Genomic DNA, 72,089 nt, shown 5'->3' on the forward strand with positions numbered 1-72,089 from the left:
GTCAGTGCTTGTGCGTCAACCTTTTTTTTAGGAAAGCCTCAAATCTGTGGAAAACATCATAAATCCCATCGGCCATTATTTCTAATAATTTACAGCCCATTTGCTAATTCTTAAGGTTTTTTTGGAGCCCATATTCTTTTTGTTAGCATTACAGCCCATATTGTGGCCATAGTTAAAAAATTATACGAAATTTTGAATATTTCGGTGCGGTCCGAACTGTTTTTAATCCCGAAATTTTGACTCACATTCAAACTAATTTTAAAAATAAATGTATATCAATATAAAATCCAACAAATTCTCCACGCATAAAAATTAATGTTATTTAAAATCTTGAAATAAAACAAAGATATTTGAAACTAATTGCCGGTTTGATGTGTTTTAAAAATGTACAGCCCATTTCTCATTACTGATGGGCCATTTTCTTAGCCAGCCGAATGAAATCTCTCCTCGTCTTGAAAGATTTGCAGCCCAACATGCCTGACAAAGCGACTTACTTGACAAATCACAAAAAAACTGGGCTGTGGCCGTGGACCCAGCTGTCAGCCTCTCCACGTACAGTACTCTTCCGATGGAAGTCGTTCCTTGACCACGTTGACCACGCCGCGCGGAGAGCACCACGGCGGTGGACGACGGTGAGGCCTAGGAAGGGGACGACGCGGAGCCGGGCAAGACGCGGCAGTGGATGCCCACGCGGAGAGGAGTACGAGCGTTCACTGGTTCGGCTGCGGTGTGAGGCTGCCGTCGCCGTAGAATAACAGGGGTTGTTGGTGAGTGGAGGGATGGCCTGGCCAGCGGTGGGAGTAGTAGGGGGTGGTGAGGCCTCCGCGGTAGCACAGCCGGCCATGGGAGGCAGGAGCAAGCGGCACGACCGGCGCTGCTTTGGGCGGCTGGAGCAAGAAGACCAGAGGTTGAAGAAACACGACAGCCATTGGATGGACATCGTACGGTCACTGCAGCTAGAATCGTTTATATTGACTAAGTTGACAAAGCCCTTGGTACGTCAACTTTTTTTTTGAATGCATGCAGATCAGCTTAGTAGGCCCACACGTCAGCTTCCGAAACGGTGCGCCCCAGATGTCAGGGGGAGGAATCATTTTTTGGGCGGGTGAAGCTAGAATATCCGAGATTGAAGAAGAAGCACGACATCCGTTGGATGGACATCCAACGGCCACTACTGCTAGAGCTGTGTGTTGACTATAAGTTGACAAAGCCTTGCATACGCGTCACCTCTGTTTTTTTAGGGGACGCGTCAACTTAGTAAGGCCAGAAGTGTGTGGCAGAGAACTTATAGCCCATTTGAGATTTGTAAGAATGTGTATCCCATTTTTGAATTCTAATGGAATTTACTACAGCCCATTTACAGTTTGTTAAAAGTACAACCCATTTCAACCAACCGTTCAAAACAGAATTCAATAAAATTTCCCACATTTTGATGGGATCCGAAATATTTTTATCCCGAAATTTCTAGTCAGATTAAATAGAATTTCAATATATATTTATATTACGTAAAAATCCAACAAAACATTGCGCTCGCAACAATTAATGAAATTAAAATTTTCAATATCCAAAAATAATATTTTATAAAGTAATCACGTGTTTGGTGCATTTTTTATAGTTAGTGCCCAGTTTTTATAATTACATCCCATTTATTATTTCTTAAAGCCCATTTTCTTGTAAAGCCTAATGCATCCCTCCTAGGAAAGATTTGCAGCCTAGTGGGGCGGAGAATAACAACTTGACCTTGCCTGGGTATTCCTAAAAAAAGTATAGCTGGGCTAGCCATTTTCAGCTTGAAAAAAATTAATATCTGGGCTGGATATCTGGCCTGGGCTAGACGGGCCACAGCCCGCCCAGTTAATACCTGCAGCGATGTTTTCGTTGTTGTTCAGAGGAGAAAAATTAATATCTGGGTTAAACATCGAAAAACTCTGCAGTGCTCACACCTCAAAAACACAAATACTGCTCGAGCTGCTTGGTCCCAGCTGTCGCCCACTTCTTGTGCAATTCTCTCGTTTATTGACTACTACATAGGTTGACAATGGTGTGGGACCGCGATGTCAGGAAACCAGGAGGAAGCAAAATAAATTATAGTTTTTAATATATATATATAATAAGGAGGCACTTGCGTACGTGAGGCTATGGACCTGGTGGGTCCCCATTGTCATCCTCTCCAAGTAAAGTCATCTCCTCGCCCGCGCGCGCTTTCCGCCCGAAACAGTCAGCACCGCCCGCCCCGCTTCCCGGTGCAGGCGATTGCTCCACCTTCAAACGACATAAGTGTCGTCCGTCCGTCTATCTGTCGCCCACATTAATGATACACGGTTGCTGAGATGGCTACTCCGGCGCCACACGTCCGTCCCTCCGCCCGCCCACCATTGCTATATAAACTGCTGCGCTGGCCATAGGCGCAGTCATCCGCATCCGTTCCCTTTCTCCTGTCCACACCACTACTGCCCACCATGGCTTCCTCGCGCTCCAGCGCTCTTCGGGATGGGCGGACGACAGACCACAAGGAGATGGGAGCCATTGCTGCCGACCGGCTGGCCGGCAGGCAGCCGGAGGACGACGACGTCCCATTGGAGAACATGGTAGTCGACGATTCGGCGCCAACCCCCTCCTCCGCGCCATCCTCGCCGGTGCATTGCACCATGACCATCGGTGAGGCCCGTGCCCAATATATGGACAGGGTGAGGCAGATGCATGAGGAGCAGTTCCGGGAGGCGCAGGCCGACACCGCCTACAACCACCATCTCCTCCAGGAGCACCTGCAGGCGGAGGAGCAGATCGCCGCGGAGCGGGCGGATCAGGAGGCGCTGCTCGACTCATAGCTCCGCCCGCAAGGGCCGCCTCGAGCGCTCGCGGTACCGCATGCGGGTGGCAGAGGCTGCGGCCGCCTACAAAGAGGCTAGCAAAGAGGGCGATGAAGCGGCAGAGGCCTACAAGGAAGGCGCTGTTTGGCGAGACCGAGGACGAGGCAGAGGACAATGCCGGCTCCGACGAGTCCCCGCTCCGCTGGCGTCGACGAGGCCCTGCTCCGCCGAGGCCCTGCGGTGCCAACAATGAGGCAGAGGACACCGCCGGCTCCGTCGAGGCCCCGCCCCGCCAACAACGAGCCAGAGGACATCGCCGGCTCAGCCGAGGCCCCACCCTGCCGGCAACGTGGGGGAGGATTTCCACCGCTCCGCTGAGGCACTGCCCGCCGGCAACGAGACAGAGGACATCGCCGGCTCCGCCGAGGCCCCGCCCCGCTGCCAACGAGGCCGCGCCACACAGAAAACGAGGAAGAGTAGAACACGGTAGGTCGCCGCCGCTCGGGTCCAAGTAAGGCCACCGCTGCTACCCTCCGGTTGAAGCCAAGCTAGGCGGGTTGACCATTGATGGCCGGTTAGCTTCTTGGCGGCGACGTGGAGTCGGAGAGCTGCGCTGGAGAAGAATGCTGCTTCTACTTAACTGCTGGTGCAGTTGGCTGACTGACACGTGGGCCCAACAGGCCACATGTCAGTTACGCAACTGCACCTGCAGTTAAGTCACTGAAGCTTCTGTTCGGCTCAGCGGGACACAGTTGGGTAGCTTCGGTTAATTAATTATACCTCCAGCGCACCCCTTTTTAGTTGAAGAATGTATGAAATGTAATGAAATCCGGCATGTTTATATGAAATGCGACCGTGTATGAATGAATTTATTTCGATTAGTTCGAATTCCTGTATCACTGGCATTGGATGAACATGCAAAACAGTACGTACTAGCATTATTCCCAGGGTGATCACCTCGTTTGCAGCAGTTTCACATGTACTCCCTCCGGTCCTTTCTAGTCTGCATACAAGTTTTGTCTGCAGTCAAACTATCTCTACTTTGACCAATCTTATACAAAAAAGTATGCACTTTCACAATGTGCGAAGTAAAAAGGAACAAAAGGAGTACAAAGAGTTTGAGCAGCTTTTTAGCGTTTCTGTACATTGCAATCAAACACACAGGCCTGGCAATTCATAGAGAACATTCAAAACAATCGATGATTATGCATCTCAGCTACTCACATGTCAGAGGCAATATTTACTTCACAACTAAAGAATAAAGAAAAAATTGATCGACGCTGCTGACAGCAAAGGGCGTCCCATTCAAAAAAATCAATGAGCAAAATTTGACAAGGTTGTCTGATTCCAAAATATCAAATGCCTGCGATTGTGGAATGGGCAGGGTTTGCCATCAGTTCAGACATTGACATGGCACCTCGTGCTAAATAAACCAGTTGTTCTTTTTGTGCAGTTCCACCAAAATCAACCAAATTCGCGCGTAGCTTGTATGATTTCGCCCTTATATGTTGCAACGCCTTGAACTTATCGGCACCTCCTTTTCTTGTGGTGGAAATGAATTATTCGATGTATTCATGAACATTTTGTGCAGTTCCCATTGAAATCAAGCTGAGCACCCCTGTTTGCACAAATACAAAAAAGTGATTAGTATAAAGCAAACTGTACTATGAATTGACAGTTTCAACAGGCACATACATGGTCCATGTAGAGCACACTTTTAGAAAAAAATGGAACTCACCAGAAAGAATCCTAGAACAACATTGTACTCGCGCATCACAGCAAAAAAATGGAGATTTGTCAGTCCTTCTGAGCTGAAGTTAGTTTGGTCTTGTGGGGAGTAATGTAATCATCCTTCAACTGCTCCTTGTGAAATATCCTTATCTTACCTCAATGGGATATTATGGTGCACATACAGATTGGAAGTCTTGTCTCCATTTGTGCAGTTCACTAAAATCATGCAACATTATCGTACAAGTAGCACAACATATGAAAGCACACTGCAGAATCATGTGAAAGAAGGCTAGTACTGACCTCTCATGATGCGGAATTCAAACAACTCACAAGAAGAAGATCTAAACGAAATTCGCCTTAACGGATAGGAAGTAAGATCTCCTCTTGTGCAGTTCCACTAAGATCAAGCAATCAAGCAACGTTGTCGGTGTGACATTTTGGTTGAACTGCACAAAACACTCTTAAAACAAAAGTGTTTTGTGCAGTGCAACAAAAGGTCACAATGGCAACGAGGTGAAGTAGATAACCCTGTTTACACAGAGGTGCAAAGGAAACAATTAGTGGTCAATAACGGTGGATGACACGGAAGCCAACAAAAAGAAGCATCTACCTTATCTAAATGGGAAAGAAAGCAAGACAGTAGCATTTCTCAAACGGTGGCATTGATTAATATTAACATAGAGATTATATTAACAATAAAATTCGTTAAACATGTAATTTGCTTTTAACTGTGGCATTGCATCAATTTTCCAGCGGCATTATTAGAGGGTGTTTGTTTACAGGGACATTTTGGTGTAGGGACTAAAAAATCTCCGTGTCAGTCCCATCTAAACCAAACAGGAGGGACTTTTAGGGACTAAAAGTGGGCATTTGGGACTAAAGAAAGAAGATCCCGAGGGAGTCTTTTTGGGACTTTTTCCAATAGTTTCCCTGCCACGCATCGCACCTTGTCTCTATTAGTTCATTACTAGGGGTAACATGGTCTTTTAGCATGTCATTTAATAACCTCTAGTCCATGTTTAGTCCCTGGAACCAAGCAGGTAGGGACTAGGGAGTTTTTAACCAAACAGGGCCTTAGATTAACAATAGCTAATGAGTTGCACGGGACAGTGGACGCACCAGCACCATGTGCATCTACCGATGTACTGTGGTCATGCACAGTCTGTTGCAACAAAGAACAAACAACCAAGGAACATATTTGTGTTGGTCCCAGTTTTGTTATCTTTAGACACCTTTCCCTATGTGAGCGCAGAAAATCTAGTCCTGCTCAAACTCTACAGCCTTGTCCCTTCCTTTCCTTTTTGAACTAGTACTTTCGCCCCTTCCTTTCCTCTTTGAACCACGTCCTAGATTTATGCGATAGAACTTTCTCCACTACTTTCCCCCATTCCTTTCCTCTTTGAACCACGTCCTAGATTCATGCTATACAACTTTCCCCTTTCATTTCCTCTTTGAACCACGTCCTAGATTCATGCTATATACAACTTTTCCCACTACTTTCCCCCACTCCTTTCCTCTTTGAACCACGTCCTAGATTCATGGTATACATGCAGCTAGAGTAATGCATGTGGAGTAAGTAAATTATACCTTAAGGTACTTGGGGCGTGGTTCGGTGGGCGACGGGACGGCGGCGAAGAAGAAGGGGTCGGAGGCCCTCCCTCGCCGCCGCTGGGTGGAAAGTGAACAGCTGCGCCGGTAGTCCCTCGCCGACGGGGACAGCGTTAGGCCTCCTTCCCTTCCCGGCGGACGGATCCTGCCGGCTCTTTGAGCAGCAGTGAGGGGAGAGATAGGCCAACGAAGTCTTGTTTAGATCCGGAGAGGGCAAGAGAGTGTGAAGAGAGCAACTACAAGCGCTGAGGCTCCAGCGGGAGAGGGCGAGAGAGTGTGAAGAGAGCAACTACAAGCGCTGAGGCTCCAGTGTGTATATATATACTGGAGAGAGAGTGTGAAGCGTGCAAACCCTAGAAAACATTTTGACCAGTCAAAGAATCCTCCTGGCACAAATTATGCTCAAGTGTAGTTATCGAACCCGAGACCTCAAGTTTGATGAGCGAACAAGCTAACCAGCTACACAACCCTCCCGTTATGTTCAATGAGAGGGAAATAACCTTTTATACATTCCTGCATTCGTGTGACAAGCATGCCGTGTTTTTTTGTGTGTGTGGGAGTCATTGGGATTTCAATCATAATCGTGTCATGTGGCTTTGGTGGTAAGACTATCCACAGTGGTGCAAAAATAACGCAACCTTAGTCACCTTACCTCTCTCCACGTAGTACGTTGGGTCCCACCAGTCAGAGGGTGAAACAAACAAATTAATAAGAAAAATTAAAAGCGCCAGCGGTGTATCTTACCTCACACATCTCGCTACTGCTCTGGAACACTGTCCAATTGATCCCTCTGTTCGCTCACGTACTATTTTAAGTGAATCCTTATTATAACATGCACACAAATTTTGGGCACTTGTATTCGACTTAAGTCATTGTGCCACCGTATCTCGTATACTTACTACTCCCTCTGTCTAGGTGTAATAAGTCACGTTAGAAGGTGCAACGGGACCAAGGTGCATGCGTGTGCGTGTGTGTGTGTGTGTGTGTGTTTTTAACAGCATGTGTGTGTTAGAGAGAGCGAGAGATCGACCTACTCCTACAGAGAGATGTTGTGTAGTGTACGATTTTAGCCGCGAGATTCGGTGCATCCTCTCATTCCCGGGCGTGTCCGGTAGGGACATGCGGACAGCTGCCACGCCCGCTCCTGACCAGCCTGGCCCACCCAAAGCCCCTCCATCGCCCGCGCGCGCTTCCCGCCCGAAACGGTCAGCGCCGCTCCAAAGAATCGGTGCCGCATTCATGCCCGGGCAGAGCGGACTACCTCTCACTGGCGCAAGAGTGATGGTTGCTTCGTCCGTCCAACTTACTGCCGGGTCTATGTGATTTGACGGCTCATTGGTCTTTATTACTGAGGTGGTAGGACTGCTGGATGTCCCACGCTTTCGGCGAAAGGAGGTACTACTACTAGATTATAATTTTCTCCATTCTTACAGCGGAGGCGTGCAAGAGCAGTGAAAACACGCAGGCTCAGTGATTACATGGCCCACCTCACACTATCACCATGCGACACCTAACTCTTTACATAGTACTCCCTCTATTCCTAAATATTACTAGATGAGTCCCCGCGCGTTGCCGCGGGACAGCGGTATATCTCTCTGCGCAAAATTATTGATTTCATAGAACTAAAAAAACTCTATAACCGCATGACAAATATGGTAGCCAAACTAAATAAACTCCCATCATCATTTAGATCATCCCACGTAAGGAAAAAAGATCAGCCAACTCCTACTGCATAATGGGATTATATTTTCTTTTTGACATGTTAATGGGACTTAAAAGCTCACTTACATGCATGCTACCGGTGCATGCTTGCATGCAGACATGTTGATGTGATTTAAAACCCACTCACATGCATGTGCCATGGTATTTCTACATGCTTGCATGTGGCTTAGAGCGGAGCCTGCCAACGTCTAGATCAGACGGCTATTATGGACTGATTTACTTCATCTAACGGCTACATCAATTTTGATGATGTGGCTCAAGGAGAGGATAGAGAATTCCTACTAGTGGGGGCTAGCTATTACTAGTAGATAAGTCTTTCTAGAGATTCCACTACATACGGAACAAAATGAATGAATCTACACTTAAAATGCATCTATATACATCCGCATGTGGTTCATGGTGAAATCTCTACAAAGACTTATATTTAGGAACGGAGGAAGTACTAGTATAGCACGTACTGCAATTTATCAGCGAGATAAATTTGTACAATGCTATGAAGCTTCCAGCTTCTGTTACATGTATCTTGTGTCCAAGGTTGCCCGTTGGAACATTTCATCAAATACAAAGGAGACTAACATGCATGCTATTGCATCTCAATGATTGACAGATCATAGCAAATATGTACTCCCTCCGTTCCAAAATAAGTGTCTCAACTTTGTGCAAACTTTAGTACAAAGTTGTACTACTACTAAAGTTGACACTTATTTTGGAACAGAGGCAGCTAAAGAAAAAAAGAACCATGCAGTCCCTAGCCCTTGAACCGTGAACCCTGACCAGGCTTCAATTTGCTGGCAACGTTCGAGCTTCCCAATAAATGAAGTTTGCAACCTTTTGACCATCGGATCATTTTGTGCAGTTTCACCAAAATCGAGATTAGCATCCCTGTGGCAAAGAAATTGAAGAAGCGTGATTAGAATAAGATTACTGGGACTAGTTGATGAGACATAAACTCATCACAAATACAGTACGTAGAAGCCAGTAGAGGTATGTGCGGGGCAAAGAAGTAGAGAAATATCCACTGGGAGTGATGTGGGCAGCTGGAGTAGTGGTGCAAACCGGCTGTAAAGGGAGTTGTACCTGAGGGACGTAGCACAACCTTGAGGAGGGCGGCGGGAGGCGGCAACTTCCCTCGTCGCGGCAGTGAGCAAGGGATGAAGGCAACCTCACCGGCTTTGTGAGAGAGAATGGCGGGGACCCCTGATCGGGACGTGCCGACAGTGGGTTTTCGCCGTCGGCGACGGCCACCGCATCTACACTAAGCATCCACCCCTTCCCCAAGCAGACGTGATCCGCCGGGATGTTAGAGATGTGGCCACAGTCGTTTTGTGCGAGAGAGTCTGAAGAGAGCAACCCTAGCAAGCAACCGTGTAGGCTGGCCCGTCCTGACTATGTATATAGTGGAGCGGTTTCCTTTTCTCTCCATATGAACCTATCATATTGCGTACGTGCCACTGAAGAAAAAAAACTTTATTTATAAATGACGCGGCACCTACTACTCGTTCTCCTATAACCTTGCGCTTGGCATCTCCAAAATATTAACCTTGTGATTGGCTCTTCGCCTCTTCGGGAAGTCGAGCAATAATGGTAGTGCAGTATATATCGTTCTGGCTATATGAGACCGAATGAATTGCTGCACGTCCACCACGTGGGCAAGGGTCGAGGGGCGAGGGAGAGTGCTACATATGGAGCAAAATGAGTGAATCTACACTCTAAAACACGTCTATATACATCAGTGTTTGGAGTATGTACAAGTAGTTCATATTGAAATCTACTAAAGGACATATATATTCCAAACAATATGATATAATCTCTATAACCAAGGTAGTAGGGACGAGGAGTAAACGGAGGGAGTAGTAAATTTTTCTCCTCGTCCTGCGAGCCACCGCGCGCATGGGCGAGGGAGCGGGCGTAAGGCGGAGCAAGCTTCACCTCATCCTGCGAGCCACCGCGCCCGTGGGCGGGGGAGACAGCGTACTAAGCAAGCTTCTCCTCGTTCTGCGAGTTGACGGGACACATCAAAAGTACTCCAGTGTATAGAGCCTTGCCTCTAAGGTAGGCCCCACATGGTTTGCCTCTTTTTTTAACATAACACGTCAAGTCGCAATTTGTCTGTTCTCCCGTGGTAGACGATCCTCTCTCCACCAAGTGGACAACCAGTACACGTGCCAAATTACCACGTGGGCTGCCTTTTTCGTACAGAAATGAGCTCCACTGTGTACCGCGCGGGTGTGGTTGGGAAAGAGACGGGAGTACGTGCGCCGTGCATGCACCTCTTCTCTTCGTGCACGTCCCCCACCTACGTGGGTGTGTGTGAGAGATACAAACCGCGTGCGTGAGTGTTTTTTTGTTTTGGGGTGGGGGTGGGGTGGGGGGTTGATTTCGTGAATTATTTGTGGGAATATGTGTCGATGACATCTCAAACAAAATTTTGCATGCAATGTGTGTGAAATGGAGGCCTATCCATATCATACATAGAGGGTCGGGCAATCCATGAGAAGAGAGGGAGGGGTCATAGCTATCAATAGAGTCGAAGAGAGGATCAGGTGGGTGGGTGCGAGATCGATGAAGAGAGCCATCGAAATTGTGTGTGTGTGCAAGTCAAAGATATAGGGCGACTGGCCTACCGGAACGTTAGAGGGCACATGTCAAGTTTGTGTGTGGCAGGGAGACATGACTAGAGCGCTCGATGTATCGGTGTGTGTGGGGGGGAGGGGTGGGGGGAGGGGTAGGCAGAGGCCTAACTATAAAGGTAGAACGACTCATATATGTGTTGAGAAGGAGAGACCCAGCTATGTCTTGAGGGAGATCGGTCGACATCCATACATAACTGAAGGACGGGAAATATGATGGGTCAGAGAGAGAGGGGGAGGGAGAGGGAGGGAGAGGGGTAGAGTGCTGGATGGGTGATGGAGTTGCTTCTCGAAGATGGTGGGAGAGGCCTACTAGACAAACTGAGGGTGGAACTGCAATGTTATCAATAAGAGTGGGGATGTGTTTCTGTGTGTGCCTGTGCGTGATAGATCTGTCGGGACGCATCCATGGATGATGAAGGGGAACCATGTGTTTGGTAAGCAAACCTAACTAGATCAGTAGATCAATTGTTGTTTGTCGGAGGAAGGGAGAGACACAACTAATGAGGTAAATCGATTGACGTGTGGGTAAAAACGAGTTATAAGGACCTAGCTAGCTATATGTATAGCGAGAGATCGGTCGGTGTACGTCCATTTGTTAGAGGCAAATAAGGCCCAGCGAGACGGATAGACAGAGAGAATGGAGCTAGGAGGTGGTGCGAGAGGCCCAACTACTAGCTAGATAGGGGGAGGAGTGTGCGGTTGTGAGATCGATGAAAAGAGGGGCGAGAGTTTACACGTGTGTCTGACCGTATGAGAGACACGAGGCAAGGACACATAAAGGAGGAGATTGAAGGTGTGTGTGTATGTTGTAGGCAGGCATCGCTGGAGAGGTTTATCGATCGGTGTGTGTCGGAAAGGAGTTGTGGAGACTCTGGGAGAACGACCTAAAGAAAAAAAATGAATGTGCCCGGTGGATAGAATGCCGAGGGAGGGGGAGGGCGAGGAGGGCGTGTGCATGCACGAGAGAAAGTTAGTGGTAGCTACAAAGGTTAGAGGATTGTGTGGGTGTAATGGACTAACAAAGATCATAATTTGATATGAAAGCAGATTCATATATTTGAATAGGAGATCATAGTGTTTTAAACATTGCATGCATGAATATAGCGGTGATACACGTGATGTGCACATGTTATACCATAATGTGATAATGCATGGCGTTTGCAACTCACAGCTAAATGCCGAACAATCTAAACCATACTATACATCAAACAATCTCACATTTTATTTGAATTTGTGATATTGTGTGGCGTTTGCAGCTTACAACTAAATATCGCACAATCTAAACAATACTATATATCGAACATTCTCACATTTTATTTGAATTTGTGGTAATGTGTGGTGTTTGCAACTCACATCTAAATACTTGTAGGCGTAGGGGGCGGGGCACCATATATAATGTGATAAACACATTATACATATGAGACATGGTTTAGATTATGAAGATCTAGCTAGAGCTAGAAATGTAATGTGATTTGAAATCAAAATAAAGTGGATTCAAAAAATCTAGTTCGAGTTCATATAGTACACATAGTTCATATGTAACTCGAGACTAATCATGTGGTGTGCTGTGAAGATAATACACAAACGATGGTTTAACTTGACAATAATGATGATTGTAGATCTTATTAAAACAGAGAAACGAATTCAAATGCTTTGACTTCACAACAATCATTACTGTAGATCTTATTCAAATAGAGAAACGAATTCAAATTTAGTTCATATTGAAGCGGTAGTATATACGTCTGGAATGCACTAAAACGTTCATTTGAGTAGTAGGTTGCATGCATTATACACGTAGCGAAATATTTTAATTGAACATAACATGAATTCAAAGTTTTGAATGACATTTGTAGTGCGCATTGATTTGGTACAGTACACGTTAGGCTTGTCCGGAAATTTCAACCCGCGCCTTGTTAGCCCGAAATATTTAAGATATATCTTTGCTCGTTGTGCTCTGACAACTCCCTCCATCTCAACCCGCGCCTTGCTATTCCGAAATTACAACGCGCGCGAAAACTCCCACCTCCTGTGAAATCCCGACACGCGAAATGCCCGTGCTACCCCTGAACCGAAAGAACCGCCTCAAATCGGTGGGGGTACTTTCGTAACTTACCCCACATTTCGGACAAGCGCGTCTCTAAGCCATGGTTCCCCACTGCCATCCCATCCGCCCACCCATTCGTACACCGAGGCCGCGAAACCCACGACGAAACCTCACACCCTGCTCCGTCCGCCACCCAGCCGGAGCCTCTTCCCCGACGACGTCGTCCACAGCAACACCTCGACGTCCCTCATCCACCGTACCGGATGAGGATCCGTCGTCGATCTCATCGTCCCGCTGGTTCAGCCACCCCGTCCTCCACCTCCAAGGATCTGCCCCGATGTTCCCCTCGTCTTTTGCGCCACCTCCATTCCCACACCGCCGTCTTCACCTGCACCACCGAAAGAGCATCATCATCACCATTTCCTCGGATGAAGTTGCGGCCTAATCGGCGCCACCAAAGAGGTTGTACACTAATCGCCGCATTTTCTTCTTGATTTGATCTCACGGTGCTGCCGGCGCTCGGTCCCGAGCCGACACGGCGCGTCTCCATCCACGGCGGCAGCCACTTCCTCCACGGCGTCGCTCCCTCGGCGGCGATGTCCACATCAGTAGGAGCTGCTGCTGCTTTAGCTCTCGCTCGCGTTGCTGCTCTGCTCTTGCTATCGGTCCCCTACCTGGTCTGCTCTTGCTATTGCTCTTGCTCGCGCTGCTGCTCTTGCTCTTGCTCTTGCTTGCGATGCTACTCCGATTTAGCTACACTTTAGTCGACTGAATCGACTTTTGGGTCAGTCGATTTTCAGGGGGTGGGGGGCTCGCCGGGGTGAAGGAAGAACCAGCCGCAACGGGGAGGGGGGCTCGCCGGAGAGGTACCCCACTATCTATCTTAGGGTTCAGGATGGGGGCGGTGGTCGCCGGCGGTGGCGGGGCATTTGCGGGGCGGTGGCGTGGGGATCGCCGGAGAAAAAGCTCGGCACAGGGGGGCCTAGAGGGATGGCCGGGGCGGCGGCGGACCGGCGGTGGGGAGTGTTTTCGGGGCGGGCCGGGCAGCGCACCGCCGGCCGCGGGCGGCGGGGGGCTGCTGTTTGGCCGGTGGTGGCTGGCGGCTCAGGGGGGTGGAGGTTGAAGATGAACCGCAGGCCCTTAATTTCGTATCCAACGGCTGCAAAATTGACTGACCAGAGATGAAAAAGTCAGTCGACCGACGTGTAGCCTCACCTTGCTAGTGCGTTCAGTTTCGACAGCAAAATTCAGTTTCGATAGCAAAATTCAGTTTTGACAGTTAAGTTCAGTTTCGACAGTTAAGTTAAGTTTCGACAGTTAAGTTCAGAGATGAGCGGCTGATGTATTTTACATCTAGCACTTTGTGGTTATGTATTTTACGTCATGTATTGGAGATGCTATTAGAATTCCATTCAGGTTAACGTTGTTCGTTGTCTCTCTTGTCCTGCTTCAGCCTCGGCGTCGTACAACTCACCGGAGCTGCTCCAACGATGAAACTGAAGGAAATATGCCCTAGAGGCAATAATAAAGTATTATTTATTTCCTTATATCATGATAAATGTTTATTATTCATGTTAGAATTGTATTAACTGGAAACATATACATGTGTGAATACATAGACAAACAGAGTGTCACTAGTATGCCTCTACTTGAATAGCTCGTTAATCAAAGATGGTTATGTTTCCTAGCCATAGACATGAGTTGTCATTTGATTAACGGGATCACCTCATTAGGAGAATGACGTGATTGACTTGACCCATTCCGTTAGCTTAGCACCCGATCGTTTAGTATGTTGCTATTGCTTTCTTCATGACTTATACATGTTCCTATGACTATGAGATTATGCAACTCCCGTTTACCGGAGGAACACTTTGTGTGCTACCAAACGTCACAACATAAATGGGTGATTATAAAGGTGCTCTACAGGTGTCTCCAAAGGTACTTGTTGGGTTGGCGTATTTTGAGATTAAGATTTGTCACTCCGATTGTCGGAGAGGTATCTCTGGGCCCACTCAGTAATGCACATCACTATAAGCCTTGCAAGCATTCTGACTAATGAGTTAGTTGCGGGATGATGTATTATGGAACGAGTAAAGAGACTTGCCGGTAACGAGATTGAACTAGGTATCGAGATACCGACGATCGAATCTCGGGCAAGTAACATACCGATAACAAAGGGAACAACGTATGTTGTTATGCGGTCTGACCGATAAAGATCTTCGTAGAATATGTGAGAACCAATATGAGCATCCAGGTTCCGCTATTGGTTATTGACCGGAGAGGTGTCTCGGTCATGTCTACATAGTTCTCGAACCCGTAGGGTCCGCACCTTAAAGTTACGATGACAGTTATATTATGAGTTTATATGTTTTGATGTACCGAAGGTTGTTTGGAGTCCCGGATGTGATCACGGACATGACGAGGAGTCTCGAAATGGTCGAGACATAAAGATTGATATATTGGACGACTATATTCGGACACCGGAAGTGTTCCGGAGAAGTTTCGGATTTAACCGGAGTGTCGGATGGTTACCGGAACCCCCCGGGGAAGTATTGGGCCTTAGTGGGCCTAGAGGGGAGAGAGGGGGCAGCAGCCAGGAGGTGGCGCGCCCCCTCCCAGGAGGAATCCTAGTTGGACTAGGAGAGGGGGGCGCAGCCCCCTTTCCCTCTCCCTCTCCCTCTCTTTCCTTCCCCCCTCTTTTCCTAGTAGGACTAGGAAAGGGGAGTCCTACTGCTACTAGGAGGAGGACTCCCCCCCTCTCCTTGGCGCACCTAGGGCAGCCGGCCTCCCCCTAGCTCCTTTATATACGGGGGCAAGGGGGCACCTCTAAACACACTTGATATACGATATTTTAGCCGTGTGCGGTGCCCCTTCCACCATATTACACCTCGATAATACCGTTGCGGAGCTTAGGCGAAGCCCTGCGTCGGTGGAACATCATCATCGTCACCACGCCGTCGTGCTGACGAAACCCTCCCTCAACACTCGGCTGGATCGGAGTTCGAGGGACGTCATCGAGCTGAACGTGTGCTGAACTCGGAGGTGCCGTGCGTTCGGTACTTGATCGGTCGGATCGTGAAGACGTACGACTACATCAACCGCGTTGTGATAACGCTTCCGCTGTCGGTCTACGAGGGTACATGGACAACAATCTCCCCTCTCGTTGCTATGCATCACCATGATCTTGCGTGTGCGTAGGAAAATTTTGAAATTACTACGTTCCCCAACAGTGGCATCTGAGCCTGGTATTATGCGTTGATGCTATGCACGAGTAGAACACAAGTGAGTTGTGGGCGATATAAGTCATACTGCTTACCAACATGTCATACTTTGGTTCAGCGGTATTGTGAGATGAAGCGGCCCGGACCGACATTACGCGTACGCTTACGCGAGACTGGTTTCACCGTTCGGAGCACTCGTTACTTAAAGGTGACTGGCGGGTGTCTGTCTCTCTCACTTTAGTTGAACCGAGTGTTGCTACGCCCGGTCCTTGCGAAGGTTAAAACAGCACCAACTTGACAAACTATCGTTGTGGTTTTGATGCGTAGGTAAGAACGGTTCTTGCTAAGCCCGTAGCAGCCACGTAAAACTTGCAACAACAAAATAGAGGACGTCTAACTTGTTTTTGCAGGGCATGTTGTGATGTGATATGGTCAAGACATGATGTGATACAATTTGTTGTATGAGATGATCATGTTTTGTAACCGAGTTATCGGCAACTGGAAGGAGCCATATGGTTGTCGCTTTATTGTATGAAATGCATCACCATGTAATAGTTTTACTTTATCACTAAGCGGTAGCCATAGTCGTAAAAGCAATAAGTTGGCGAGACGACAACGATACTACGATGGAGATCAAGGTGTCGCGCCGGTGACGATGGTGATCATGACGGTGCTTCGGAGATGGAGATCACGAGCACGGTGCTTCGGAGATGGAGATCACAAGCACAAGATGATGATGGCCATATCATATCACTTATATTGATTGCATGTGATGTTAATCCTTTATGCATCTTATCTTGCTTTGATTGACGGTAGCATTATAAGATGATCTCTCACTAAAATTTCAAGATAAAGTGTTCTCCCTGAGTATGCACCGTTGCGAAAGTTCTTCGTGCTGAGACACCACGTGTTAATCGGGTGTGATAGGCTCTACGTTCAAATACAACGGGTGCAAAACAGTTGCACACGCGGAATACTCAGGTTAAACTTGACGAGCCTAGCATATACAGATATGGCCTCGGAACACAGAGACCGAAAGGTCGAGCGTGAATCATATAGTAGGTATGATCAACATAGTGATGTTCACAATTGAAACTACTCCATCTCACGTGTTAATCGGACATGGTTTAGTAGATTTGGATCACGTAACCACTTAGATGATTAGAGGGATGTCTATCTAATTGGGAGTTCTTAAGTAATATGATTAATTGAACTTAAATTTATCATGAACTTAGTACCTGATAGTATCTTGCTTGTCTATGTTAATTGTAGATAAATGGCCCGTGATGTTGTTCCGTTGAATTTTAATGCGTTCCTTGAGAAAGCAGAGTTGAAAGATGATGGTAGCAATTACACGGACTGGGTCCGTAACTTGAGGATTATCCTCATTGCTGCACAGAAGAATTACGTCCTAGAAGCACCGCTAGGTGCCAGGCCTCCTGCAAGAGCGACGCCAGAAGTTATGAACGTCTCACAAAGCAAAGCTGATGACTACTCAATAGTTCAGTGTGCCATGCTTTACGGCTTATAACCGGGTCTTCAACGACGTTTTGAACGTCATGGAGCATATGAGATGTTCCAGGAGTTGAAGTTAATATTTCAAGCAAATGCCCGGATTGAGAGATATGAAGTCTCCAATAAGTTCTACAGCTGCAAGATGGAAGAGAACAGTTCTGTCAGTGAGCATATACTCAGAATGTCTGGGTATAATAATCACTTGATTCAACTGGGAGTTCAACTTCCGGATGATTGCGTCATTGACAGAATTCTTCAATCACTGCCACCAAGCTACAAGAGCTTCGTGATGAACTATAACATGCAAGGTATGGATAAGACAATTCCCGAGCTCTTCGCAATGCTAAAGGCAGCGGAGGTAGAAATCAAAAAGGAGCATCAAGTGTTGATGGTCAGTAAAACCACTAGTTTCAAGAAAAAGGGCAAAGGGAAGAAGAAAGGGAACTTCAAGAAGAACAGCAAGCAAGTTGTTGTTCAGGAGAAGAAATCCAAGTCTGGACCTAAGCCTGAAACTGAGTGCTTCTACTGTAAGCAGACTGGTCACTGGAAGCAGAACTGCCCCAAGTATTTGGCGGATAAGAAGGATGGCAAGGTTAACAAAGGTATATGTGATATACATGTTATTGATGTGTACCTTACTAATACTCGCAGTAGCACCTGGGTATTTGATACTGGTTCTGTTGCTAATATTTGCAACTCGAAACAGGGGCTACGGATTAAGCGAAGATTGTCTAAGGACGAGGTGACGATGCGCGTGGGAAATGGTTCCAAAGTCGATGTGATCGCCGTCGGCACGCTACCTCTACATCTACCTTCGGGATTAGTTTTAGACCTAAATAATTGTTATTTGGTGCCAGCGTTGAGCATGAACATTATATCTAGATCTTGTTTAATGCAAGACGGTTATTCATTTAAATCAGAGAATAATGGTTGTTCTATTTATATGAATAATATCTTTTATGGTCATGCACCCTTGAAGAGTCGTCTATTTTTAATGAATCTCGATAGTAGTGATACACATATTCATAATGTCGAAGCCAAAAGATGCAGAGTTGATAATGACAGTGCAACTTATTTGTGGCACTGCCGTTTGGGATATCGGTGTAAAGCGCATGAAGAAACTCCATACTAATGGAATTTTGGAATCACTTGATTTTGAATCACTTGGTACTTGCGAACCGTGCCTCATGGGCAAGATGACCAAAACACCGTTCTCTGGAACTACGGAGAGAGCAACAGATTTGTTGGAAATCATACATACAGATGTATGTGGTCCGATGAATATTGAGGCTCGTGGCGGATATCGTTATTTTCTCACCTTCACAGATGATTTGAGCAGATATGGGTATATCTACTTAATGAAACATAAGTCTGAAACATTTGAAAAGTTCAAAGAATTTCAGAGTGAAGTTGAAAATCATCGTAACAAGAAAATAAAATTCCTACGATCTGATCATGGAGGAGAATATTTGAGTTACAAGTTTGGCCTACATTTGAAACAATGCGGAATAGTTTCGCAACTCACGCCACCCGGAACACCACTGCGTAATGGTGTGTCCGAACGTCATAATCGTACTTTATTAGATATGGTACGATCTATGATGTCTCTTACTGATTTACCGCTATCATTTTGGGGTTATGCTTTAGAGACGGCTGCATTCACGCTAAATAGGACACCATCAAAATCCGTTGAGACGACGCCTTATGAACTATGGTTTGGCAAGAAACCAAAGTTGTCGTATCTTAAAGTTTGGGGTTGCGATGCTTATGTGAAGAAACTTCAACCTGATAAGCTCGAACCTAAATCGGAGAAATGTGTCTTCATAGGATACCCAAAAGAGACTGCTGGGTACACCTTCTATCACAGATCCGAAGGCAAGATATTCGTTGCTAGGAATGGATCCTTTCTAGAGAAGGAGTTTCTCTCGAAAGATGTGAGTGGGAGGAAAGTAGAACTTGATGAGGTAACTGTACCTGCTCCCTTATTGGAAAGTAGATCATCGCAGAAATCAGTTTCTGCGACACCTACACCAATTAGTGAGGAAGTTAATGATAATGATCATGAAACTTCAGATCAAGTTATTACTGAACCTCGTAGGTCAACTAGATCAAGATCCGCACCAGAGTGGTACGGTAATCCTGTTCTGGAGGTCATGTTACTAGACCATGATGAACCTACGAACTATGAAGAAGCGATGGGGAGCCCAGATTCCGCAAAATGGCTTGAAGCCATGAAATCCGAGATGGGATCCATGTATGAGAACAAAGTATGGACTTTGGTTGACTTGCTCGATGGTCGGCAAGCCATTGAAAATAAATGGATCTTCAAGAAGAAGACTGACGCTGATGGTAATGTTAGTGCCTATAAAGCTCGACTTGTTGCGAAAGGTTTTCGACAAGTTCAAGGGATTGACTACAATGAGACCTTCTCACCCGTAGCGATGCTTAAGTCTGTCCGAATCATGTTAGCTATTGCTGCATTTTATGATTATGAAATTTGGCAAATGGATGTCAAAACTGCTTTCCTGAATGGATTTCTGGAAGAAGAGTTGTATATGATGCAACCGGAAGGTTTTGTCGATCCAAAGGGAGCTAACAAAGTGTGCAAGCTCCAGCGATCCATTTATGGACTGGTGCAAGCCTCTCGGAGTTGGAATAAACGCTTTGATAGTGTGATCAAAGCATTTGGTTTTATACATACTTTTGGAGAAGCTTGTATTTACAAGAAAGTGAGTGGGAGCTCGATAGCATTTCTGATATTATATGTGGATGACATATTGCTGATTGGAAATGATATAGAATTTCTGGATAGCATAAAGGGATACTTGAATAAGAGTTTTTCAATGAAAGACCTCGGTGAAGCTGCATATATATTAGGCATTAAGATCTATAGAGATAGATCAAGACGCTTAATTGGACTTTCACAAAGCACATACCTTGACAAAGTTTTGAAGAAGTTCAAAATGGATCAAGCAAAGAAAGGGTTCTTGCCTGTACTACAAGGTGTGAGATTGAGTAAGACTCAATGCCCGACCACTGCAGAAGATAGAGAGAAGATGAAAGATGTTCCCTATGCTTCAGCCATAGGCTCTATCATGTATGCAATGCTGTGTACCAGACCTGATGTGTGCCTTGCTATAAGTTTAGCAGGGAGGTACCAAAGTAATCCAGGAGTGGATCACTGGACAGCGGTCAAGAACATCCTGAAATACCTGAAAAGGACTAAGGATATGTTTCTCATTTATGGAGGTGACAAAGAGCTCATCGTAAATGGTTACGTTGATGCAAGCTTTGACACTGATCCGGACGATTCTAAATCGCAAACCGGATATGTATTTACATTGAACGGTGGAGCTGTCAGTTGGTGCAGTTCTAAGCAAAGTGTCGTGGCGGGATCTACGTGTGAAGCAGAGTACATAGCTACTTCGGAAGCAGCAAATGAAGGAGTCTAGATGAAGGAGTTCATATCCGATCTAGGTGTCATACCTAGTGCATCGGGACCAATGAAAATCTTTTGTGACAATACTGGTGCAATTTCCTTAGCAAAGGAATCCAGATTTCACAAGAGAACCAAGCACATCAAAAGACGCTTCAATTCCATCTGGGATTTAGTCCAGGTGGGAGACATAGAAATTTGCAAGATACATACGGATCTGAATGTTGCAGACCCGTTGACTAAGCCTCTTCCACGAGCAAAACATGATCAGCACCAAGACTCCATGGGTGTGAGAATCATTACTGTGTAATCTAGATTATTGACTCTAGTGCAAGTGGGAGACTGAAGGAAATATGCCCTAGAGGCAATAATAAAGTATTATTTATTTCCTTATATCATGATAAATGTTTATTATTCATGCTAGAATTGTATTAACCGGAAACATAATACATGTGTGAATACATAGACAAACAGAGTGTCACTAGTATGCCTCTACTTGACTATCTCGTTAATCAAAGATGGTTATGTTTCCTAGCCATAGACATGAGTTGTCATTTGATTAACGGGATCACCTCATTAGGAGAATGACGTGATTGACTTGACCCATTCCGTTAGCTTAGCACCCGATCGTTTAGTATGTTGCTATTGCTTTCTTCATGACTTATACATGTTCCTTTGACTATGAGATTATGCAACTCCCGTTTACCGGAGGAACACTTTGTGTGCTACCAAACGTCACAACGTAAATGGGTGATTATAAAGGTGCTCTACAGGTGTCTCCAAAGGTACTTGTTGGGTTGGCGTATTTCGAGATTAGGATTTGTCACTCCGATTGTCGGAGAGGTATCTCTGGGCCCACTCAGTAATGCACATCACTATAAGCCTTGCAAGCATTGTGACTAATGAGTTAGTTGCGGGATGATGTATTACGGAACGAGTAAAGAGACTTGCCGGTAACGAGATTGAAATAGGTATCGAGATACCGACGATCGAATCTCGGGCAAGTAACATATCGATGACAAAGGGAACAACGTATGTTGTTATGCGGTCTGACCGATAAAGATCTTCGTATATGTAGGAACCAATATGAGCATCCAGTTTCCGCTATTGGTTATTGACCGGAGAGGTGTCTCGGTCATGTCTACATAGTTCTCGAACCCATAGGGTCCGCACGCTTAAAGTTAGGATGACAGTTATATTATGAGTTTATATGTTTTGATGTACCGAAGGTTGTTCGGAGTCCCGGATGTGATCACGGACATGACGAGGAGTTTCGAAATGGTCGAGACATAAAGATTGATATATTGGACGACTATATTCGGACACCGGAAGTGTTCCGGAGAAGTTTCGGATTTAATCGGAGTGCCGGAGGGTTACCGGAACCCCCCGGGGAAGTATTGGGCCTTAGTGGGCCTAGAGGGGAGAGAGAGGGCAGCAGCCAGGAGGTGGCGCGCCCCCTCCCAGGAGGAATCCTAGTTGGACTAGGAGAGGGGTGCGCAACCCCCTTTCCCTCTCCCTCTCCCTCTCTTTCCTTCCCCCCTCTTTTCCTAGTAGGACTAGGAAAGGGGAGTCCTACTCCTACTAGGAGGAGGACTCCCCCCCTCTCCTTGGCGCGCCTAGGGAAGCCGGCCTCCCCCTTGCTCCTTTATATACGGGGGCAAGGGGGCACCTCTAAACACACTTGATATACGATATTTTAGCCGTGTGCGGTGCCCCCTTCCACCATATTACACCTCGATAATACCGTTGCGGAGCTTAGGCGAAGCCCTGCGTCGGTGGAACATTATCATCGTCACCACGCCGTCGTGCTGACGAAACTCTCCCTCAACACTCGGCTGGATCGGAGTTCGAGGGACGTCATCGAGCTGAACGTGTGCTGAACTCGGAGGTGCCGTGCGTTCGGTACTTGATCGGTCGGATCGTGAAGACGTACGACTACATGAACCGCGTTGTGATAATGCTTCCGCTGTCGGTCTACGAGGGTACGTGGACAACAATCTCCCCTCTCATTGCTATGCATCACCATGATCTTGCGTGTGCGTAGGAAAATTTTGAAATTACTACGTTCCCCAACAGAAACCCTCCATCACAGCGGAGCAGTACCTCGGGCTCCATCTCCAGACGCCTAAGATCTTCTTCCCCTCCTCCGACAGCAAAGTCAGCGGGAGCATCCTCACCGGCCAACCCAATCACGCTGAGATCGACATGGCTTCGCCAAAGAGGTTGTACACTTGTTGCATCTCTTTTTTACTCTACATGTTATATATATTGTCCACTGAGCACACGGATTTGTTCCTTTAGTGTGTCCTTGAAAGAAAAAAACGTAGGAATTTTAATTTTCACTTGTCCTCCTTTTCAAATTCCTATTCATGAAGCACAAGACTAAGAGATAGTAGCATAATAGCATTATAACCGTACATTTTCTTGTGGTTTGACTTAATCTCACCATGCTTCTTTGCATCCTGTGATCTTCCAATTGTTGTGAATCAAACACCCAGATTGGCAGAAATCCTGTGTTTTTAAATTATCTGTTTTGCACGTGCATTCCTATCCTATTCCTGTCTATTTCCTATCCCTGCATTGTTGGAATCCTCCAATTCAAACGAGCCCTTACAGAATTACTTCTCTTACAGATAGTTGTCAAAGAAAACCTTGCGTGGTTTGTCCCGCTCCTGCTGCGCCATCATCCACCCCAGCTCAGCTGCTCCAACACTAGAAGGGTCCAGCACAGCAGGGATCCGGCCTCCAGACTGTCTTTCGCCGCCTCAGATCTTCTTCCCCGCCACTGGCAGCCATGAAAACTGCATTACCATCATCAACCGAGCAGATGACCTCGAGGACTACACGGGTCCGCAAGAGAGGTCGCACTGTTTCGTGTCTGCTTACGTTATGCATCGCTTAATATTACATGCTACTTTATCGTCCTGTTCATCGATTAGACTCTGAGTTAGCTCCAAACTAATGGTCAAACTTGAGTTTTTAAATGGTTGTGGGGTACATATCGGGGCCGCTATCAATAGTATCTATCTACTATCTGGTTAATCTCCGGTGTCTACTATGAGTTTCATGTTGGGTGGGAAACAAACAGTAAAGAAGCCATTATCTGTATTTTTTAACTGAAGCCATTATCTGCCTGCTATTATTGGTTTTGGGTCTATCCACAGGTTGCTACCATCACTCTGGATTTCTGCATGCACTCCTTACATAATCTCACTATGTTTTATTCCTATGCATGACAGTTATTGTAAACAATGGAACTGAACATGTAGAGCAAAAGAGGCGAGCCTTGCGTGGCAATAAAATTTCATGCAGACGTCGCTCCATGGTAGGCGCAAAGGCAGCCCCCCTCCACGCATTTCGAATTGTAATCGAGAGGAAGATATCTGTTCTGAGGGGGATTCAAAAGGAGAAGACAACTCCTATTTACCCCCTGAGGTCTTCGCTCTAACTTGCCATGCTGATGTTGGTTATATCATGCATATGGTGTCTTGCATTGCTTACTTTATACATCAAATATGTCATCTGCTTAGTTTAGACATCCTTTGTGTGAATGCCATCTGTTTAGTTTATTCATTGTTTATGTGAATTGTGCAACGCCATCTTGTTTAGCTAGGCATCATATATGTGAATTTTGCAATGCCATCCTGCTTAGCCAGTCATCTTATATGTAAATTATATCAGGCCATCCTTTTTTCGTTACATATTACATTTGTCAACAATGTTAGTACATTCAACTGCTCTTCGTGTGCATCAGCCATTTGACACGGTGATGGCAAATTCTGGAGTGAAAACAAGGTCTTCAGAGCAGACTATGCTATCTGACGAAGTGCATATCTCGCTGGTTACGGATAGCTCCTCAGAGGAGGATTCAGAGACAGATGACCAGTCCTATTCCCCCCCCCCCCCGAGGTGTATGCTCTAACTTGGCAGGGTTATGTTGCTCATATCGTGCGTATGGTGTCTCGCATTGCTATGTCATTTGATTAGTTTAGACATGCTTTGTGTGAATGCCACCTGTTCAGTGTCTAATTACCATATATGTGAATTATGCATTGCCATCTTGTTGCAAGACATTATATATGTGAATTATACAATGCTATCTTGTTGCAAAGGCATTATATATGTGAATTATGCAATGTCATGCTGTTTAGCCAATCATCATGTATGTGAATTATATCATGCTATCATTTTTTTGTATTACGTGTTCCATTTGTCGACAACGTTTGTATATTCAACTACTCTTCTTGTGCATCAGCCATTTGAAGCGGTGATGGAAGTATCTGGAGTGAAAACAAGGTATTCAGAGCAGACAATGCTACCTGCTGAAGCAGACATCTTGCTGGTTACAGAGAGCTCCTCAGAGGAGGATTCAGACACGGATGACCAGTCCTGTTTCCCCCCTGAGGTCTATGCTCAAACTTGGCAGGGTTATATTACCCATGTCATGCATGTTGTCTTGCATTGCTTAGTTTTTACATCATATATGGATTGCCATCTGCTTACTTGCTTACTATATAAATCATATATTTGAATTATATCATGCCATCATGTTTACATAGTACATACACATCACCTATCTGAATTATGGCATGGCAACCCATTTAATAAATACATCATATAGTTATATCATCTCATCCTGTTTAGTGTTTACAGTCATCATATTTTGAATTATGGCATTCTATCCGTGAATGTATGTGAATTATGGCATGCCAACCTATTTAATAAACACATTATATAGTTATGTCATGTCATCCTGTTTACATAGTCTCATATTTTGAACTATGTATTTCCATCTTTTTTAGTTGGCCATCATAATGTGAAATTGTGTCATGCTATCCTGTTTAGTAAGCCATCATATATGTGAAATTGTGTCATGCTATCCTGTTTGGTTAGACAACATAAATATGAATTATTTCATGCCCTCTTTTATTCCCCACTATCCATTTCACCTGTCTATCATACAATGTCTATACTTTCAATTACTTTTCTTGTTTATCAGCCATTTGAATTGGAGAGCGTGATGGCAGTATCTAAGGGAGTAACAACACGGTCTTCAGAAAAGATAGTGCTACCAATTGATGCAGATAGAACCACGGTTGTACTTGCCCAACGACCAGATCCACCACACATAACCCAGACTCTCGCAGATTGTACCCCTACCCAGTTGGACAGAGAACCAGCTACACCCCTTCTAACCCCAACCCCGGTAGATAGTAACCCAGTTCCAGTTGAGAGAGCACCATCTCCACCACAGAGCACCCAAACATGAGCAGTTAGTAAGGGAACTGCAGTGCCCAAAGCACGAGGACCACCACTCCGAATCCCAACTCAACGCTTAAAGGAGAAGACGATTTGTTCTTAGGTCAGGTTCTGTAGCTATGGTTCATACTCCTTTGCTCTTGCATTACTGTATTTACTCATACCAACTATTTTCAATTTTGAAGGATGGAATTGAAACTCCAATGGCGCAACAGGTATGTTTTAAACCTGTTTCTTTAACTGGTTTGCTGTTGTAACCTGCTCTATGTTGATTTCAGTTTCAATTGAATAAACAGTTATGTTCTCATGTCATGCACATTACAAGTGTTGTTATTGCTCTATAGTTACCCACACTTATATTCTGTCTATTCTGCTTGTCTTGAACAAATATTATTTGAACTGTGTCTCTATCTTGATTTGGCAACAAAAACTAGAATGATATAGACCATAAAGTGACCATGGTACATAGATATATGTTTGTTTCATGCTGTTATCCTGTCCACTTTACTACTGAACTCATTTACCAAAATGAGTTTCATATACAAAACATGGTAAACATGTGATGTGTCTGCTTGTTTCTCTTTTAGAATGCGGACAAAATATTGGAGAATAGTACCGCGTTATCCAATGGTAAAGGAAGTAATGCAGATAAGGTTCAAGATAGTGAGACATCCCTGTTGGTCTCCAAGAAAGCTGATAAAAACTGTCTTGATGTAGTGTTCGAGTTACTGGCCAAAAGTCCTGTCTTGATGTAGTGTTCGAGTTACTGGCCACTACAGTGAGTGAGACATCTTGACGACAGTGAGGGAACCCAAAAGTCCTGTCTTGATGTAGTGTTCGAGTTACTGGCCACTACTGCTGGCACAAGCTCTTTGAACTCGCTGCCTGAATCAGTTCGTCTTCTTGAGTCTCAACTTCAAGTTGAAAGACATCGATCAGATGTGCTGCGACAGGAAGCTAAAGGACTGAGGAAGTCCTTGCAGAATTCAGATGCATACTTTCTGGTGCAACAGCAAGCGCTGGAGTATTTAAGCGCCAAACAAGAGAAAGTTAATAAGCTTGCTAAGTATCTTGCCAGCATTATGGGTACCCAGGATATTGTTTCTTGAGATCTTCTGAAGTGGTTTCAGTTCTGGATTTGTTTTGCTGCGGTGTTTATTTGCGCTGGTCGCCAACTTTGACAACCAGTGTATATGATATGCTGCTTTGTTCCCTATATTTGCACTGGTGGCGAACTTTGATGCCCAGTGGATGTAATATGTGTAATAGCCGTGATAGCCTAGCGTTAGTTGCTTGCGTATTTATTTCCTTGTTGTCTTGTTTATTTGTTTGCTTGTAGTCATTGCAGTTCTTTTTACGCGGTTAGCTAGTGGCTGCAATAACCTATTTTTTAAAACTAGGCCACAATAACCATGGCCTAATATTTACTGTAGTGACACTGGGCCTCCTACTGGCCGTAGAAACAGTGGGCCTTCTACGGGCCGTAGAAACAATGGGCCTTCTACGGGCCGTAGAAACAATGGGCCTTCTGCGGGCCGTATCATCAATGGGCCTTATACGGGCCGTATGATCGATTGGCCAAACATGGGCCAAACAGACCGCATTATGGCCGTAAACGGGCTAGAGTTGGAATCGTCCGTTCATGGGCCGACCATAACGGGCCATCGTTAATAGGCCATATTTGATGATGCTACCAACGTATTAACGTACCACAAACGGGCCGACTGTAACCACGGGCTGAATTTGGCCCACAAGCAGAAAATGACAGTAACAGGCCGTAAGTAAACGAATGCTGGAAATGAGCCCAAGAATAAATGGGCTCTGAGAAGGCCAAAAGATAACATGGGTTGGAAATGGCCCAACGGAATAACGGGCCGTTAATGGGTATAAAGTGATACACTGTTCATTACGGGCCAGTTTCACCACGGGCCGTTAATGGGTGTAAAGTGATACACTGTTCATTACGGGCCAGTTTCACCACGGGCCGTTAATAGGCCAAGAGTTACATAGGGCCTCATATGGGCCGAAAGACGTCATGGGCCATACATGCGCCAGAAGTGAAAATGGGCTGGAATCATATTGGATGGCCCAGATGACGCTACTGGGTCTAATTCAGATAGGGCGTAACGGGCCTTGGGTTAGCGGGCTGTAAATGGGCTATATGTGAACAGGCCGTTAACAGGCTTTCCATGGGCCGGCCCGCCATCTTTTGACCAAGTCAAACGGGCCGGCCTTTTCACAGGAATGGGCCTGTGTTGGGCCGTGCCATGTGTCGACGTATCATAGGCGCCTTCCGTCCAATGACTGGATGACATCTGTCCCAACAATGAGCCGACACATGTTTCCTCCAGCCAATGATGATTTTACACGTGGAAAATCCCCATTGGTCGGGGCTGTTAACGGGTTATCGGATCCAAAACCCGACCCGATAGCTTAACGGCGTTCCGTTACGGTGGATGCCATGTGTCGGTCACCCTTGACGAAAGCACTTCTGTGATGCGCAATTTATCGTCATGGAAGTGGACACTTCCGTGATGATAATTTTGGCAATGTCATGGAACACTTCTACGGCATCACAGGTATGACTATCTTGATTCTGTCATAAATTTGTCATGGATGTACATGCATGACAGAAAACGCGACCTACTGTGACAAACACGTATCATCACGGAAGTGTATTTTTTGTAGTGCTACTCCTACTAGGAGTAGGAATCCCCCCTTGGGTGTGCCCCTTATGGCCGGCCCTCCTCCTCCTCTCCCCTCCTTTATGTACGGGGAAGGGGGGCACCCCATAGACACACAAGTTGATCTTTAGCCATGTGCGGTGCCCCCCTCCACAGTTTTCCACCTCGGTCATACTGTCGTAGTGCTTTGGCGAAGCCCTGCGTCGATAACTTCATCATCACCGTCACCACGCCGTCGTGCTGGCGAAACTCTCCCTCGGCCTCAGCTGGATCTAGAGTTCGAGGGACATCACTGAGCTGAACGTGTGCAGATCGCGGAGGTGCCATGTGTTCGGTACTTGATCGGTTGGATCGTGAAGACGTTCGACTACATCAACCGCATTACTAAACGCCTCCGCCTTCGTTCTACGAGGGTACATGGACACACTCTCCCCGCTCGTTGCTATGCTTCTCCTAGATAGATCTTGTGTGATCGTAGGATTTTTTTGAAATACTATGTTCCCCAACACATTGGACAAGGAGGAGTACTTCGGTAAGACGGCGATGATGTACGTGGTCCTTGAAGACGCGGAGCGTGCGGAGGAGCATGCTCTCAATTTCAAGGGCTCGATCAAGGGTCATCGAGTGATCAAGTGCAACAGGGCTCGCGGGCATTTGACACAAATGGCCGACTACTTTGCCCCCGGTGCACTCTTCATTGACGAGTTTCGCCGGCGTCTTCGGATGCGCAAGACTGTCTTCGATCATTTGTACCAAGGCGTCCGGTCCTTCGATGATTACTTCATCCCGAAGAAGGACGCCGTGAGAACGATTGGCTTCTCTGGTTACGAGAAGTGCCGATGCACTCCGGATGATTGCATATGGCACGGTCGCTGATTCGCGGGACGAGTACCTACGGATGTCTGAAAGCACATGCGGAGATGCCATGGTCAGGTTTGCAACTGCCATGGTCGACATGTTCAGACCTCAGTACCTGAGAGAACCAACTATTGCAAACACTGAGAAGCTCCTGGCAGTCTCAGAAGCAAGACGGTGGCCAGACTTGCTTGGATCTCTTGACTGCATGCATTGAAAATGGAAGAACTGTTCGAAGGCTTTACAAGGGCAATATCAGGGTCATATTAAGAAGCCCACCATCATTCTTGAAGCAGTTGCATCACATGATCTTTGGATTTGACACGCTTTCTTTGGCATGTCTGGGTCTCACAATGACATCAATGTGCTGCAACGATGTCGCTGTTTGCGAGGCTGGCTGAAGCTCTTCCTTGCCACTATACCGTCGATGGACATGAGTACAACATGGACTACTATCTGGTTGAAGGTATCTATCCTCCATGGCCTACCTTTGTCAGCACCATCTCAAACCTAGTTGGCCAGAAAAGGCCCACTTTGCTCAAAGACAAGAAGCAGTTAAAAAGGATGTCGAGAGGGCATTTGGAGTTCAGCAGGCCCGTTTTGCAGTTGTTCATGGACCTGCTAAACAATGGTATCCGGAAACCTTGTGGGAGGTGATGACATGTTGTGTGATCATGCAGAACATGATCGCCGCGGATGAGGGTGACGATGTTGCCGCAACACTGGAATTTGAGAAAATGAGTGATCCTATCCAACTTCCGGACCAGAATCCGGCCACATTTAAGTTTATTCAAATGCATCAACAAATTCGGCATCAACCAACTCACGAGCAGCTGAAGGAAGATCTGATTGAGTATTAGTGGGTGGTGCAAGAGGACAACAATGTTGGGATGTAATATTTGAAAAATTTAAATTTGAACTAGTGTTGCATGCGACTATTTAAACGTCTGTACCCTTTACGTGTGGCTATTTAATCGTGCGGACTTAGAAAGAATTGAGAAAGGTCAGATGTATGCGGCTACTGTAGATGGTTGTCTTCAGCAACAGTGTCCATGAACTAATCCTCTTTGTCCGCGGACTGATGTAGGAGAATTTTTATGGGTTGCGATTGAAGATGTCCTTAGGCCTAATCATTTCGATCGAACCGACAGCCATGGCACAAGCACACCATTTATTCATTGTTACTTCATGTCAGAAGATAGTACTCCATGATTTGCCCAATGCATAAAAGAGTTTAGGTGCTAAATCATTAAATAAAATGAGCTTAGCAACAACAAGCTAAACATAGATGCATATGTTACTAGTCTATGTTACTAACTTCATAGTGGGTAGTGTCATATGTGTGGTAACATAGATGTGTTCATTTGTAACTTTATATACTCATTTTGCATTGGGAAGTGCTATGTGATGGTAACATAATATGTTACTCTATTTGCCTCTCTCCTTATTAACTACTTGCCACCTCATCATTTTTGCTTATGTGGCATCTATGTTACTACCTATATTACTCGCACTATGACCAGCCTAAGGACGCCACATAAATAAAATAATAATATGATGAAGCAATTAAAGAGGAGAGGGAGCATTATGATAACCCTAGGAAGAAAATGTGATAAGCACGCAAAACTATGTAAAATAACTACCAATACATGAAGGAGTATAATTATTAAACAATTTTATGCGAGAAAGTTAGCTACAAAAGCTAAGCACTTACGCATTGAGGAGACTAGTTATTAAGATTTTTAATGCACTTAGCACCTCATCTAAGCACCCATGCATTGAAAGAGATCTGCACACGGGTTCAATATTTTTCTTTTGCGGGAAAAATTCTGATATATTTATCTTTAATAATGAGAGTACAATAAAATTCAAAAATAATAAAAATTACATCTTGAACCATAGACCACCTAGTGACGACTAAAAGCACTGAAGCAACCCGAAGACGTGTCGTCGTCGTCGCCCCTCCCTCGCCGGAGTCGGCAAAATTTATTGTAGTAGACAGTCGAGAAGTCGTCGTGCTAAGGCCCTATAGGACCAGCATACCAGAACAACAATCGCCACCGATGAACAGTAGCGTAGATCAGAAGGATCCAATCTAAAAACACACGAACGTAAAGAAACTACGACCAGATCCGAGCAAATTCATCAAAGACAGATCCGCTGAGCACCTCCACATGCCCATCGATGACGCTAAATGCACCACCGAACAGGGTCTAGATGGGGAAAACCTTATTTCATCTTTCGGGAGCCGCCGTCGCCTCGTCTTTCTGAGCAAGACACAAACCCTAATAAAACTTGAAGAAATATCTAAAAGAAGAGCCCTCCCATCAGCAAGGGTCGAGATCCAACATACCCCCAACCAAGGCCACCAGAGACGAGGAGGACTGACGCCGACGGCTGGCACAGGAATCAATAGGCTTTTTGTGCGAGGAGGCGGCTGCGGCCTTGTTTTTCTTAGACGCGCCACAACCCATAAATATGGGTTCAATATTTTTTACTCATGATATATCTTTTCTAAACATAGTATAGACGCAGACGTTCATATATACGCCTATACACTCATCTCTATGAACACACACGTACACCCTACCCCTATGAGCATTTTCGAGAGTCTGAGTCGTCATATCATCTTGAGATTGACTAAGTCACCCAAGGTACTTCATAGTGGACGAGAACGTTTTCTCTCACTAAACGTGCATCGCCAAATATCCTGAAGATGTGAGCACCAGGACTTAACCTTGGTGAACTGGGAATACCACTGTCCTTTTAACCATCCAACCATAAGTTGATAAGCATAAACTGTACTTTATTATTGCACATCAATATAGTGATTCGTTTGAGATGCGGAAAGCTTTCTTTACCACGAAAAACATGGTGTCGGGCAAAATGTGGACGGACTCTTATGTTCAGAACGAGGCCCTAGCTGAGTTCTACTGTATGTTTTTTTTGGCAATTTCTACTACAGTCTATATGTATTGTAGTTTTGCATGAAGCTAAACATGGTTTTGGATGGTGTACCTGGAGAAAACTCCAGCGAGGCATGCAGAGCGAAAGCGCACAGCTACTTAAAAAGGCAAAGAAGCCAAATATAACTTTTTTTTTCTTTTTGAAATCAGGTTTGGTCTTACAACCACAATACGCTGAGTGTTTGGCTTCTGAAAAACATTACTATCCAAATTTGTCAGTTTTGCGTGCTTCTTTAGGTGGACATCCAAATAAAATCTAGAGAGCTATTATTGAAGGAAGATATAGGTTGAAGCAGGGCTTAATCAAACACATTGGCAATGGTGCAACAACAAGTATATGGAACGACAACCGGCTCCCTTGCAATGAAATGTTGAAACCTAATAGTTGTTTGATCCCAAACCCTCCAAATACTGTTGCGGAATTGATCGATGCCACTTCAGCATCATGGAACAAACAGCTAGTCTTTATACGGATGGATGTACTCATTGTTCTGGGCATACCTTTGTGCACAAGAAACATGGAAAATTTCCGAAGCTGGAATTTTGCGAGTTGGCATTTTTTTGGGGGTGAAATCGGCCTATAGGATGCTCATTGCCGCAAGGCAGAGGAGGGAGGCATGGGTTGTTAGACGTATTAGGGTTTGGAACAATGCTCGATACCCTTGGTGGGTACGGCTGTCATATATTTATAAGGGGGAACCGTACAAATACAAGTTGTGTTACAACACGTATATCTAATATATACTTAGTCTAACACCCTCCCTCAATCTTAACTATGTCCTGAAACACTCAGAAGGTTAAGATTGCGACGACATCCTTCAAAAGAAGGCAAGGGTAAGGGTTTAGTGAAAATATCAGCAAGCTGATCCTTCGAAGAAATAAACTTAATCTGAAGGAGCTTCTGAGCAACACGTTCCCTCACAAAATGATAGTCAACTTCGATGTGCTTCGTTCGGGCATGAAATACTGGATTGGACGAAAGGTATGTTGCACCGATGTTATCACACCAAAGAACAGGCGGCTGAGTTGGGGAGACCTTCAACTCTCGAAGCAATGACTGCACCCACATGATCTCAGCTGTGGCATTAGCAACAACTTTGTACTCAGCTTCGGTACTACTCCGGGACACCGTAGCTTGCTTGCGAGCTTCCCAGGCGATCAAGTTAGGCCCAAAGAACACAGCATGTCCCCCCGTGGATCGCCGATCATCAGGACAACCAGCCCAGTCGACATCAGAGAATGCTGAGATCAGTCCAGAACATGCAGGCTGAAGATGGAGACCATATGACCCAGTGTGACGAACATAGCGCAAGATGCGCTTAACAGCTGACCAGTGAGAATCACGTGGTGCATGAAGATATTGGCACACACGGTTAACTGCAAATGATATGTCTGGTCGAGTAATGAGCAAGTACTGCAGTCCACCCACAATGCTGCGGTACTCTGTGGCATCCTCAGGAGCAAGCAAGTCACCAGCAAGAGCTGTCAGTTTGTCTGTAGCAGACATGGGAGTCGTAGCAGACTTGCACTGCAACATACCGGCACGACGCAGGAGATCCTGAGAGTACTTCTTCTGAGTAAGAGTCAAGCCACCATTAGAATGAAGAACCTCTAGGCCCAGAAAATAATGCAGTCTCCCAAGATCCTTAACAGCAAACTCAGCACCAAGAGAGGACACAAGCCGGTCTGTAGCAGAAGCAGACGAACTGACAAGGATGATGTCATCAACATATACCAGAATGTACATAGTCACCTCAGGTCGCTGTAGAATAAACAGAGACGTGTCTGCTGTAGAAGGAACAAACCCATGCGCACGAAGAGCAGCGCCAAGACGGGCATGCCATGCACGCGGGGCCTGCTTCAAACCGTAGAGAGCTTTGACAAGACGACATAAATGATGCGGCTGAGCAGGGTCAACAAAACCTGGCGGCTGACGCATATAAACCTCTACTTCCAGAACTCCATGGAGAAAGGCATTCTGAACATCAAGCTGTCGAAGCGACCATCCGCGAGTAACAGCCAAAGAGAGAAGAACACGAATAGTAGTTGGTTTAATAACGGGACTGAATGTGTCTTCATAATCAATGCCATACCGTTGTTTGAACCCCTTGGCAACCAGGCGTGCCTTGTACCTCTCAATTGAGCCATCAGCATGTTTCGTCACCTTGAATACCCATTTAGAGTCAATGATATTAACACCAGATGGAGGTGGAACAAGACGCCAAGTGTTGTTTCTTTGAAGGGCATGAATCTCCTGCTCCATCGCAGCACGCCAATGCGGGATGCCAAGTGCCGCTCGAAAATGTCGTGGTTCAGTCGTAGGGTCAGCCTCAGCATGTGCCACACAGGCCGCAAGCCACGCGACAGTGCCGTCAGTGCGCTTCTTCGGTTGGAAGATGCCACTTTTGCTGCGAGTATGGGGACGCAGGACGACAGGCGGAGGTGGCGCTGGAGCTGCCATACCAGAGGAGCCACTATCCATCAGCGGCGAGGAGGACGCACCTGCGGGCGAGTCAACAGGCGCATCCGGTGGCACGGTCAGGGTCGGCGAAGACAGACCGGGCGTGATCGGCGTCGACGGACCAGGCGACGAAGACTCGGTGACCTGCAAGGCCTCCGGCTCAGGGGAGAGCGCCGCGGGTCCTGCCGGCCCGGCCGACAGCTCCGCAGGTTCGGCCGGCCCAGGCGACAGCGAGGCCGCTGGCCCCGGCGACTTGGTCACCCCGTCGGATCCTCGTGCATGGGGCATGCACGCGTGATCGACGTCGGGGTCAAGAGGGGTAGTGGCGGGGGCAGCCTCGTCGAGCGCCTCATCCGGCGTGGCAGCAACTGGCGCAGTTGTGGCCATATCATCATCCAGAAGCTCAAGTCGAGCGCCTCGTCCAGTCCCTGCACCATGGTTAGGCAACAACAGAGGAGAATCTGCAACATCCATAAATTGATCAGGCAAAACTGGAAAAGAGTGCAACTTAGAGACGGGAGTATTGGTGGGTGATGTGAGTGTGGAAAACGGGAAGACAGTCTCATCGAACACAACATCACGAGAAATGTAAACACGATTTGACGGGATGTGAAGACACTTGTAACCTTTGTGGAGAGGACTGTACCTAAGAAACACACATTGTTTAGATCGATACTCAAGTTTATGCTTATTGTACGGATGAAGATGCGGCCAACACGCACAACCGAACACTTTGAGGAGGGAGTAATCTGGAGTTTCATTAAGCAACACTTCGAGTGGAGACTTCATGTGAAGGCGTCGTGTGGGAATCCTGTTTATCAAAAAATAGGCAGTAACAAAAGCATCGCTCCAGAACCGAAACGGGACAGAGGCATGTGCAAGAAGTGTCAGGCCAGTTTCAACTATGTGACGGTGTTTGCGCTCAGCTGCACCGTTCTGCTGATGTGCATGAGGACAAGACACATGGTGTGAGATGCCAAGCTTCTGAAAGAAGGTGTTAAGGTTACGATACTCACCCCCCCAGTCTAACTGGACATGGATAATTTTGTGCTTAAGCAATCGTTCAACATGTGCTTGAAATTGCATAAAGACATGAAACACATCAGATTTGCGCTTAATAAGATAAATCCAAGTAAAGCGACTGAAAGCATCGATGAAACTGACATAATAGTTGTGACCACTAACAGAAGTTTGGGCATAGCCCCACACGTCTGAAAACACAATAAGAGGAGCCGTGACAACACGACTTGATACAGAAAAAGGCAACTGATGACTCTTGCCTTGTTGACAAGCATCACACACTAGAAACTCCTTATTACTCGACTCAACAGGAAGATGATGGCGATGAAGCACATGGCGCACAATGGGAGTAGCGGGGTGGCCAAGGCGAGAGTGCCACTGCGACGACGACACCCGAACACCACTGAAAACTTGAGAGACTCGTGGCACATCAAGTGCGTATAAGCCGTCGCGAGCTCGACCACTAAGAAGAACGTCCCTCGTGTCCCGGTCCTTAACAAAAAAATGGAAAGGGTGAAACTCAACAAACACATTGTTGTCACGAGTTAATTTAGGAACCGAGAGTAAACTACGTGTGACTGAGGGAACACGAAGGACATCAAGCAGATGCAAGGTTTTAGTGGTACGTGAAAGAAGAGATGCCTGACCAACATGTGAGATGGGCATACCTGATCCATTGGCCGTGCGGACCTGATCGTGACCGGTGTAGGGCTGGCGAGTGGCCAGCTTGTCAAGCTGACTCGTCAAATGGTCCGTAGCGCCCGTATCCATGTACCAGGCAGGATCCACCGAGTATGAAGGAGTGAACCCGGGATCCGGTGTAGCAAGAGCAGCTTGCTTCTCATTGCCCTTCCCATTGTTCCCAATGCCAAGAAAATCTCGTTTAAAGCGACGATGGCAGCGAGACGCCAAGTGCCCCTCGATGCCGCAGAGTTGACACTCAACCCCACCACCACATGCCTCGCAGTGGAGCCGCTTGCGGCCAGCTGTCGGAGGTGGAGCGGGCGGACGGGGCTGGTTGCCTGAGGTCGGCGGCGCCTTCTGCTTGGCACCGCGGGCGCCCCCGCGGAGAGCAGCGTTCACAGAAGGGCCCTCCGTGTAGACGCCAACGGAGCGGCGAGCAGCGAGCCTCTGTTCGGTGTTGAGAAGGCGTGCATAGAGATCGCGAGGCGGCATCGGTGTGTCACGTCCATTAATGTTTTCAACGAGAGAATCATAGTCCTCATCAAGCCCATTGAGAATGAACGAAGTAAACTCCTCATCACGAAGAGGCTTCCCAATAGACGACAGTGTATCAGCCAAACTTTTGACCTTGTTGAAGAAGGCCGTGACGGAGAGGTCATTTTTCTTGACCTCACCCAGCTGGTTACGAATGGCAGAGGAACGGGCCAGCGATTGCGAGGAAAAGCTGGAGTCGAGCGTGGCCCATGCATCCCTCGACGTCGCGGCAAAGACGACCATGCCAGCCATGGATGGAGTGAGTGACGACTGAATAGCACCCAAGATGGCTTGATCTTGAGCAGTCCACCGACGATGAGCAGGGTTGGGGACCATGACAGAGCCACCATGGGACGAGGGTACCGGAACCATAGCCGGAGGGCACGGCAGGGAGCCATCAACATATCCTTCAAGGTAGTGGCTACGCATCAGCGGCAACACTTGAGCGCGCCACAGGAGATAGTTATCAGCAGAAAGCTTCACCGTCACTAGATGGGCGAAGTGAAAAGGCCCTGGTTCGGCCATCGGCGCGGAGAGCGGCAGATCAGGCGGCGGACCAGGCGGCAGGACAGCACTATATGGGATTAGTGCATCAGCCGATGGTTGTTGATGATGGCCATAAGCCGCCGGGGAGTGCGCACCATACGGGAGCGCAGGAGGAGCGGCGTACATCTGGGCAGCGGCGTAGGACGTCGGGGCGGGAGCAGCATACGGCGCATACGACGCAGCCGACGGCGCGAGATAGGGCGCCGGGTACGGGCCGCCATACGGCGCCTGGATGGGAGCGCCATAGGGCCCCGAGGCCAGCGGCGCATCGTGGTACGGGGCCGGGGCTGGAGGACCACCGTAGGCCGGCTGCCCATTGGCGCCGTAGGAGGCCGGTGGTGGAGGCGCGCCCCGCGACTGGATCGGGGTGGCCGCGATCGGAAGCGCAGCAGGCGACCGAGGCGGCGGCAGCATGGCGGGCGATCGCTGTGGCGCAGGAGGTTGTGATCCCGTCGCAGTAGATCGGGCCCAGGCAAGTGGAGGCGACGCCAGGAACGGCGACTCCATCGCCAGAGTGGAGAGAGGCGGCGCGGCGGCGGGGGCCGGCGCGACGACAGCAGAGGCGGCGGAAGCGTGACGCGGATCGAACGCGTCGTCTGATACCATGTTAGACGTATTAGGGTTTGAAACAATGCTCGATACCCTTGATGGGTACGGCTGTCATATATTTATAATGGGGAACCGTACAAATACAAGTTGTGTTACAACACGTATATCTAATATATACTTAGTCTAAGATGGGTCAAGGGCTCTGTTGATTCATAGAGGGGCTTATTGAAGACTCCAGTTCCAGCCAAGGTTCGGATGTTTTCATGGAGGCTATCTAGACATTCAGTCCCGACTAACATTGGTAGGGCTCACATGCATATGACTGACAAAAACACATGTGGTTTATGCGGGAAGCCTGATTCATGGAAGCACTTGATAGTTGAATGTACAGTTTCGAGATGCACGTGGGCTTTGGTCGATGACGTGTTGGCTCAAACCTTAGTGCCGACTTGGGAACCAAACGCAAAAAAGTGGTTATTCACATTTATGGAGTCATTATTGCATGCTCCTTTTGTGAAGTTCTTGGTCACCCTTTGGGAATGGGCTGCAAGATGCAAGACTATTCACTAAGGCATTTTTCAAAGCCCTCAAACTATCCACTCTTTCATCAACAGACTTATTGTCGAGCTCAAAATGATTAAGGACAACAAGCCCATGGCTGATCCTGTCCGGTCTATGGCACCCGGGGTTATCAACCAATGACCGAAGGCCTTGCCGCCGCCGGATCCACTCCCCCGCCGCCACCGAACCGAGGAATCAAGTCGTCGCCCCATTCCTGCCAAAATCAGCCGTCGACGCCGCTTTTTCCAAGCTACCGCTTCTTCTCCGAGCAGCCACCTCGCCGGAGCCGTCGCTTGCTTCCCGGTGATGCCGCCTCCTCGCCCTGCCACTGAAGTGCGAGGGCGCCACCGGATTCAATGGGGTGTGCCGACGGCCGTCAGACAACTACGGCGTCGAGTTTGAACACACCGGTATTGGCTCGACACATACTCGTCAGCCTACCTCATGACGTCGCTGTGTGGAGGCTCAGCCTCCCCCGCCCGAAACTCAATTCCCTGCAAATTGAGTTTGGTGAATGCGGAGCTCGTCAGCCCGCCGGTGACAATTGAATCTAGCCCAATTTGGGCAGCTCCTCACATTGTTGTCGATGAGTGGGAAAACATTCGAGAGAGCGATAAGGATGCCATGGCAGCGTTCACTAGGGCACATCGGGAGTATGTGTAAGTTGAGTTGGAGTGCTACTGAAAGGACACCGAGAAGCGCAAAAACGATGACGAGGCAGGGCCTTCATCATCACAAGGCAAGAAGAAGAATACACGAGGCTCCGGTGTGGTCGGCGTCAAGAGTGATGGGTCCGATGATATCAACTGAGACAATCTGTAGTGTTCATAGTAGTGTTAATCGTAGTTTAAGTGGCACGTAGTATTTGAACTATGTTTGTAGTTTGCATGTTTAAACTTTGGTCAAACTTTGTTTGAAATATGAAATATGATCGAAGTAGTTCAAATGTTAGTTTAATTTTTTTATTCTGTTGCCCTATTGAGCATTGCTGTTGGAGACGGTGGCTGCTCGTGTCAAAAAACACGTGCCCAAATTCTTTTACTCCGTCATGACGAGCCGGGCGACGAGCCGAAGCGGCCGCGCACCCAGCGCTGGAGCTGAGCTTGTTTTGCTCCATAGCGCCAGGTGGACCGCTTCTTGGTTGGTTTGAAATATGGAAGTCAATGTAACTGATGTCCTGGTACTTGTTTAGGGTATGCAAGACAAATTAAGGTCAAAACTCATTGTAGTAAAAAAAAAGCAAGCCAAACCCAAATCATTTTGCTGACCACTGCACTATATTATATATATATAAATACAAATCATACTATCGATCACACAACTGACACACAACCTACCCCTTGAGATGCCAAAAGATATTCAGCATAGGTTAGTACATCGACGTCTTCACGTACCATCCGTTCCTAATTTGACGACACTAGGTTTTGACACCTTTATTTTCCTCTCTCCCGACCGAATCGATATCGCGCTCAATTTCTCTCCTACCATCGATGCAAGTAGAGAAAACAAAGGAATCTAGTATCACTGGAACCTTTTTTTTAATGTCCCAACCGGCCCTACAAATGACGAGCGAGTTGTAGAAATACCAAAGCGGCACCTGCCGCCATTGACAACGACTCCATGGGAATGGCATGATGTGCGTCCTTTTTTATCAATGGCTGACCTAATTTAATTTGGTCCTTGCTCCATCATCAGTTTGTCTTCTTGCGCTTTGGCATGGCAAGATATGACTAGATGAGAGTATTTACAGCCGGACGACCCAAATTTGCCTCATACGCTCGGGCGGGCCACCCGGTCACTAACCGGTCGCAAAATTTTGACCCAAACAACCGCCTCAAAAACGGCCCTTAAACATCCGGGCTGACCGACACCTCTCGTATCCAGTCCAAATATGGGATGAATATAGAGCGCCCGGATGCGTTCGTGCACGCCCGCCACGTCGGACTGGCGAATGGGTCCCAGCCGGAAACGCCTGTAAACCCGGCGGTTCGAAGCTCGTCTCCTTCGTCGGACCGGTGGCGCCATGTGGCGCAGCTCCGGCGAGACGGTAGTGCCTAGCCCGGCTATTTAAGTCGACCGGTGGCATAAAAACCCTATCATCCATCCACATTTTCCTCCGCCTGTCTGCAGCTGCCGCCACTTTGCACTTCACCCGTTCGCCTAGTAGTCATGCCCCCACGCCGCCGGGTGAGGAGCGAGTCATTTTTGACACGGGAGCGCCGGCTCGAGCTCCTTGAACAGATCCACACTACTAGGGAAAACCTTATAGACAGAACTTTAGCACTAGCGCTTGTTAAAAAAGGGCGCTAGTGCTAAATAGCAGTAGCGCATGCAGGATAAACGCGCTACAGATACACATGCAGCAGTAGCGCGTCTCTCTTTAAACGCGCTACTACTAAAATTCTCACTACTAACCCGATAGGCTACACATAGTCGTAGCGTTTTTATAGAAACCGCGCTACCGCTAAGTTTATTGTAGCAGCGCGTTTACTTAGAAAGACGCTACTGCTAACGAAAAGAAAATAAATCAAAAAACAAATAAAAAATTAAATGAAAATGAAAGAAATAGGAAAAGGAGAAAGGAAAAAATAAAATGTAAAGAAAAATAAATGAGAAAGTAAAAAAAGAGAAAGGCATAGCAGTAGCGCATTTTCTGAAACGCGCTATAGCTAACTTAGCTATAGCGCGTTTTCGGTAACGCGCTACCGCTATGTTTGACTTAACCAGCGGTTTCCCTCCCCCCGACCACCACTTCTCCCCCAAATCACTCGCCTCACTTCGCCGCCGTGTCCCCACTTCGCCGCCGCCCCACTTCGACGCCGTCTCCTGCCGATGTTGACGCCCCCGGAGCCACCAGAGGCGCGCGCCGTCGATGCCACCGGAGCCGCCCCCAACGCCACCGGAGCCGCACGGCCTCATCAACGCCGCCGGAGCCGCCCACGGCGCCACCGGAGCCACCCTTGACGCCCCTGCCTCCCTCGCCACAACTGCCTCCCTCGCCGTCACCGGAGACGCCCCTGCCCCCCTCGCCACCACCGGAGCCATCCTCTGTAAGCACCCCTCCTCTCTCTCTCTCATGCATAGCACAAACATTGGACATAGTACTAACTAGCTAGGTTAACTAGTTTAATTAGGTTAATCTAGGTTAGTGCAAAAATTTAGTTAGGGCTTTGACAGAGAACTAGTTAGGTTAACTAGTTTAATTAGGTTAATTATCTAGGTTAAGAAAAAAATTATTTAGGGTTTTGACAGAGAACTAGCTAGGTTAACTAGTTTAATTAGGTTAATTATCTACGTAAACTAGGTTAACTATCTAGCTAGGTTAATTAGGTTCGTTAGGTTACAAGCTAGGTTACAGGAAAGTTTTATTTTAGAGCATTAGGTCAGAAGGGTTAAAGAAATGGAGTTCCTTTGCAATTTAATTGGGTTCTGTCCTAGGCAGAGAAGGGTTAGAGAAAATAATGTGCGTGTGTGTGTGTGAGAGAGAGAGGAATAGCTAGAACAGAATTTGGGTTCTGTCCTATGCAGAGAAGTGTTTAGTGAGGTCATTTTGCAAAGGTTTTTGATTTTTGAGAAGACCACTATTTTTCTAGGAAAATAATTTAGGCAAGTTTTATTTTAAAGATGACCCCTTCCTAGACTTTTATTGTTGACTATATCTTTTCATTGAAGTGGCCATGTTATATCTTTTCATTGAAGCGGTTCGTTTGTGCCCAAGTGGCCTTTTGTTGTTTTCAGGGAATGAAGCCGAGTGGCCTATGTTTTGCCGGAATGTTGATTCATTGTCGTGCCGGCAAATTTCACGTGCTCGATTTGTCCACTTTTTAGCAAAGGTCATGCTGAAATTTTCCGTGAATTGCGGGATGACCTGTGCTACAAACTAGGACATATCGAGTGCCCGGGATTTGCCGCACCGGGAAGGAGTCAACGTTCCTGCAAAACATAGGCCTTTTTATGTCATTATTCATTTTATTAGGTCTAGAATTAATTGAATAGATTTAATCGTAGGAAACATGGCTAGCAACGATGAAGGACAGGGTTCTGGTGATTGTGACAACGTCTTACTGGCGGCAGACGAATTTTTGAGCCTTGCCCACAATCAACGGATGTTGTTGCTAGGCCCACCTGTCGCATCGGAGACTGAGACCGACATCCAGACCGGCGCTGAGACTGAGACAGGCGCTGAGACCGGCGCCGAGACTAGCGGAGCCGGTATAGAACCGAGAGCAAAGAGGCAACGGCGCCCAAACCAGCTCGTGACTACTTGACTGGTGGTCACCGAGGTGGACGACGGCATTTTTGAGCCAACAGCGTCCAAGGAAGCACGCGCGTGCTACGGCAATCAAATAGGCTGCATCATACGGACAACCGCCACCATTAACGATGAGAAACTAAAGAAGATAGATAATATGAGGCCCTCCCTCCTAAAGAAGCTGCACCAGATATTCTTGTTCCCGGGCCGGGATGAAAAGGAATATAAAAATCCAGATAAGAACCTGGCAATGAAGAACATAAACAAACACGCCATGACCAAGTTTAGCGACGCGTTGGCCGCCTCAAAAGCAAGGGTGAAACATCGGATCGTCAATAAAAAAGAACCCTACTCCGAGATTGTAAAGGATAATCCAACAATCACGGAAGAGCAGTTTGAAATGTTCAAGGCGGCTTGCGAGGCCGAAGCTACCAAAAAAAGTCGAAGTACATGAAGGGGCTTCAACAGAGGAACATGGGGTGCCACCACCTCGGAAGCCGTGGTTACGGCGGGAAGAGGTCCATATTGGCCAAGGAGGACGCGGAACGCGAAAGTCTGGGCATCGCAGAACCCTTGGCGGACTTCACCGTCCCGCAGGAGCATGACGTCCTCAGGGCACGGCACCATTGGGACTCAGTTAAGAAGGTTTTCAAGACAAACCCGGTCACGACGTAGTTCATGAGACTGCTGGTAATTTTAGTTTCTGATCAATTCGACTGCACGTTTAGTCATATTTGTAAACGATCCTTATTCCTTTTGCAGAGAGAGCAGCACAGGATTGCGGCCGAAAGCAACTCGCCATCTGAGGCGTTGGCGAGGCCCAAGTGGAACACTCGATTCAACCGGGCGTTGAACATATTGAAAGGACTCCCGGTGGACACTCGGCCGTCGTATGGACGCGTGCACGGTGTCGGAGACGGCGCCACGTGGAAGAAGTACTACCGTGAGACCATGGAGGAGAGAAAGGAAATGCAGAGGTTAACTGAAGAAAACATCGAAAAGAAGGTTGAGATTGCGGTTGAGAATAAATCAGCTGAGACAGTCGCATGATACGTCTCCAACGTATCTATAATTTATGAAGTATTCATGCCATGTTTACAATAGTTTTATATGATTTTGGTATGATTTGATTAGAATTAACCCAGACTGGCGCTGTTTTCAGCAGAAGTACCGTGGTGTTGTTTTTGTGCAGAAATAAAAGTTCTCGGAATGGGCTGAAAATCAACAGAGATTTTTCCTGGAAAATATAAAAAATACTGGAACAAAGAGTTACCGGAGGGGAATCCCGTGGGCCCCACGAGGGTGGAGGGCGCGCCCCCTGCCTCGTGGACTCCCTGTGGGGTCCCCTGACTTGTTCTTGACGCCAACCTCTCCTATAAATCCCCATACTTCCAGAACTTGACCTAGATCGGAAGTTCCGCCGCCGCAAGCCTCTGTAGCCATGAGAAATCAATCTAGGCCCTCTCTGGCACCCTGCCGGAGGGGGCCATCATCACCGAAGGCCATGGAGGAGGATCCCGGAGGGGCCATCATCGCCATGAAGGCCAAGGACCAGAGGGAGAACCTCTCCCCATCTAGGGGGAGGGCATGGAGGAGGAAGCACAAGGGGGAGAACCTCTGCTCCTCTCTCTCGGTGGCGCCGGAGTGCCATCGGGAGGGGAATCATCGCCGCGGTGATCGTCTTCATTAACATCACCATCAGCATCACCATCCTCATCTCTTTTACGCGGTCCACTCTCCCGCACCCCGCTGTAATCCCTACTTGAACATGGTGCTTTATGCTACATATTATGATCCAATGATGTGTTGTCATCCTATGATGTTTTGAGTATATATCCTTTGTCTTTGGGTTGATTGATGATATAGATTGGATGAGTTGTATGTTTTATTTTGGTGTTGTCCTATTGTGCCCTCCGTGTCGCCCAAGCGTGAGGGATTCCCGCTGCAGGGTGTTGCAATATGTTCATGATTCGCTTATAGTGGGGTGCTTGAGTGACAGAAGTATAAGCCCGAGTAAGGGGGTTGTTGCGTCTGGGATAAAGGGGACTTGATGCTTTAATGCTATGGTTGGGTTTTACCTTAATGATCTCTAGTAGTTGCGGATGCTTGCTAGAGTTCCAATCATAAGTGCATATGATCCAAGAAGAGAAAATATGTTAGCTTATGCCTCTCCCTCATATGAAATTGCAATGACGACTACCGGTCTTGTTAACAATTGCCTAGCACAATTCCACACACCAATCCATCATTATTCCACACTCGCTATTTACAATATTTAGTAATATATTCTAACTTTATGATAACATCACCTATTTTTATGTTTTGGCTCTCTGATTTCATGCAAAGTTATCCTCTTCATACCCACAACGTAGTTTTATTTCCCGTTTCTAGTTGGAAGCAAACGTTCGGTGTACGTAGAGTCGTATCAGTGGCAGATAGGACTTGAGAGAATATTGATCTTACCATTAGCTCCTTGTGGGTTCGACACTCCATACTTATCACTTCCACCTTTGGGAATTGCTACAATGATTCCCTGCACTTGGGGATTATCAAGCTCTTTTCTGGCGCCGTTGCCGGGGAGCAATAGCGTGGGGTTGATATTCTCGTGTGTGCTTGTTTGCTTTCTTCACTAAGTAGATTTTGTTTTTCCTTTTTGTTTCTGTTTAGTTGTGGGTGAAACATACAAAAAAAATTAAAAGAATGAAAATACAAAAAAAAACTTGCCTATCATGCCGAAAAAGTTTTTCAAAAAGAGAAGTGATTGGAAAGTTATGCATTGAAGAAGTGAGGGTCGACATTGAGGACTTGTGTTCATGCTCATGGAAACAATGTACAATTTTTCATGGAAGTTTCTCTGTAAATAATTATCCCCTTGTATATATCAATTGTATTATAAAAATAATGTGCCAAGCTTCGGTTTTAGATGATTAGATTGCTTGTTTACTATGAGCAGTACAAAAACAGAAACTTTAGCTGTAGTGCGTGAATTTACATTTTTTACTGGAAAATCAAATGGTTCTGAAACTTTTTGCACATTACTTCTGTACAAATTGTTTAAATTTTCATAGTTTTTTAGAATTTTTTGGAGTTACATAAGTTTTTCTAAACTTCCAGATTACTACAGACTGTTCTGTTTTTGACAGATTCTGTTTTCTATGTGTTGTTCGCTTATTTTGATGAATCTATGGGTAGTATCGGGGGGTATGAACCATGGTGAAGTTGGAATACAATAGATATAGTTCTAATATGAAATTGGAATAAGTTTGAAACAGTACCTAAAGATAGTGATTTGCTTTATTATACTAATGGATCTCACAAAGTTTTTGTTAAAGTTTTGTGTGGATGAAGTGTTAGAACATCGAGGAGCTATCAATATGAGAAGAATAAAGAGAGGCAAGAGTTCAAGCTTGTGGATTCCCAAGGCACCCCAAGTAAATATTCCAAGGATACTCAAGCATCTAAGCTTGGGGATGCCCCGGTTGGCATCCCATCTTTCTTCTTCAACAATTATTGGTATACCTCGGTTTTTGTTTTGTTCACATGATTTGTGTCCTTTGTGTTTTTTCTTTTTCTTTAAGAACCATGCTAGTATGAGATGTCCCTTCATCAATTTATAGAATGATTCATGTGCTTCACTTATATCTTTTGAGCATGACCTTATAGAATGCTCTTTGTGCTTCACTTAAATCTTTTGAGTATAGTTTTATAGAATGCTCTTTGTGCTTCACTTAAACATTTTGAGTACAGTTTTATAGAATGCTTCGTGTGCTTCACTTATATATTTTGAGCTTGGATATCGGTTAGTCTATATTAATTGTAGAATGCTCCATGAACTTCACTTATATCTTTTGGAGTATGAATAATACTATCATCTAAAGCGGGTTTGGAAGATTGTCAACTTTAGGAATTAGTGATCCCACTATTCCGAATGAGAAGAATTTTGCTTATGTGGAGAGTATAAAAATTTCTATGCTTGTAGATCATGAAAAGAATGCTTTATGTGATGGTTATATTTTTTAATTCATTCATTATGCTACCGAAAATTATTATGAGGGAGGAATATATGCTTGTAGGAGTTGCAATAATATCAAGTTTCCTCTCTATGTGCTTAAAGTTTTGAAGTTATACTTGTTTTGCCTTCCTATGATAGTTTATTCTTGTTCATATAAATTATGTGCTCACAAAATCCCTAGGCATAGGAAGTGGGTTAGATTAAAATGTGCTAGTCATATTCTTCATGATGCTCTCTTTATGTTTCAATTCTTTTCTTTTATGTGAGCATCATTGAAATCATCATGCCTAGCTAAAAGGCATTAAGGAAAAGCGCTTGTTGGGAGACAACCCAACATTTAACCTTACTGTTTTTGTGTGTTTACATGACTAAGGTACTATAGTAATCATGTTTTATATCTTTTGTTTCAATAAAGTGCCAAGTAAGACCTTTGGGAAGACTCGGGTGAAAGTTAATGTGATATTGCTGTAAAAAACAGAAACTTTGCGCTGACGAGATTAGCTGTCATTTTTTTACAGAAGAGTGATTTTGAGTTGATTGTTTTTGCATAAGATTAATACAAAAAATCCTCACGTCCACCAATTTATTTCATAATTTTTGGAGTAGCAGAAGTATGGTTGCTGTTCAGATCATTACAGACTGTTCTATTTCTGACAGATTATGTTTTCATTGCATAGTTTGCTTGTTTTCTAGTTTCTATGACTTATATTTCTCAATATAAATTGTAGAGATGGTATGGTACAATAGGCATTGTGTGAGAACAATTATGAACCTTGTCTTTGACAGTACGAATGTGAATGGTTTACTCTTTATCATACTAACCTATCTCACGAAGTTCCGTTAAGTTTTGTGTGATTGAAGTTTTTCAAGCTTTGGGTGAGATATCGATATAAGGAGAATAAGGAGTGGAAAGACCCTAAGCTTGGGGATTCCCAAGGCACCCCAAGGTAATATTCAAGGAATACTCAAGCGCCTAAGCTTGGGGATGCCCTGGAAGGCATCCCCTCTTTCGTCTTCAACACTATCGGTATACCTTACTCGGAGCTATATTTTTATTCGTCACATGATATGTGTTTTTCTTGGAGTGTATTTTCAATTTTACTTGCTGTTTGAATAAAATCATTGGATCTGAAATTTTGAATGAAAAAGAATCCTCCCATGGCTAGTTAATTATTTGACTACGCAGTGTTCTTCACTTATATCTTTTTGGAGTAGTTTGTCATTTACTCACGTGCTTCACGTATATCCTTTGAGTAAATGGTATAATGGATTGAATATCATAAATTTGAATTTATATACATTTCATATGCTTATAACATGGGGAGTAATGACTTCACACATAATAAGTATAGGTAGTAAACTTATTGAAAGTTAGCAAACGCAGAATTGGTCACTTGAACAATTCATGAAAGAATATTGAAGGAAGAGAGATTTCACATATAAATATACTATCTTGGACATCTTTTGTAATTGTGAGCACTCATTAAATATGACATGCTAAAAGGTTGATGTTGGACAAGGAAGACAACTTAATGGGTTATGTTTTCCTATATCTGAAACGTTATATTGTCTTGGATCATCCAACATGCTGATCTTGCTTTTCCCTCTCATGCTAGCCAAAAAATTTGCACCAAGTAGAGATACTACTTGTGCTTCCAAACATCCCTTAAACCAGTTTTGCCTTGAGAGTCCAGCATACCTACCTATGGATTGAGTAAGATCCTTCAAGTAAGTTGTCATCGGTGCATGCAATAAAAATTGCTCTCTAAATATGTATGATCTATTAGTGCGAAGAAAATAAGCTTTATACGAACTTGTGATAGGGAAGAAATAAAAGCGACGGACTGCATAATAAAGGTCTTTATCACAAGCGGCAATATAAAGTGACGTTCTTTTGCATAAGATTTTGCGCATCCAACCATAAAAGCGCATGACAACCTCTGCTTCCCTCTACGAAGGGCCTATCTTTTACTTTTATCTTCTACCCTTATACAAGAGTCATGGTGATCATCACCTTTTCTTTTTTTTCACTTTTTCCTTTGGCAAGCACCTTGTGTTGGAGTGATCCGGATATATATATCCACTTGGATGTAGGTTTTCATAAATTATTATTGTTGACATTACCCTTGAGGTAAAAGGTTGGGAGGCGAAACTATAAGCCCTATCTTTCTCTGTGTCCGATTAAAACTTTGAACCCATAAATATCACATGAGTGTTAGCAATTGTGAAAGATTAAATGATAGTTGAGTATGTGCAGTTTGCTGAATCAAAGCTCTTAGATAGACCCTTCCCGAAAATAAGATGAATTGCAATTGTTTGATGACTAAGAGCATGGTTTGTTAATTTTCAAGAAAGTTTATGATCTATACTTTGACATGTGAATAGCTTGTTACTTGATCATGAGAAGTTTCATGAGTTGAGCTACTGTTATGATATATAATGATGGTAGAAAAAGTGATTGGAACTATCATTGATCAAACTTATTCACTTACTAGCATTCACACTTCATAAATTATTTCTTTTATCATTTACCTACTCGAGGACGAGCAGGAATTAAGCTTGGGGATGCTGATACGTCTCCAACGTATCTATAATTTATGAAGTATTCATGCCATGTTTACAATAGTTTTGTATGATTTTGGTATGATTTGATTAGAACTAACCCGGACGGACGCTTTTTCAGCAGAACTACCGTGGTGTGGTTTTTGTGCAGAAATAAAAGTTCTCGAAATGGGCTGAAAATCAACGGAGATTTTTTCTGGAAAATATAAAAAATACTGGAACGAAGAGTTACCGGAGGGGAGTCCTGTGGGCCCCACGAGGGTGGAGGGCGCGCCCCCTGCCTTGTGGATTCCCTGTGGGGCCCCCTGACTTGTTCTTGACGCCAACCTCTCCTATAAATCCCCAAACTTTCAGAACTTGACCTAGATCAGAAGTTCCGCCGCCGCAAGCCTCTGTAGCCCCGAGAAATCAATCTAGGCCCTCTCTGGCACCCTGCCGGAGGGGGCCACCATCACCGGAGGCCATGGAGGAGGATCCCGAAGGGGCCATCATCGCCATGAAGGCCAAGGACCAGAGGGAGAACCTCTCCCCATCCAGGAGGGGGGGTGATGACCCACAAGTATAGGGGATCTATCGTAGTCCTTTCGATAAGTAAGAGTGTCGAACCCAACGAGGAGCAGAAGGAAATGATAAGCGGTTTTCAGCAAGGTATTCTCTGCAAGCCCTGAAATTATCAGTAACAGATAATTTTGTGATAAGGTAATTTGTAACGGGTAACAAGTAAAGAAAGTAAATAAGGTGCAGCAAGATGGCCCAATCCTTTTTGTAGCAAAGGACAAGCCTGGACAAACTCTTATATAGAGAAAAGCGCTCCCGAGGACACATGGGAATTATCGTCAAGCTAGTTTTCATCATGCTCGTATGATTCGCGTTCGGTACTTTGATGATTTGATATGTGGGTGGACCGGTGCTTGGGTGTTGTCCTTACTTGGACAAACATACCACTTATGATTAACCCCTATTGCAAGCATCCGCAACTACAAAAGAAGTATTAAGGTAAACCTAACCATAGCATGAAACATATGGATCCAAATCAGCCCCTTACGAAGCAACTCATAAACTAGGGTTTAAGCTTCTGTCACTCTAGCAACCCATCATCTACTTATTACTTACCAATGCCTTCCTCTAGGCCCAAATAATGGTGAAGTGTCATGTAGTCGACGTTCACATAACACCACTAGAGGAGAGACAACATACATCTCATCAAAATATCGAACGAATACCAAATTCACATGACTACTAATAGCAAGACTTCTCCCATGTCCTCAGGAACAAACGTAACTACTCACAAATCATATTCATGTTCATAATTAGAGGGGTATTAATATGCATAATGGATCTGAACATATGATCTTCCACCAAATAAACCAACTAGCATCAACTACAAGGAGTAATCAACACTACTAGCAACCCACCGGTACCAATCTGAGGCTTTGGGACAAAGATTGGATACAAGAGATGAACTAGGGTTTGAGAGGAGATGGTGCTGGTGAAGTTGTTGATGAAGATTGACCCCCTCCCGATGAGAGGATCATTGGTGATGACGATGGCGATGATTTCCCCCTCCTAGAGGGAAGTTTTCCCGGCAGAACAGCTCCGCCGGAGCCCTAGATTGGTTCTGCCAAGGTTCCGCCTCGTGGCGGCGGAGTTTCTTCCCAATAGCTTGCTTATGATTTTTTCTCGGACGAAAGACTTCATATAGCAGAAGATTGGCACATGAGGGCCACTAGGGGGCCCACGAGGCAGGGGGCGTGCCCAAGGGGGTAGGGCGCGCCTCCCACCCTCATGGCCAGGGTGTGACCCCCCTCTGGTATTTTCTTCGTCCAGTATTTTTTATTAATTAAAAAAATGACTTCCATGAAGTTTCAGGACTTTTGGAGCTGTGCAGAATAGGTCTCTAATATTTGCTCCTTTTCCAGCCCAGAATTTCAGCTGCCAGCATTCTCCCTCTTCATGTAAACCTTATAAAATAAGAGAGAATAGGCATAAGTATTGTGACATAACGTGTAATAACAGCCCATAATGCGGTAAATGTCGATATAAAAGCATGATGCAAAATGGACGTATCAGGGGGGCATGGAGGAGGAAGCACAAGGGGGAGAACCTCTCCTCCTCTCTCTCGGTGGCGCCGGAGTGCCATCGGGAGGGGAATCATCGTCGCGGTGATCGTCTTCATTAACATCACCATCATCATCACCATCCTCATCGCTTTTACGCGGTCCACTCTCCCGCACCCCGCTGTAATCCCTACTTGAACATGGTGCTTTATGCTACATATTATGATCCAATGATGTGTTGCCATCCTATGATGTTTTGAGTAGATATCCTTTGTCTTTGGGTTGATTGATGATATAGATTGGTATGAGTTGTATGTTTTATTTTGGTGCTGTCCTATTGTGCCCTCCATGTCGCGCAAGCGTGAGCGATTCCTGCTGTAGGGTGTTGCAATACGTTCATGATTCGCTTATAGTGGGTTGCTTGAGTGACAGAAGCATAAGCCCGAGTAAGGGGGTTGTTGCGTATGGGATAAAGGGGACTTGATGCTTTAATGATATGGTTGGGTTTTACCTTAATGATCTTTAGTAGTCGCGGATGCTTGCTAGAGTTCCAATCACAAGTGCATATGATCCAAGAAGAGAAAGTATGTTAGATGATGCCTCTCCCTCATATGAAATTGCAATGACGACTACCGGTCTTGTTAACAATTGCCTACGACAATTCCGCACACCGATCCATCATTATTCCACACTCGCTATTTACAATATTTAGTAATATATTCTAACTTTATGATAACATCACCTACTTTCATGTTTTAGTTCTCCTATTTCATGCAAAGTTATCCTCTTCATACCCACAACGTAGTTTTATTTCTTGTTTCTAGTTGGAAGAAAACGTTCGGTGTACATAGAGTCGTATCAGTGGCAGATAGGACTTGAGAGAATATTGATCTTACCTTTAGCTCCTTGTGGGTTCGACACTCCATACTTATCACTTCCACCTTTGGGAATTGCTACGACGATTCCCCGCACTTGGGGATTATCATCGCAATAGCGGTAGCTGCCGCAAAACAGGTGATTGCAGATATGTCTGGTGTCTTGGTTCCGGCCGTTTTCAATTGGAGCAGGCAAAATCCAGAAAAAATTGTAGCGAACTTTCCCCTTGCCGACTTCTTCAGGAGCAGCTCGACTAGCGTTGCACCAGACCTGCACCTGCACTTGCTCCCGCACCGGCTCCCGCACCTGCTCCTGCACCGGCTCCCGCACCTGCTCATAGCAAGCCGTCCTCCGTCTTGGACGTGCTCGGCGGTGCTTCGTCTCTTGCTGAGCTCGACGCCCTCACGGTATCTGTCACACCGTCCCTCTTCAATAAATGTATAATCTCTCGTTTCTGTTGCCTTTCGGATGTCTCACGTCGCAGACATGTCTTTGCAGGCCGATGTAACCCCGTGCACCATATTTTACAGCATCGGTGACCAGAAGGTGGACGTGGGGAAGGCGACGATAATGAAGCCGAAGGAACCATTGTTCCACAGCCGGCCGATCCCCCTGACGTCTTCAAGGTTTCCGTGTTCAGTGTCAAACCGGGCCATGAGAATTTGGCTCCTCCGGTACTAGGGAGAGATGACGATGAGACCCCGCGGCGGCTTGGTGGTTGCAATGGGTGGGTCCTGTTGTGGCCAAAGAGTCTGCTTCGCTTGGAGGCGGCCGAGAGCACACCCACGAGCACGCAGCCTCAGCAAGGTATGAGCATCAACACCCCACCTACCCAATTAGTGTCGGCTGCCATGCTGGGTGATAGCAGACGGGGTGAGGAAGAGGCTCCATTAGTCGCTGATGATGTCGCCATAGATGAGGATGAGGATGACGATGACATTGAACAATATCTCAATACTGGCACCTATGATGAGTACTTAGGGTTTGAGCGTCATGAGTCGGTGCCTGAATTGCCGCCTCCGGATGCTTAACGTATTATAGATGAACTTCCAGTAGGAAAGAAGCATAGGAAGAGACGGAGGAAGGGCAACAAAGCTGCTTCTATGATCCAGCCGCCTCAGCAGCCTCGGGTTCAAGACCGTATACCTATCCCCGGTGCAGCAAAATTGCTTATCGCCGGTGAACCAATCCTACCTAAGGCAGCGTTAGAGGCCACACACGACAATCTAAGGAGACTTCATGACGATGTGCTGTGGAGAGAGGAAAGCCTCATCGCCTCGGAAAATCCAGGATACCCACTCTACGTGGTTAACGTGCCGCAGCAAAGGTCGTACGTCCACACATGCCCCGCGGACAAGTTCTTCCTTCGATTCAATTACATCTTCGACATGTTTCACTTGAAGAAGCTGGATTTTACGTGTTTCCACCTTTTTGCCTTGAACATGAACTACATCATCGGGATTGAGCAAATACCTTATATCTGTGTCGCTGACCCGTACTTCATGCACGAGGGCTTCTTGGCAGTCTGCGCAGAGCACCGTGAATACGCGAGGGACTACATCGTCTATTTCATGGTCGCTAATAAGGAAAAGGAGGCGATTCTCGTGCCTTATCATCCCCTGTAAGTCATCCGCGCGGATATCCTTCCTTCGATTTCAATCATTCATTTGCACGGTGGAGGCTAATTAATTTGAGGTGTACTTATTTTTGCGCAGAGGCGGGCGCGGCGTCCTCATCATCCTTTACCCCCAATACTCCCACGCTCTTTACTTGGACTCGTCGAAGAACATGAACAAAAAGGATTGCACCCACATCAAGTCTGTTCTCGACAGTGCTATCTTTTACTACGACGTACGGGGTGGAGAGATCAAGGACAAGAAGAAAAAGGACGGCAGGCCCGCCTTCGGCCATAAGACCGACTTCTGCTGCATCCAGCAACCGAGTGATTCTCTTAGTGATGGATTCTATGTCCTACACCACATGCTGGAGTACAGACGGGATCATCAGGACCATCGCATGTCACCTAAATCCGGCGATGCCCATATTCTACAATGGGCAAAGAACGTAGGAGATATCCCATATCATCGACTTTGAGCTGAGTTCTATCACATCCAGCATGAACTTGCCCAAGTCATCATGAAGGAGGTCCTCGACAAAACAGGTATGTTCTACGAGGAAGGGCAAATATCGCGGTAAGACGTCCGAACACGCTTAGTCGCTCGGCGTCTCGACCTGAAGCCTTTCCCTAAGCTCGGGGACTATCTCCCTGACTTGGAGATGGATGGAACGGCATGTTGGAGTGATTGTCGATATATGACAATGTGTCTATTTAGTCCATACTTTCTGAATGACGAAACTTTGAGTTATGCACGACGAAACTTTATTTGTGATGTAATTAAACCGTCCTCCTCAACTAGTGAAGATCACTCTGGTTAGGGCATTTTGGGTACGATGAACTTTGTTATTTATGCTTATGATATGTTGTTTCTATTTTTGCCAAGTCTGTCTCTTTCTGTGTCTCAACTATGTATGTTGCATATCATCGACTCATGTGACGATGCAAGTGCATAGATCATCGACGACGAAGAAGTGAAACGCCAGGAGTATACGACGAGTGGCCGGAGTGTCAAGCCCAGGTGTACCAGTTTCCAGTTTCTGAGCGACAGCCAGTAGTTAGTTTAGGTTCACGCTAATGCGAGAGAGGGATACGAACTCATGTACTGCATAGTTCCGCTCTCACTCATAGTGATAGCTCTTCTCGCGTATATCATTGTATATATGGATGACGATGTAGTTGCAAGTAATCGAGACTTGTATCGCTATTTTTGAGATGATGATGAGAGGCCACTTTGTGTTGGATGATGATTATGATGATGACATGATTTGATGAGACTATCTGTATGTATATGCTATGATTACATTTGTATGTGTTTGATATGCTAAAGATTATTGTATAAAGCCTGTTCAAATACAAAACAAATATGCAGAAAAAATAGAAACTAATAAAACTAGCAGTAGCGAGGGGAATAAAGTTAGCAGTAGCGCTCTCTTACCAGTAGCGCGTCCTGGTTAAAAGTGCTGCAGCTATTAGCAGCAGTGCGTGGCACCAAAGCCCGCTGCTGCTAGCCATGTATAGCAGTAGCGTGGGACGACACACGCTACTGCTACATGTTAGATGTAGCGCCTTATCAGTAGCGCGGCACCCCGCGCTACTGCTAGGCTTTTCCCTAGTAGTGCCAGCCTAGGCGTGAAGCCCGATTCGCCGCGGGGCTGCATCCGGATGCAGTGGATCCGGAGGAGGAGGACGAGGAGGAGGAGGAGGAGACGGAGGAGGAGGATCTGCGGGACACAGGCAACGTGGATGTGCAGGCGGAGAGCATGCCACCGTCCTCAATTATCTCCGGTCATAGTCGGCTACGGAGGCCAGACGCCATTGCCTGCAGGAGATGGAGGCGCAGCAGGCCGCGGAGGAGGCGTAGATGCTCGCCTACATGGATGAGGTGGAGCAGGAGGAGGATGAGCCGGAGCTCTCCTACCCGCCCATCCAGCCGGCGCCTGACACCATCGTCGTGGACATCTCCGATGACGAAGAGTAGTTAGGGTAGTACGTATGATTTCTTTTGTATGCTTTGTACGGATCTAGGGTTTAAAATATGAGAGAGACGGATGTAGAGTGCCTAATTTGAGACGTGACCGGTCACTGTCCCCCGACACGCCCGGTCACTGTCCCCCGACACGCCCGGTCGCGTCCGTGAGCATTTGAGGGACCGAATTTACAAAGTCCGGTTGTAGATGCTCTGAGGATGGATGACCATCCTAATCTTGGTCCATATGGGCCATATCGTGGACGTAGAGTTTTTTTAGCTCGGGTGAACAGTAAAATTAAAATAAAATCTAAAAGAATTTTAAAAATTCCAAATTTATTTGGATGAAACATTGACAAAAGTTTTAAGTGCTTGCAAAAAATCGTCTTGAAATCATATTCCTAGAAGGCGTGGCAAAAAGAAAAATCGGTACTCTGAAAATGCTACTCTCAAAAGCATTTTGGAGTACTGAATTTGTTTTTTTTTTTTTGCTACGCCTTACAGGAATGTGATTCCATGATGCATTTTTGCAAGCACTTATAATTTTTCTCAATTTTTCTCATCAAAAAATAAGAATTTTTTTCAATTTTTTCAATTTTTTTTATTTTACTGTTCACCAAGCTCATTTGAACTCGGGAGCAGAAAGATACTTTCCCCATATCGTATACTACCTTACTTGCGTGTGCATATCTTTTGAGAAGGACGTATATTGTACCATGGAAAAAAAGAAAATGTATATTGTGCTCATATCTTTTTTTTTTCTAGTTTTATCATGATTTCCCGCCCGAAGGATATAATACTCAGCTTAAATTGTACCAAGTCTAAAACACTTATTTTGAGACAAAGAGAGTATATAATATCAAACTTCAAACGGAATACTGTTTTCCGAAGGATATGCAACATTAATTAGTGAATTATTGCAGTCCTTTTCTTGCCTACACCATGTCCTGTCTGTATAGTTTATTGGCACTGGTAATCTCGTGGACGTGCTTGCCGGCCTTGTGCTGCTTTGGTCATCGCATCATGCATCTCGTACGCAATCCCATATAAATACATCTGTTGATGTTGATGAGCACCACTATTGGACGATCATGATGAAGGCCACATGAAGGGTGCATCGATCCACCCTCTGACCCTCACTTGCACCGATCTGGGGTAGGCAAAGGTCGAGCACGCGTAGTACAAGAACTGAGGACAAAGGTGCAGAGCCCCCCAACCTAGAAGCATGGCCCCAAAAAGTTCCTGTCTGTCTCTCAAGACTGATGCAAAATGCAAAACACATGGTCTAATGGCCTACGATTAACGCTCACGCTATAGAGGCGTGTACAAATGCTTAGTTTCACCATCACGTGTAAACACCCATACAAGTACCTTTTTTTTCTAACACGCGCTTATATATGTCAGTACACCTGGTGGGGCATGCAGTTCACTGTGCTCAAAGAAGTGGCTTTCAATATTACTCCTTCCGTCCGAAAATATTTGTCGAAGAAATGAATGTATCTAGATGTATTTTAATTCTAGATACATCCATTTTGGCGACAAGTATTTCCGGACGGAGGGAGTATTATTTTTCATAAATGGTGTTAAATCCTTGAGTTTTCATAACTGGCATTACAGCTGTCCTTCGAAATTGAAACTGTTGTGGAATTGTCACGGCAGATGTCCTAGTGAAAGGACTTAATCGTGGAGCATCGCAACTAGGAAGCTTAAAGGGGTTAAAACGGGACAAAGGACACGAGGGTTTATACTGGTTCGGCCCCTTGAGGTGAAGGTAAAGGCCTAATCCAGTTTGAGGTGATATTGCTTATGTTTCGATTACTAGGGAGCGAATCCGCTTGACCTAGCATTCGATCTGATGTTACCTGTCCTGAACCGCCGCCTGGTCGTCCCTTTATATACAGAGGTCGACGCCCAGCGGCTCACAGAATCCCAGCCGGCTCATAAACAGTGTCCGGCTCGGTCTCTAACTATCTCTGCCTTACAATACAAGTTATGTACTTATGGCGGTTTATCTCTACTGGTCTTGAGTCTCCTTTGGGCCTTGGGCCTTTGACCGAACCGCCATCTTCCAAATCTGTCTTGGGCTTCATGAATCGCCATAGGTATAGCCTGGCCCCTCCTGGGCGCGTCATACCTAATAGTTATATCCCCAACATTAGGCCCCAGATTGATTTGAACTGGTTCATGTCAATCTTCAACACTTATAAAAAATATTATGCTCTTCATTGTGCGAGAATTTGTAACCCGCCAAGACGTCATCTTCTGGATTTGCGATAACCCGCCATGACGTCATCTGTCATTACTTCACACTTTATCCAACATATCAACGGATCCTTATCTTAATGACCATCCCGAGAATCGATGTGTCCTGGTAGCTGGATAACCATATTTTCGGCCTCCTCATTTTTCGGGCCCACTTAAGAGCCTTTCCTTATAAGTAGGCACGACCGGTCTTCCCTCATTCTCCCCCTTTCCAGTGTCTTCTTCCTCTCGCAACTCTTCTGCCGCTCGAGCTCCGCCGCTGCCGCAGAGCACCTCATCTTCCTCAACCTCGGCCGCTGCATCAACCTGAGTCGATCCAGAGAACGGCGGCGATCCTCCACAGTAGATCTGCAGCTATAAGTTTCTTCCTTCCCATACCTCAGATCTGCATTTAGGGTTTGCGGGTTTCTCTGTGTTCTTCGTAGTTCACCGTAGTTCATCTTCCATGCTTGTACCGCGAGTTTCTTTGATCTGAAAACGGTATACAACCAATGCGGCAGTTGTTTTATTCCCACTTTTGATATCAGTAAATCCCCTTTCCTGGAAGAAAAGATCTTGTGAAAGCTCATGAACTCATCTGTACTGGTTTTTACGTCTAGATTTATTTTTCTTTTCTTGAACAGTCGTTGATCCAAAATAATAGCTGCAACCTGTGAAACTTGTTTATGTAACACTTAGGCAAAAACTGCATTTGTTAGATCCATCTAGCCATGGCGGCTCAAATTGCCGACTTAAATTGAAATGCTCAACAGACATCATCCAACTTATCATGGCGGCTTAAATAACTTCCACTGATCATGGCGCTTTACGTAACCTGACATAATTTAGTCATATACCATTAGGCCCATTTGTAAGCCGCCATCTTGAATATGTAGTGTAATATTTTTCCTCTTCGGCTTAAGTTTGAACCGGCAATTTCACTCTTTGTTAGGCTTCCGTCTTCATAATGCCGCCCAAAACACCCACTTCATGCAATTGGGTCAAGTCCATCGTCACAGATAGTACACTTGACGACTTTGTGAAGACTGGCTTTCTGCCAAAGAAGGAAATCATCTCCTACCGTGCACCTGATCCAACCGAGGAAAAGCCTCAGCCCAAAGAGGGGGAAGTCACCGTCTTCACTAACCACATGAACCGGGGCTTTTCCCCACCCGGCTCAAAGTTTTTTAGAGACGTCCTACACTTTTTTGACCTCCGTCCTCAAGACATTGAAACCCAACTCCGTGTCTAATATTTGCAACTTTCAAGTGTTCTGTGAGGTGTATCTTGGAGAAGAGCCCAACTTGCTACTCTTCAGAGAGTTATTTTATTTGAACTGCCAGAATGAATGTGCCAACGGGCCTAGCTTAGAACTTGGTGGGGTCTCAATCCAACGACGGAGAGACGCCAGTTTCCCTTATGCAAATCCACCAAGTCACCCCAAAGACTGGAACCAGACATGGTTCTATTGCCAAGACACTTCTCCGGCTGATGAGAACCCTCTGCCCGGCTTTCGTGCCCTGCGCCTCGAGTCTAATCATCCTCTAGCAGACAAGTTGTCCGCTGCTGATCGCCAGAAACTTGCCCCCACCATGGCTAAAATCAAGGCTCTTTTGGGGAATGGTTTAAGTGGTATCGACTTGGTCCGGGTTTGGCTTGCCTGGCGGATCATTCCATTGAGCCGCCGTTCTGGTTTGATGTGCACCTACACAGGCGAGAAGAATGATCCTCTGCGGCACAGCCCTGACAATTTACCTGACGGCATCATTGATGATATGACAAAGTCGCTCTTGAACGAAAGCCTAGCAGACTGTGGCAAGGTGGGCTTAAGCCTTTCTGCAAAGCTAACCCGGCCCTAGCGGTAAGCTGCCAAACTGAGCATTTTTACCTTCATCCTTGATGTTTTGTCTTTACTCAGACTTTTGCTAGTTTTCACAGGCTAATGACAAATTTTGGAAGACAAAGTACGATCATGAAGCTGCAAAGAGAGCCAGGAAGTCCAAGAGAGCCGCCAGGAAAACCGCCGCCAAGAAGAAAGGAAACAAGACCAACGCCTCAGACTTGCTTTGATTAGAAGATACCTCTGAGTCGGAGGTAGCCCTTGACTCTCTGGGCTCCTTTTTTGACCACCTTATTGACACTGATTATTATCAGGAGGACACGAGAACGAGTCACGGAGTGGATGAAGAGGTAACTATTATTTCCTCCGACTCCGAGCCTTTGCCAAGACAGAAAATCCAAAGAGTAACCCGGAAAGTAAGATTTTCACATCCTTTAGCTTATCAAGATCCTCAATTTCTTTTGAAGCGACAGATTCATGAGAGCCGGAGGCAGACCCGGACCAGCAAGGACGCAGAACTCTCCTCCGGCTTACCAAATACACCAAGGAAGCGCCGGAACGAGGTCACCTCCGACCTAACTCCTTTTTATCCTTTGGCGGGTCTCACTCGTCAACCACTCAACTCTTCTGACTCGAATTATCAGGAAACTTCACCTCCCTCCGGCGACTCACTCCAGTCCAACATGCCGGCTTTTAAGACCGCTCCAGGGTAATGATAATTTACTTATCCTGTATTCATTTCAATTCTTTATATTTGTACTGATATTTTGATCTTTATGCAGCGGAAAAGCAAAGCCCAGCAAGAAGGTGAAGAAGAGCAAGCCAGCCGAAGAACCCTCCATCAACAAGCCAGAACTCTAGACGGCCGCACCGGAAGCCTCTGTTCCTGAGCCGCCGCTTGAACCGGCTCATGACATGCCAACACCAACCGCTGACCCGCCTGTTGATCAAGCCGCCGACGGCTCAGTAACCCTTGAACCTTCCAGCCCAACCAAGACAGACGACCCACAAGATGCTGATGTTGAAATTACCCGGACCGGCTACACTGAGCCGGGGAGACCTACTGTGCTAGCCAAGTGTTCTGCCAAGGAAGAGCACCTGGAACGCCGTAAGGTCAGATTTGACATTGCTGATTATACTCACATGAGCATTGGGGAAGTTTTTTCTGGATATCTTAGCCAAGTGCACAACAGCCGTGACCTCGAAGTTGATATGGTGAACAAATGCACCAGAAATTTGAGGTATAAACTCTTTCCCTTCACTGAATTATCCTTACTATGCCAGCCCCCAAGTCTATTGCTTATGATGAATATGTTGTAGATCCGTAGTCCCCAAGGGCCGGTTTAATCAACATGAATGAGCCGGTCCTTCACATGCTTGTGCAGAATATAGACCTTGTGTAGATTTTAACAGCAATATGCATTAGCCCCCAAGTGCCAAGTACTCTTGCTTGCAAAGTGCTTGGGACTTACTCTCATGAACCGCCACTTAGATAAAACCTTTGTTAGACATTAGCCCCCAAGTGCCAAGTGTTGTTGCTTGCAAAAGGCTTGGGACTTAATATTGTACGCTAATATTCATGATTTTTGACCCGGTATTTGTACAGGCCACCACTACTCAACTTCAATCAGAACTGTCTGAATTGAAGAACCGCCTGGAGGCTCAGGAGACTGAAACTCAAAAGGCCAATTCCAAATTTGAATTCAGTGTGGCTGAACAAGAGAAATTGAAATCCGAGTTTGAGGTTGAGAAGAAGGCCTGGGCTGAAGAAAAAATTCCCTTAACCCAACGAACTGAAACAGCAGAAACGGCTCTTGAGGAGGTGAGGTGCTGAATTGTCCGGCTTAAAATGCCATGTATCTCAGATGGTCTCAGCAATCTTTGGTAAGTCAGCCTGCAAGTGTCAAATATTGAATCTTTCTAGTGATCATATGAATTGTCATTAACTCACCTGGTATTGCTATGCAGGCCCCAGGAGCTCCAACCTCAAGCAGGACATGCTGGTGAAGCTGAAGGCAGTTTACACGCTCGTGGAACAACTTTACACTGGATCTCAACGTGCCTTGGCCACAGTTGCCCTGTCAAATGAAGTCCCCACACTCCTCGTGGATGTGCTAAAGCGGCTTTCTGTGTTGCCCCAGCGGTTCAATGAATTAAGGCGATCATTTGCCAGAGCCTGAGCCGTGGCTGCTTTAAGCCGGGCCAAGGCGTGGCTACCGGAGTTAGACCCGGCCGACATCGCCATTGGATATCCAAGCTTTAAGGAGGATGGCACATCATTTGAACAGGAGGACTTCGCCGCTTGTGTGAAGGAAATACGCCCTGTGGCCACCCTGATTGCTGATGAGGCGGATCTCACCAAGTACCAGCCGGGTTATGACACGGAAAATCAGAGGATTCCAACGCCGCATTATAAAGTGACCAGCCTGATCCCTCCAATCCGTAAGCATACCTTCGCCCCTGAAGTTGACCCGGACGGACTAATTGATGATGAAGCTGAATTTGAAGCTTTGAATGGCATTGACTGGTCATCATCAACCTTCCAGGACAGGGAACAAGACGGAGGAGCGGAAAGGGTTGATCCGGAAGCTTCAGGCCAACAAAAGAACTGACCCGCCGGGCGGCTCATATTTGTACCTTGCTGGACAACAATTTAATCATTTGGACTCGGCGAGTCATGTAATAGGGTAGAAATGACTTTGCTTTTTCGTGCCATCGTGCACGTTTTGGTGCTCAACACTGTTAAGCCGCCGCCTTATACTCTCCCCTTTTTAAACTTATCATCTGTTTTCTTTATGCATAAGAAAGTCTTTGCACTGTCCTGCACACAGAAATAGATCACAAGAACCCTTGGCGGTAAAATATCTTACATACGACCATTAATATTGAAAGAAGAGACACAGATAAGCCTGTTATGAATTACAGCTTTGAAACACAACTATAATATCATACCTGTGATTTTGAATTTGCACTGCCGGTTCATGTAACCTGAACAGTAAGGGTGATAACCCAATCCTTTAGAAGCCAACAATTCCAAATGTATGATGATTGTCATAGGCTGGCGACTTATCATCCAAAACCAAGTCGGGTTAAATTTAAACCACACTTATACTTAGATCTGGACAAAAGCCTCAAGACAAAAACAAAGATTGTGTGCAAAAAACTTAAGCAAAATAGAAAGAAAAAATTGAGGCTTTTGATTCGAATATGATCAGTAAACCGAACCAAAGGGGTTAAGCTAGGATTCGAATACGATCATGTAGGCCCCAATGGCTTTGGCGTTGCGCCGATCAAGAGGGTACCGACAGCTCTGTTCTCTTTGGTTCGAATACGACCTATGTTTGAACAGGAAGCCCCCAAATGACCTTGACAGTTTTTTAACGACTCTAATTCGAATATGATCAAAGTCGGACCCAAAAGGGGTTATGCTATGATTCGAATACGATCAAGAAGCCCCCTAGTGAGTTTGGCATTGTGCCGATCAAGAGGGTACCGACAGTTATGTTCTCTTTGGTTCGAATACGACCTATGTTTGAATAGGAAGCCCCCTAGTGATCATGAGGTTTAACGGCTAGATTCGAATACGATCATGAGCTGGACCAAAGGGTATACGCTGTATTCGAGTACGATTAGCCCCCAATTGGTCGTTTGAAATTATGATGATGAAGACATATGATAATTGAGGATGAAAAGGACAGAAGTCCTATTTTATTACTTATCATAATATATACATCGTCAAAATATGTACATCATGAGAGCCGGTAGCTCAAGTATAGTAAGGCCGAAGATGAGCGATATTCCACGGCTGGCGGGTCTCTTCCTCCGACTTACGTGAGTCTTTGTGCTCTCGAACATCGATGAGGTAGTATGACCCGTTGTGCAAGTTCTTGCTGACCACAAAGGGCCCTTCCCAAGGTGGGGATAACTTGTGTGCATCAGTCTGATCCTGGATGAGCCGGTGCACCAAATCACCTTCTTGAAAGGTTCTGGACTTAACCCGGCGGCTGTGATAGCGGCGCAGGTCCTGTTGGTAAATCGCCAAGCGGGCTGCTGCCAAGTCACACTTTTCATCTAACAGGTCAAGTGCATCCTGATGGGCTTGTTCGTTATCAGTTTCAACGTAAGCCGCCACGCGGGGCGAGTCATGATGGATGTCACTAGGTAGAACCGCCTCTGCTCCATAAACCATGAAGAAAGGCGTATAACCTGTAGACCTGTTAGGGGTAGTATTGATGCTCCATATCACAGAGGGTAACTCCTCCACCCAACAACCCGGCATCCGTTGTAAAGGAACCATAAGCCGGGGCTTGATGCCTTTCAAGATTTCCTGATTGGCTCTTTCAGCTTGAGCATTGGATTGGGGGTGAGCTACTGATGAAACATCAAGCCGGATATGCTCTCGTTGACAGAACTCCTCCATGGCACCCTTGGACAAATTAGTACCATTTTCAGTTATAATGTTGTGTGGAAAGCCAAAACGAAAGATCACCTTTTTCATGAATTGAACCGCCGTGGCTGCGTCACGCTTAATAACCGGCTCTGCCTCAACCCACTTTGTGAATTTGTCAACCGCCACCAGAAGGTGTGTCTTTTTATCTTTGGACCTTTTGAAAGGCCCAACCATGTCGAGCCCCCAGATTGCAAACGGTCAAGTAATTGGAATCATCCTCAATTCTTGAGCCGGCACGTGAGCCCGTCGTGAGAATTTCTGGCAACCATCACATTTACTCACTAGATCCTCCGCATCAGCGTGAGCCGTCAGCCAATAAAATCCATGACGGAAAGCTTTGGCCACAAGAGACTTTGAACCGGCATGATGGACACAATCTCCTTCATGGATCTCTCGAAGAATTTCTTGACCTTCCTCAGGACAGACACAGCGTTGAAACGCCCCAGTGACACTGCGATGATGCAACTCACCATTGGCAATTGTCATTGACTTAGACCGCCGGGTTATCTGTCTAGCCAAGGTTTCATCCTCAGGCAACTCGCCCCGGGTCATATAAGCCAAATATGGCACTGTCCAATCTGGGATGACGTGAAGAGCCGCCACCAATTCTGCTTCTGGGTCTGGAACAACCAAGTCTTCGTCTGTAGGCAACTTGACAGAAGGGTTATGCAGAATATCTAAGAAAGTGTTAGGTGGCACTGGCTTACACTTAGACCCCAGCCAGCTTAAAGCATCAGCCGCTTCATTCTTGCTGCGATCAATGTGCTCCACATGATAACCCTTGAAGTGTCCAGCAATGGCATCAACTTCACGGCGATAAGCCGCCATGAGAGGATCCTTGGAATCCCACTTGCCTGATACTTGTTGAGCCACCAAATCTGAGTCGCCAAAGCACCTTACCCGGCTTAAGCTCATCTTCTTAGCCATCCGAAGACCATGGAGCAAGGCCTCATACTCAGCTGCATTGTTAGTACAGGGAAACATCAACCGTAGCACATAACAAAATTTGTCACCTCGAGGGGAAGCTAAAACAACTCCAGCCCCCGAGCCCTCCAATTGCCTGGACCCATCAAAATGAATAGTCCAATATGTGTTGTCCGACTTCTCTTCAGGCATCTGCAGCTCTGTCCAATCGTTGATGAAGTCCAACAATGCTTGAGACTTGATACCAGTGCGTGGCACATACTTTAAACCATGAGGCCCAAGTTCAATGGCCCACTTGGCAACTCGTCCTGTGGCTTCTCAATTTTGAATGATATCTCCTAAAGGAGCAGAACTAACGACAGTGATGGGATGAACCTGAAAATATTGTTTAAGCTTCTGGCTTGCCATGAACACCCCATAAACGAGCTTCTGCCAGTGTGGATATCTTTGCTTGGACTCACTGACGTAGTAAACCGGCCGTTGAACCAGATATTCCTTGCCAGCCTCCTTGCCCTTTACGACAATGGCCACACTGACAGCACATGTGTTAGCAGCCACATATAATAATAATGGCTCCTTATCAATAGGAGCAGCAAGGACCGGCGGCTCAGCGAGCTGTCTCTTCAAATCTTCAAAGGCAGCGTTAGCAACATCACTCCAGATAAAGTCGTTTGTCTTCTTCTTCATCTGACACAGCGGTATGGCCTTCTCACCTAACCGGCTTATGAACCGGCTTAAAGCAGTAATACGACCCACCAAACGCTGAACATCATTGATACACGCCGGTTTAGCCAAAGAAGTGATTGCCTTGATCTTTTCTGGGTTAGCCTCGATGCCTCTATTAGAAACCAGAAAACCCAAAAGCTTGCCTACTGGCACTCCAAAAACACACTTGGCCGGGTTAAGCATCATCTTGTAGACCCGGAGGTTATCAAATGTTTCCTTCAGATCATCTATCAAGGTCTCCTTATCTCTGGACTTCACCACAATGTCGTCCACATAAGCATGAACATTGCGCCCAATCTGACTGTGAAGACAGTTCTGCACACATCGCTGATAAGTCGCCTGGGCACTCTTAAGCCCAAAAGGCATAGACACATAGCAGAAGGCTCCAAACGGAGTAATAAAAGCCGTCTTCTCCTGCTCCTTAACTACCATCTTGATCTGATGATAACCAGAATAAGCATCCAAAAAGCTCAAACGCTCACAACCCGCCGTAGCATCAATGATTTGATCAATACGAGGGAGCGCGAAAGGATCAGCCGGACAAGCCTTGTTTAAGTCCGTGTAATCCACACACATACGCCAGGTGCCGTTCTTTTTAAGCACGAGCACCGGGTTAGCCAACCACTCTGGATGGAAAAATTCAACAATGAACCCAACCGCCAAGAGCCGGGCCACTTCCTCACCAATGGCCTTACGCCTCTCCTCATTGAACCGCCGAAGAAACTGCTTGACCGGCTTAAACTTTGGATCAATAATGAGAGTGTGCTCAGCGAGTTCTCTCAGTACACCCGGCATGTCAGAAGGTTTCCATGCAAAGATGTCCCAGTTCTCACGGATGAACTCGATGAGCGCGCTTTCCTATTTGGGATCCAGATTAGCACTGATACTGAACTGCTTAGATGAGTCGTCTGGAACAAAATCGACAAGCTTGGTATCATCAGCCGACTTAAACTTCAGCACCGGCTCATGTTCTGTGGTTGGCTTATTCAAAGACGCCATGTCCGCCGGGTCAACATTGTCCTTGTAGAACTTCAACTCCTCTGTTGCACAAATAGATTCCGCTTAAGCAGCATCACCTTCCTCACATTCCAAGGCTATCTTCTGACTCCCATGCACTGTGATGGTGCCCTTATGACCCGGCATTTTGAGCTGCAGATAAACATAACACGGTCGTGCCATGAACTTGGCATAAGCCGGCCGTCCAAACAGGGCGTGATATGGGCTCTTGATTTTGACCACCTCAAAAGTTAACTTCTCAGCCCTAGAATCATGCTCATCTCCAAAGGCTACTTCTAGTTCAATCTTACCCACTGGGTACGCCGACTTACCAGGCACCACTCCATGGAAAGCAGTGTTGGACGTCTTAAGATTTTTATCAGTTAACCCCATGCGACGGAAGGTCTCATGATAGAGGATGTTGATGCTACTGCCTCCGTCCATGAGCACCTTAGTGAATTTATATCCACCAACCTGAGGTGCCACCACTAAGGCCAGGTGGCCCGGATTGTCAACCCGGGGAGGGTGATCTTCCCTACTCCATAGAATAGGCTGCTCAGACCATCTCAAATAACGAGGAACTGCCGGCTCAACAGCGTTCACAGCCCTCTTATGAAGCTTCTGGTCCCGTTTGCACAAACTGGTGGTGAACACATGATACGGCCCACTATTCAGCTGCTTTGGATTGCTCTGATATCCAGACTGCTGCTGCTGCTGAGCTCCCTGGCCAGATTGCTGATTATAGCCACCTTGATTTCCTTGAGAGCCTTGAAAGCTGGAATTTGAACCGCCGCCCGGGGCATGAAAACCGCCGCCACCTGAGCCGCCGCCCGGCCCATGATTGCCGTCGAACATGTTAGAGTTCTTGAAAGCCTTCATGATCGTACAGTCCTTCCATAGGTGAGTGGTCGGCTTCTGCTGAGTACCGTGCCTTGGACAGGGCTCATTTAGCAACTGCTCAAGAGTGGGACCTGACCCGCCGGACCGAGGAGGTGGTCTCCCCTTACGTCGTTGATTGTTGCCCTGCGTGTTGGTGTTAGCCACAAACTCCGGGCCACCGTCAGCCTTCCATTTATTATTGCCTCCTTGATCCGCCGGGTTATGCTGATGACCCTTGGCATTGTCGTTCTTCTTTCCCTTCCCTGTCTTCTCATCGTCAGACTCGGGATCCTTGGCACTATCAGAGTCGGCGTACTTGACTAGAGCCGCCATTAGCTGGCCCATGTCATTGCAATCGCGCTTGAGCTGCCCCAGCTTCTGTTTCAGAGGCGTAAAACGGCAATTATTCTCCAACATTAAGACTGCAGAACCGGCATCCATCTTATCAGATGAATGTATTATGGCTTTGACCCGGCGCACCCAATGGGTCGTGGACTCACCTTCCTCTTGCTTGCAATTAGTCAAATCCACAATTGACATGGGCTGCTTGCATGTGTCTCTGAAATTCTGAATAAACCGGGCCTTTAGCTCTGCCCATGAACCAATGGAATTAGGTGGTAGCCCCTTTAACCAAGTGCGGGCCGTCCCATCTAACATCATGGTGAAGTATTTGGCCATTGCAGCGTCACTGACCTCCAGTAGTTCCATGGCCATATCATAACTTTCAATCCATGCCCCGGGCTGTAAATCGGCCGTGTAATTAGGCACCTTTCGAGGCCCCTTGAAATCCTTGGGCAAACGCTCATTACGCAGAGCCGGTACCAAGCAAGGGACACCTCCAGTCCTCGTGGTCACGCCTGCCTCAATAGAAGTCGTCGGATAAACCGGAAAAGACTGGTAAGCTGCATGCTGAACCGCCTGCTCAGCCGCCCGCTCAGCCTCTAGGCGTATCCTGTCCTGATCAACCAAGTTAGGAGCTCCATCGCGCATCGGGTCATGCCTGCACGGCTGGTCACGACGCCGGGCGTTGCTTGAAACGGCTGCTGAATCTATATGCCTGCTATAACTCGGGCTCCGGCTTGGGCGAGGGGTCGAATGAATCCTGTCTCGACTATAGGAATATGCCTCCTGCTGCGCCAGAGCCGTCTGAAGAAGTTCTCTGACCCTTTGTGTTTGAATCGCCGTCGGAGAGTCGCCCTCCACCGGGATAGCCGCCAATCGTGCTGCCGCAGCGATCATGTTCTCCAAAGGGCTAGAATAATGACCCGGTGGTGTTGGTACATAATGAGGTGGAGCAGTATTCATACGAGGAGGTTCCATCACCCGTGGTTGAACCGGCGTCCCAGCCCCGGGCGTTGCAACCCGGTTTACCTCCGGTGGGTTACTGGGGCCTGCACCGGGTGTGCGGAAGAGGTTTCTAGGATCATAAGTCGGAGGCAGACGGGATTGAGCCTTCGGGTGCCTTCTCCTCATGACCTCATTTGATGCGTTCAGATCCATCGTAAGCTAGAAAGCCTCTAATTGAATCTGCTGAGCTCGAGCATCCAAAGCCGCCCGCTCTGTGGTCATCCTGACGTCCTCCGCTGCTAGGTTTTCCTTGGCTTGTGCTACCTCCTCACGTAACCGTGCCACTTCTGCATCATGTTGAGCCTGATCCGCCGGATTAACCACGGCGGTTAACAGGGCTGTCATCCTATCCATGAGATCCATGAGCACCTGAGCCGGCGGGCGCGCAGGGCCTCCTGCCTCGGCTGCTGCTGACCCGTAGGTTATCGCTGCCGCAGCCGTAGAGTTTTGAACGGGTTGCGTGCCAGCCATGAAGATCCCCACTCTGCTCGGCGACTCAAAGGGGTCCGGAATACTGCTGCCATCGGAACAGCCCCCAAGCCCACCGTCTTGCAATTGATACAATGAATTCGTCTCACCCGTGGACGACTCACCATCAGAGTAGATGGCCGTCTCACCGCCAGACACGGATCCTTCAGAAAATTCCCCTCCATGGATGCATCCCACAAAGGCACGCTTCATGGCGGGCTGAGCCCGGGTGGGTCTCGTACACTGAGCCGTCTCGACGATGTCGGTGCAGATGTCCGGCTCAGGGCTCGGCTCGCCGATTTGGCCGATGAAGATGTGGATTCCGCCGAAGGGGACCCGGTACCCGTACTCAATTGAGCCGGCGTCGGGGCCCCAGCCTGCGTCGTCGATGTAGAGCTTGTCGCGACGACTCTTGGTCATCCGGTCCACCGCGTATCCTTTGAGCCATTCGGAGATGCCCTTCCAGAACTCAAATACACCATGCGCGGGCCCCACGGTGGGCACCAACTGTCGTGGAATTGTCACGGCAGATGTCCTAGTGAAAGGACTTAATCGTGGAGCCATCGCAACTAGGAAGCTTAAAAGGGTTAAAATGGGACAAAGGACATGAGGGTTTATACTGGTTCGGCCCCTTGCGGTGAAGGTAAAGGCTTAATCTAGTTTGAGGTGGTATTGCTTATGTTTCGATTACTAGGGAGCGAATCCGCTTGACCTAGCTTTCGATCTAATGTTACCTGTCCTGAACCGCCGCCGGGTCATCCCTTTATATACAGAGGTCGATGCCCAGCGGCTCACAGAATCCCGGCCGGCTCTGTCCGGCTCGGTGTCTAACTATCTCTGCCTTACAATACAAGTTATGTACTTATGGCGGTTTATCTCTACGGGTCTTGAGTCGCCTTTGGGCCTTTGACTGAACCGCCATCTTCCAAATCTGTCTTGGGCTTCATGAATCGCCATAGGTATAGCCTGGCCCCTCCTGGGCGGGTCATACCTAATTGTTATATCCCCAACAGAAACCAAAACAAAATTTGCTTGCAGCCATCTAGAAATTTTCTACTGATAATCCTACACCACAAAAAAGCTTGAGAATAGTCTACCATGGGATTTAGAGGAAACACCACAAAAAAGCTCAAGAATAGTATTACCATGGTCCAATGTTTTATTTGGTTTCATAATAGTCGACAGCATGTTGGAGCCGTGCATCCTTGAGCTCCTAGGGTAGCTTTCATATACCAATACGGCCTTATGGTTATATAGCTTCACAAGGACAAAACTGTTAATAATAGTTTTTCAGGAGCCTAGAAAGCAACTCCTAGAAGTTAAGATCCACTTCGGAAGCATCAACCAATTCAGGATATATGGTACTCCTTCCGTTCCATAATGTAGTGTGTATAGATTTTTTCTGAAGTCAAACTTTATAGACTTTGACCAAGTTTGTAGAGTAAAACATATACATTTAGAATACCAAATATATATCCTTAGATACATCACAAGACATACTTTCACATTGTATATATTTAAAATTGTAGATATATATATAGTTTTCTCTACAAACTTGGTCAAAGTTCGTAAAGTTTGACTTGTTAGAAAATCTATATGCACTACATTATGAAACAGATGGAGTACTTATGATTCAAAGTATTTGCGTCTCCTTGCTAATGGAATCGAGTGCCCTGCCATCACTGCTTGCACAAGGTTTTTGACCCTTTGTTCAGGAAAAAAAGTAGTAACCGATTGGTGTCGTTCTAGAAGCTCAAGTCAGGCGATCTATTTTTCAGAGAAATGCAGGCAGAAGCAGAGCTAATTTTCTAGAAGCCAGTTGGTATCCTTCTAGAAGCCAAAACCTACCAGTTTAAGAAAAACTGTTGGATATGTTGCAATAAGGCACCATCCCGTCATGACACTTCTATGTAATGGTGCAAAGAGCTAATTCAGTATATTTGAAAAAATGCCTATTTTTACACTTACTAAGAGTTATGTTTTTAATATTATATACTTTTATTCATACCTAAAAAACACTTAAAAAGTAAAAAAGA

At 46.4% G+C, this 72,089-nt stretch overlaps 1 protein-coding gene across 1 annotated transcript; it reads left to right on the top strand.

Annotated features, from left to right (window-relative positions):
* Positions 1–29,206: 29,206 nt before the first annotated feature.
* LOC141027316 (uncharacterized) lies at positions 29,207–29,539 on the top strand. Its single transcript, XM_073504313.1, has one exon. It carries the CDS (start codon positions 29,207–29,209, stop codon positions 29,537–29,539), a length of 333 nt encoding a protein of 110 aa, XP_073360414.1.
* Positions 29,540–72,089: the final 42,550 nt, after the last annotated feature.

The sequence above is a fragment of the Aegilops tauschii genome, chromosome 7 (assembly GCF_002575655.3).
Source record: "Aegilops tauschii subsp. strangulata cultivar AL8/78 chromosome 7, Aet v6.0, whole genome shotgun sequence".
Classification (NCBI taxonomy): Eukaryota; Viridiplantae; Streptophyta; class Magnoliopsida; order Poales; family Poaceae; genus Aegilops; species Aegilops tauschii.

Bases quoted from the DNA above. Each gene is read 5' to 3' on its own strand.
- LOC141027316 (XM_073504313.1), top strand. From the start codon at position 29,207: ATGATGTACGTGGTCCTTGAAGACGCGGAGCGTGCGGAGGAGCATGCT.